At 38.7% G+C, this 72,089-nt stretch overlaps 1 protein-coding gene and 1 pseudogene across 1 annotated transcript; both read left to right on the forward strand.

Moving 5' to 3' along the window:
- The first annotated feature begins 1,943 nt into the window (after positions 1-1,943).
- LOC123825791 lies at positions 1,944-4,016 on the forward strand (annotated as a pseudogene).
- A 6,671-nt stretch (positions 4,017-10,687) lies between these two features.
- On the forward strand, positions 10,688-55,641 carry ATP6V0D2 (ATPase H+ transporting V0 subunit d2). Its single transcript, XM_045849432.1, has 10 exons — positions 10,688-10,734; positions 10,793-10,826; positions 14,253-14,423; positions 38,337-38,359; positions 40,034-40,206; positions 41,852-41,931; positions 43,164-43,241; positions 52,785-52,961; positions 54,055-54,129; positions 55,480-55,641. The coding sequence occupies exons 1-10, from the start codon at positions 10,688-10,690 to the stop codon at positions 55,639-55,641; spliced, it is 1,020 nt and encodes a 339-aa protein (XP_045705388.1).
- The last annotated feature ends 16,448 nt before the right edge of the window (positions 55,642-72,089 follow it).

Consider the following 72,089-nt stretch of genomic DNA (forward strand, 5'->3'; position numbering starts at 1 on the left):
TGGGTGGAAAGGACTGAGGTGGTGATTAGTACATGAATGTTGCTTGACTAATATTGCCTTATTTATCTCACTGTTATGTTGTTTTTTGAACTGAATTTCAAATAATCACATTCATCCCTATAAAATATAATAGATCAAAATTAGATACCCATCAATAAATGCAATGAAAACATAAAGCCAATGTGATATCATTAAAATGACTCTGAGGAGGCATGAATGTGAGCCTGGACCTGAGTCAGCTTTGTGAGGGTGGCGCAGAGGCAGGGGCCCAGGCAGGACACTGTGGCTGTAGTAGGGACTCAAAACAGAACCCTACAATGAACTGTGCCTTGTCCCATAACCTCAGGAAAGTATTTCTGTCTCCTTTTCCTTAAAAGTCATTTGGACTGCTGAAGTCATTCGCAAGTCAAACGTTTACACTGCCTTCCTATATACGTGCTCTTTCAACTTTGAACAACATTGCAACTTAGTTCTGACTTCATCAAGATCTAAAAGAAGAAAAGAAGAAGAAGAAGGAGGAGGAGGAGGAGAAGGGGATTGCTCATGCTAACATGGTGGGCCTCATCAAATCAGATGAAGGCCTGGACAATAAAATCTGAGATTTCCCAGAAATGGAATTCTCCCTCAACACTGCAGCAGAGAAATTCTGTTTGAATTTCCAGCCTGCTCATGGACCTGCATACTTCACACTCAAGATTGCAACATCCACTCTTACCTCCTGTCTTTTGTGACTTTGTAATTGACCACTCTCCCTTGACCCTATTCACCTCTCTAGACAAAGAAATGAGGTCCCATATCATGTGTGTTCAGTAGCCTGCCATGTAGTGGTGGAAAGAGAACTCTCTGGTGGAAGATTTTCCCTTTAGGGAAAAAAACAAAAACCAAAAACTTTTGACAATATAGCTTTAAGGTTAATTGTGTAGTAATAAGCTCATTTTTGTATAAAATTATAAAAGTTTATAAATCACTTTTCAATTAGTGTAATGAATCATAAGCCAGGAGTCAGAATATTTTCATTTTATTTCCCTGTTCTGTTGCTATTGATATATGATTCTGTTAAAAAGTAAAAAATTCCTTAACCTTTCTTTCAGAATTTGGATTTCCCTTTCTTTAAGGTAATAAGACTGTTCTTGATGTTCCTAAGTTCCTTGTTATTTCCAATGTGTTTTATAATTCTATTCTTTGTGGCAACTGAAGCATTTTTACATGAAGAAATTTCCAGGAAAAAGAGAAAAAAAACACTTCAAATATTTTTAAAACCTATTTTGTAAAAATTTTAAGGAGAAATTTGCAAACCAAGTAAAAGAATCATTTTCAAAAAGCCTTATATCTTGCAGAAATAGAACTAGTTGATTAGAGTTGTATGTGGGCCCATTTTTCTTTACTAGAAAAGAGACATTTCTAATACTTGGAGATATGAAATTTAATGATTGGCCTCAAAAAGCTACTAGTTCTTCCCTGTCTCTGCAGTTGGCATTACATTATATTAAATGGCCTTTAGGTCATTTAATAAGTTTTATTAGTATAAAAACATTTTCTAATTATGAATCTTTCTTCTGTGACATTTTACTAGACTTATAATAATGTAAAATAATGACTTTCCTTCTTATAGTATTTCATTTTGCTTAGTTCATACTTTCTCATAGAAATAGAATTTTCAGCATAATAATGTTATTTATTATTTCTGCTGGTGAATTTTTCATCATTAGTTCATCTAATTACCACACAAACTACCACTCTAGCAAAACAGGTCCTGCGATTTCTGCCATCAAGATAGAAAGTAATTTTTAAATGGGAACTATGTGGGGAAGAGAAGAAATCATGGTAAAGCTATTAAGTTTTAAATATATCTGAATCCAGGCTATATCTTGGCTCACCCTGTGTAAGGACTGGTGCCTTCTTTCTCAGAAAAGAGCTCTTCCTGACTGCATCCTTGCCAGACCATGGCCCCTTGGCCAGAGGTAGAAAACACCCAGCCCAACCCCAGTAAATACATAGAAGGGACCACCAGGGCTGGGAAAGACAAGGAGACTGAAAAAAATGACACTGGGATCATTCTGACCAAGATTGAATTTCTGCCATCACACTTCATTGTGGTCCTGATTGAGGGGCCCCCAAAGGATCCCATGGACTTGGACCACCCCTGGGACCTGCCCAAGCTTAAGCCCCAGGGGATCAAGTGGTCAGAGAGAGACCCCAAAAGGAAGATTCTGTATGTCTTCTAAGGGATTGTGAAGTTCATTCTGCTTCTGGGATTCCTCTACTTGTTCATGTGCTCCTTGGGTGTGCTCAGCAGTTGGAGAAAAAATAGCTGTGAAGTTCTTCAGCAACAACTCTATTATGTCCAACCCAATGGCAAGGTTGGTGATCGGGATGCTGGTGACCACCATGGTGCAGAGCTCTAGCACCTCCATGTCCATCAATCGTCAGCATGGTGGCCTCCTCACTCCTGATGGTGTGAGCTACCATCCCCATTGTCATGGCAGCCAACATCAGCACCTCCATTACCAACATCTTCATGGTGCTCATGCAGACAGGAGACCAGACTGTTCAAAAGGGCTTTTGCAGGGGCCACCACCACCCACGACTTCTTCAACTGGCTATCCGTGCTGGTGCTGCTGCCTGTGCAGGCCACCACCCATTACCTAGAGGTCCTGACTAATCTGATTGTGGAGTCCTCCCCTCTAAAAAACAGAGAAGATGCCCCAGCATTTCTGAAAGTCATCATGGATCCCCTTACAAAGCAAATAATCCAGATGGGTAAAAAGGTCATCAGCCAAATTACAATGAACAATGAAGCAGCTCAAAACAAGAGTCTGATGAAGATTTGGTGCAAAACTTTTACCAGTGTGACTCAGATGAATGTCACCATCCCCTCCATCAAGAACTGCACCTCTCCCATCCTCTATTGGACAGACAGTTTCCACACCTAGGCCATTAAGAATGTGACCCACCAGGAGAATATTGCCAAATGCCACCACATCTTTGTGGAGCCAGCCTCAGGGATGTTGTTGTTGGTGTCATTTTGCTGGGGGTCTCCCTTCTGCTACTCTGTGGCTCTCTGATCATGATTGTCAAGCTCCTGGGCTCTGTGCTCAAGGGGCAAGTACCTGTTGTCATCAAGAAGACCATCAACACCGATTTACCTTTTCCCTTTGCCTGGCTGACTGGCTACCTGGCTATCCTTATGGGGGCAGGCATGACCTTCCTCATACAGTGCAGCTCTGTGTTCACATCTACCATGACCCCACTGATAGGTATTGGTGTGATCACCATTGAGAGGGCATATTCCCTCACGCTGGGCGCCAACTTCGGCACCACCACCACCACTATTATGGCTGCCTTAGCCAATCCAGGCAGTAGTCCAAGGAGCTCAGACTTCCCTGTGCCAGATTTCCCTGTGCCACTTTTTATTCAACATTACAGGTGTCTTGCTGTGGTACCCAATCCCGTTCGCCCATCTGCCCATACTCCTGGCCAAGGGGCTTGGCAGCACCTCAGCTAAGTACCACTGGCTTGCCATCTCCTACCTGGTCATCTTCTTCTGCCTGGTCCCACTGACAGTGTTTGACCTCTTGCTGGCTGGGTGGCCAGTGCTGAGCATGGGGGTTCCCATCATTCTCTTGGTCCTTCTGGTGGTGTTGCTCAAGCTTCTGCAGTCTCACTGCCCATGCATCCTGCCTAGTAGCCCCAGGCCTGGAACTTCCTGCACTTGTGCATTTGCTCGCTGAAGCCCTGGGACCACATGGTCTCCCTGGTCATTCTCAGCTGCATGAACCAGTGCTGCTGCTGTGGCGGCGGCGTCTGCTGCTACTCCTGCTGTCTGCTCTGCTGCCCCATGTGCTGCCGCTGCAGCAAGTGCTGCCAGGAACAGGAAGAGGTGCCAGACATCCACATCGAGGCCCCCCAAGGCCTTCAGTAACACCGCCATGGTGGGAGAGGCACAGGATGGGGTCCCTAAGTCCCAAGTGAATGCCCTGGATACAAACACCATCTTCAGCGGCACAGCCTTTTAGCAGCTGCCCCTAGGCAGGAGGAGGGGCCCCAAGTCACAAGCTCCCTCCTAGTTCTGCATGCCATTCTCCACCTCGCTGAGTAATGGTATACACATCAGCTCTGTCATTCCACTTTGCACCTCCATGGCTAGAAAAATGATCCCAACACCCATCCACCCTGCACACAGATGGATTGGCCAATAGAACTTATTTTCAAACTTAAACCATCCTTTTCAGAAGTCCTAAAGGAGAGATTTGTGGGGAATTTTCAAAGATGCATTCATACATGCATGCTTTTCTTGTGATAAAATTCTCCTTTTACCAAAGACTGGCTTCAACCAACAGCAGCTGCCTCTCAAGGGAAATAGACCTTGGAGACCAACAGCAGCTGCCTCTCTGTGTCTTGGCCCCAGAGCAGCCCAAGTCAGGGGAAATAGACCTTGGAGAACACAGGTGTGGGCCTTTTTCTCTTCCCAATGTTCCGCAAGTTCCATGACAAGGTTTTCTCACGTGGGCAGGTAGGGATAGTCCAACCATTATACCAGCTGTGCCCTCAAATTTCCAGGATGGGAGTCACATGGGAGCTGGAGAGAGATCCAGAATGCATTTTGGCTCACATGTTGCCTCAACTTCCTAAGAGGAGAGTGATCCTGTTCCTGAAATGGGCAGATAGAGGATGAGAGCAAGGCAGTTCAGTAGTGGCCAGCATGGGGATTGGGAGAGAGGTTTCTCTACTAAAAGGGCTGAGGGGTCTTTATAACTTGGCTATTTTGGAAGCAAAATTGACCATCATAGCTAAAGCCTAGTGCCACTTTTGGTCAGATTAAAATCATCCCTGTTGAGACTTCTGGGGAAAAAAATACCTGAATTCAAAACAATATAATTTTTAAGTTAAAAATAAATCAAATACTTATATAAGAGTGTGATGTATAAATTTTATAACATTTAAAAAATAACTAATGTTATAAATCAGAATTTACCAAATAATGTGCCAAAGAATACTACTTCTTCAGGTTGTTAAAGGCATGAAGTGCCCAAGCAGAAGGAGCCCTTGTTCAGTCCATTGTTTGAAAAATGCTCTTTCAAGGTTAAGCAAAGGACTTCTGAGACTTATTATGGCAATATGCATTTTAATGGTACAAAATGAGACCTACTATCTACGCATTTCTCAAACCTATTTGTTCATAGGGCTTTTCACCCCAGCCCCACCCCATTTCACAAAACATATTGCAATGTGATAAGTCTGTGAATAAGTATGTTAAATGGAGCCAGGCTGTGAAATAACAGATGAAAAAAATTAAAAAGTAATTCACTACTTAGGAGGAAGAAAAGAAGTGCTTACTTATATTAATGATGAGGCCAATGATGTTTGAGGGATGGGGAACAGCAGGGCTTCTGAGGTGGAGGGGGATATCTAAAAAATGTCTTGGCATAAGCAACTGGAAGCCACTTGTTTAAACTCAGATGTTATATTTTTCCAAATGAAGAATTGTACAGGAAAGGTAAAGCAAATGAAAACATCCTTGCTATGATGTTATGGTGACCTCTTGTGGCTCAAAGACAAAATGACCTTTCAAAAAATTCTGGCACCTTGAGCAGCAAATATTTTGAAGCTTAAATAATCTTTTTCAATGTTCACCCAAACTAGTACAAATGTTACCCTTCAGATTGGTATTAGAAGAACTCCCATCTCATAAATTTCTGTCATGGTTGGAATTCTGCAAAAAAAATATGCATTGTGCTGGTGAGCAGAAAAGAAAACAATAAAGACAGAACAAAATATAAAGTATAGGGAAAAATAATCATCTTGCTCAGGCAATTATTCATTTATTTTCAAGCCAATATAAAATTGGGATGAGGTATACTAATTAATGACCTTAAGCTTTTGTAATAAATAGTCATTCCAAGATTTTTGCCCTTGCTTTTTAGTGATACCTACATAAATATTGTATCTAAATATTATGAGTGATGATTGATTCCTTCCTAATGAGATTAAAAACTCTTGCCATTAGAACAGATTTTATCATCAGGAATGAAGTAGGATCACTTAAGAACAATAAGACATTTGTTCTTCAGACTTAATTAATACTGTATAAAAACATTAAGGCAAACAGCACTTTACAAGTCACTGAGGGGATGGATTTCATGTAGCCAACCAACAGCTGAAATACTTTTCTCTTCAGGAAAAAGAAAATATTAAGAAACCCTTATAACTTTGAATTATTCAAAACCAACAAAGTATAAAGAGTTCCAACCCTAACCTCAAACATAAGAACCCTTCTGGCTTAAGGGCCCAGAAAATCTGATGACAATTTGCAGACCCTTTTTCCATCTGTGAGAAGCAAGTTAAAGCAGGAGTGTCCCTGAATCAGTACCAAAGCTTCCTGGGTTTGTTTGGAGTGCCCCTATCCTGAGCTGTGTCACATGCTTTCTGGTGTTTCTCACTGAAATCCACTTGAATCAGGTTGGGATTTTTTGAAGAATGTAGCAGATATTAAATTTGTGTGGCTTTAACACTTAATTCTTTGGCACAGTGTTTTTGTTGTTGTTGTTTTGTTTTTGTTTTTGACCAATATGGGAGGTTTGTTCTGTTGTGATGCCTTCTAATTAGAAAAAGTTAAGTACTGGAAGAAGTTAAGAAGGGTGACCTTGAACCCACCCACAAAAACCCTTCCTGTGCTGAACACGGCCACTCTTAGAACCTGTTGCCCATGTGCAGTGTGGGGCATGGCACCACTTACCGCATTGCCCACTGTGCAGCAGAAACTTGTCTTTTTCTCACTATGCATAAGGAATGGCAGAAGACCTTATTTAAGTTTACTTGAGGCTTGTCTTTAACTGAAGCTTTAAAAACCCACAGTGGGGTCTGTGGTGAAGCCAGCCCTGATACAAAGGTCTTTGAGCACTGCCAGGTGCAGGTAGATGACCTGAGGCTCCAGACTGACCTCAGATTTCTCATTACAATGGTGACACCTGCTTTGTCAAGTTGTTTGGAGAAATAAATGAGGTAATATATGGGAGAATGTTGTCAGAATTAGAAGCACTCTGTAAATGGAAATTATCTATTTTTGAAACCACTTTATTGAGGTATGATTGATATACAAAAAACTGTACACATTGAATGTATACAACTTGATGAGTTTAGAGATAAGTATATGAGAAACCATCACTACAATATGTGTTTTAAACCTATCTTTCATCTCCAAATATCTCTTCCCACTTCCTTATTATTATTTGCTGGAGGGGTGGTATGTAAATTCTAGGCTCTATGCTGTACTGTAGATCCCCAAGCCTTATTCATTTAGTAAAACTGAAACGTTCTATCTTTTGACACCTCCCTATTTCCCCCTCTCTGGAAATTGTCTTTAAACTACAATATTTTCAAAATCTTACCAAAGATGTCACATCTATGATATACAGTATTTTTATTCTTAAAAACAGCTATACTCACTCATTTTGAAACATAAAATCAGTACTGTATGTCAATAAGAAGGTACTTTAAAACTTCCAGATTATTCTAGAAAAAGCAAGAAAGCAGTAAGGATGAAGATTGCCAGGAAGAGTAGCGGAACGCAAAGACAAAGTGGAAAAAAATGTGAAGGTGACTTTGCAGGCTTCTCAAGTGGGACTGAGGGTCCTGAGGTCATTTGTTTATGGCTCTGACCAGTTACAGCCAGAGTTAAGGCCAAGCTGCCCAGGCTGAGAGGAACCATCTCCTCCATTAACAATGCAAACAGCCAAAAAAAACTTCCAGATGCTAACTATCTCTGCTGGCTACAAATAATCACAACATAATCCCAGCTCCTAAATCATTTCAGCATATTATATAGGAATCTGGAGACTGCAGAGTCTCAATCACATATAGAAAATCTGCATAAGTTGAGGTAGAAAAAATTAATGAATGCAGGGCAGAATTAGTGCTTCTGAGAGGAGTCATTTGAATAAATTCTGATTAGTTTTCAGTCAAGCTTTTAAATGGGCTAAGACATGCAAATTTAAACACAAACAACACATAAAATGTCTTCAGGATACACAACAATGTTTTAGCCTGCTCACTAAACAGTTCAAGGAGGAACCATCCTCAGCTTCAAAGTAGGAGGGAAAGAAAGCTTTCAGACTTTTGAAGACTTGAAGAATGCATCGTCTTAGTACAATTCACACAGGTACACTCACAGAATTTTCAATATGACGTCAGGAGTGGAGGATCACCAAAGTCATCCATGTACCCTGGTTGAAGACCCTCTACACACACTGTGGCTTGGTTGTCTTTGTTTCTCATGTCTCTTTCTTTCCTCCCCAAAATATATTTTTTTCAACGATTTTTGCACAACTGTGTTTGAATCCATGTCAATCTATGGTTTGAGGACTCTTAGGAATATCACTGTGAATCATGAAACTATTGGCTATAATGACTGCTGAAAAAAATCAGTCTAAATAAAATAAGGGTTACATGTCCTTGGTTACGAGATGAGGACACAGAGGCTATGATTAATCTAACATTATTTTTGAGGATAGAAGACAGGAATATATCTGTGTCTGTTGTTCAAACTGAAATCTCTATCCTTGAGCATGAGTTGAAGACCCATGAATAGGTCCCATTTACTTGACAGCTCCATTGTGACATAGAAAATAATGTCTGCCTTGCCTGATTGTTTCACAGTATGTTGGTAAGTAACTTGTGACTGGCAATGTTCCTTCTCGGCTGTCCTGTAGGAACAGAAGTTAAGAACTTTGGGATTTTGTTTACTCATGCATACAATATACACCATAAAATGATGGATAAACAAGAATAGGTGTAACAGTGTCACAAGGGTACTGTGTACTAAAGCAGACATTTTCTATAAAAGGAAAGCTAACTTGGCAAAGATAAATCCTCTAGTCTTTAAAAGAAAGGTGGCCTGTTATTAGCAAATTGTTCTAGAGTCATTTGCAAGAAACACATAAGGTTTCAGGAGGATTTGGAAGATAGAAAATGAAGATTGTCCATGCAAGCTTTGAAAAGTCCCAGTATTCATATTTGTGCAAAATTGTGCTGGTGTAGTCAGAAGTACTCATCTATTCCTAGGCCTGCCCCTTACTGACAGAACACAGAGTCCATTTGAGGACATTTTGACTCATTCCTTCCAAGGACCAGAGAGGGAAGCTAGTCTCAAGGACTGTGCAATGGATGGTGACTTGAGGCTGTAACCACACAGAAACCTTTAAGTTTTTTTAATACAAACTTGAACCAAAATAATAATGGTAGAGGCAGAAAGTAGTCTGTAAAAGAATTAACACCATCATATTTGTATTAAGATGTAATTTTTAAAATATTTTTATTTATTTATTTTTAGAGAGGGAAGGAAGGGAGGGAGGGGGAGAGAGAGAGAGAGAGAAAGAGAGAGAGAAACATCAATGTGGGGTTCCTGAGGGTTATGGCCTGCAACCCAGGCATGTTCCCTGGCTGGGAATCAAACCTGCAAACTTTGGTTCACAGCCTGCGCTCAGTCCACTGAGCTATACCAGCCAGGGCCAAGATGTAATTTTTTAGAGCAGTTTTAGGTTCACTGCCCTGAAAACCTTCCTCAGCCCCCACCCTTGAGACCACTGATCTCTCTATTATCTCCATAGTGTGGCCTTTAGCACAACGTCAGAGCTGGAATCACAATCTGCAGCCCTTTCTGAGTGGTTGCTCCACTGACTAAGGCACACTGACTAAGGTTCTTCTGGGTCTTGTCAGGCGAACGCTACTGTTTTCATCAGGCTTTTTAAATTATAAATAAGACTGTTGTGAATATTACTTCCTTTTCAAAAAAAAAAGACAAGGTGGTACAATGCATACTTCAGAGCTCCAGAATTTAGTAATAATGGTCTTTTCTAAAATATATGGTAGAAGTGTGCACGGCTCTCAGGTGTGGTGAGAGGACTAGGGACCCCCTCCCTTTACTCTGTCCTGTCAGTCATCTTTCTTTAGAAGAGAGGGAGAGGAGCAGATTATATCTCACTAACAATGACATTCCCATGAATGGACACAACCTTCATTTCTTTCCAACTGTGCCTTCAAGTGGGAGATAATTCAACCACCATATACATAGTAAGCACTTTCTAGCTATAGGCAAGGAAGGTATAGATTAAAAAAAAAAGAAAAGAAAAGGTATAGTCCCTGACCTAAAAGGACTTCCATGCTAGAGAATAAAAATAAGACACCTTAGTTGATGTTTCCCTGTCCTTCTTCCCTATTTCCAGGGCAAGCAGAGATTCCTGAAGATGTTCTGTAAACAGTAAATCATAACATTTCTGGGAACTCCTAAGTACCCCTAAGCAGCAGTGTGTCTACAAGAACTAGTTTCCTCTCTCTGCTATACTCTTAAATTCCTAAAATAATTTCCATTTCAAGGTTATGGTTAGACATGAAAAGTGTTTGGGTGGGGAGTAAGCCAGTTTGGCTGTAATACTAGAATGCCTGGAGATAAGGCTGGAATTTCAGCTGGGAAAAATGTTGAAGGAACTCGAAGATCTGATTATGGATCTTTGAAATACTGAATGAGGATAAGACACATTCCTGGTCTTTAGTCAATATTTGCATGTTTGCAAAACATGAACAGGTTATTTCTCTGGGCCTTTGTTTCTTTGCCTATGAAAAAGGGGTTATTGTTAAGATTAAGACACAATGTATGTTAAAACTATTCTGCCTGTGAAGAGTCAGTTAGGAGATGGCCACAGCGACCTGGGTGGCAGCCTGTGGTTCTAAACTGGAGATGTAAGGAATGAGACTCAGAGGCCATTGCAGAAAGTGCAGTCAGTATAGGGTGATAAAGCACCAAAAAGGACTTGAAGGTTCATCAATGTAAGATGGCGGTAAATTAGCAAACATGGAGTAAGCTGTCTGGTTTTATAAATATTGATATAAATGTGATGGTCAATTTCAACATTTAGGTTGAAATATCTCTGGTTAGACAGTAAGAAGCAGAGTCCTTAACCAACTGAATCAAATTATTTTGGATGTAGATGGGTACAAGTTAGAAGAAAAAGAAATTAATATTAAGTGGTGGCTCCTACCTGCTGGCTCCTCACTTTCATTTCTCTTAATCCCCACAACAACCCAAAAGCACAGATTCTGTATCCATTTTGTAGATGAGGAAACTGCAGAGTATGGGTAAAGGCAGGGCCTGAATAAGGATAGCACCTTTCACAGGTACCTCTGGAGGGACTTCCTTGCCTAACCAACCTGTAAAGTAGGAGGCATACATGTTCCCTTTTATAGAAAACCCTACACAGAAAGCTGCCAGAAAACAAATACCAACTCTCATCATTTTATAAAAATGATCTGCCCAACAAATCACTAGAAATCCTTGTCCTGTCTCACTAGCCAAGTGATCCTGATAATTCCCTGAACCCAGTGACCAAGCCCACCAGAGACCTATTTGTCACTACAACCCTGGGTGCACACCTGTACATACACACACTCTTCTGTGTGATATGCTCTGATATTTGTTGTAAGAGCCCAATCAAGGCTTTTTTCCCCTTCTATTGCTGTGTTGGACCAAATAAACTGATTTATTTGGTAGTGATCCCATAGTTTGGAAAACATTTCATTTTCTCATAGAATAAAGAAGGGAAAAAATGCCACTTGCCACAAAACTTCTGGATGAAAAAGCACCATAATTTTCTGAAGTGTGCTGTGTGGGTGACTCCATTGTTTTCTAGTGGCTGGCTGGGGAGGTTCTGTGCCAAATATCACTCAAATGAATACCACATAAGCTTTCAATTCCTGCACTTAAGAGCCTGTTTATTCCAAATGCATTTGACCACAGAGATACTTCTTTTGATAAGCATTTGAGAAAATGCAGGTAAAAAAATGACTGAAGCCATTTTGAAAATTATAAATCTATACATATAAGCATTGCTGTTATTATTGGCAGTCCATTGTTGTCTGAGAGCAAACATTTCCAATTCTAAGATTTTCTTGGGCTATGAATGCAAGTGTCCCTTGGGTCTTTTGGTGCTGGACCAGAAGGTCTCTTCCATTAAATTTGCCTGCCCATCACATACAGCAGTCCAGTGTTCCTATGAGTTCAGAACAACTACACATCTAATTACAGGATATACCAGCCATTTGAATGGTTTGGAAGTTTTCTGCTTAAAAGAAACATGTATTATATGAGCCACATATCATGGTTTTGAAAAAATGCCATTTGTATCTCTTCTTTTGGCAACATGGAGAACACAACTGTCAAATAATGTAAAAATCTAAACTGCCAAAAGACCTACCTGACAAAAAAGTGTAATTTTTTAATCAGTTAATTAAATAGGTAGTTGAGCAAGTATATGTTGCAGACAAACAGCTTTTCTGATGTATAATCTATTCCATATCCTGAGGAGGAAGACCTACCACTGAATCTCAAATGTTTAAGAATCACAGATGCCTCCTTGCAACTACTGTCCTCCCCCCAACACACACATAGACCACACCCCACAGCAGCTCCCTGTTGTCTCCAGGATAAAGGACATCCTACCTAGACCTCCTTGGGATGCCCCTCCTTACTTCTCTGCATTCATTTCTTACCTCCCTTTCTCCCTTGAAGCTTCAACAACATGGAACTGCTGTGAGCTGTGGCACCTGCCATACCTGCAGGTATCCCATTCATGGGATGCTGTCCTCTGGATCCTACCCAGTACCTAAGGCTCATCTTTGATTTAGCATCCCCCAAGAAACTTTCCTCAGCTCTGTTGCTCCTATCTCTGTGGACCTGGCTCTCACTGTCTGCATTCCCATCAGTCAAGGTCCTGATCTCAATCACTGAACTTAACTGGTGGTTGAACTATCTGTTTGTGGTGCTTCCTTCCCAATCAGATTGCATTTTCATAGGGATAAGGAATACATGTGGTCCATCTTTGGGTCTCCTATGGTAACAGCATATACCAGATGCTTAATCAACATTTGAATGAAGAATCCAATTAGTTCCAAGATGCTGTATTGGTTTTTGGTTGTGTGATAGATGGTGCCAAAGACATTTTTGATATTCATATACTTAACAACACTTCAAATTTGGGTGCTTCATGAGGAGCCACAGAAAAGGAGACAACTAAGCTAGTGTAACAGCTTATTTGGAGTTAACATACTTAAGACTATATAACACCTTGTGACAGGTGCTATGCTAGAAGTATCATCAGAGAACTTTGAAATTCAAATGTGTGAGAGAAAATAATTCTGCTGACAGAATTCAACCTTCCACATACAGAGCAATTAATAACATAATTTAATTGATTGGCAAGAAAATGCAGATTTTAAGTGACTTCAGAATGAGATAAACCTGGCTTTGAATTTGTTTACCATTGTGATGTTGAGCAAGTTAATAACCTCTCTGAGCATTAGATCTCTTATCTGTAAAAGGTGATAAACACCATTCCCACCTCATAGAATTGCCATGAGCATTAAATGAGATAATACTTGCTACTACAAAGCCTGGTACATAATAAGCACTTAGTTACTGGTAACTATTGTTCTAATGTTGATTCGTTAGAGTGGGCAACTCTGGATAAAGGTGAAGGGACTCCTGGAGAGTAGGGTGGGGTCAGTATTAACAAAAGTATGAGTGCTGGAAAACACATGATTTGCTCAGGAGTAAAGCCACAGTAAATGAAGTTGTAATTTAATTCAGTTATCTGGTAGCCAAAAATGTTGTCGTTTAAAGGATGTTAGCATGGTCCTGTGGAAATGATGTTAGATTTTAAGAGCAAGGAAACCCATCTCCTAGTTCAAGCTCTGCTACTAACTCCACCCTTTGGCCCCTGAGACTCAGTTTCTTCATCTATAATAAAGAGGGACTGACAGCTACTCATGCCATCTCTTGTACTGCTGGCACACATTACTGATAAATGCCTCTTTTCCATTGAGCTGAGCCTTAGTTTCCTTTTCAACAGTTTAGCTATTGAAAGCTATTGAAAGCTGAGTAGCTATTTCCAACAACTAAAACTGGCTCCAGTAAAACCTACTGGCCATCTCTGCACCAGGTTGTTCTTAATGTTCTTTCTAACTGTGCTAAATCAGTCTAGGTTTTTTAGGTAATGCAAATGTGTATATTGTACTGAATTAATATTGAATTACTTCTTGCTTAGGAGAAATAAAGCACTCATCTAAATGATATATAGATCTCACGTTAAGGTCTAATAAATTTTACATAATTAAATATGCCTTTATCATAAAGTTAATATAAATTTCATTAATGTTGCAGTCTATTCATGCATGTTCAAAATTTAACCTGCTTTGGATTTCACTCAATTTCAGATCTGAAAGTTCATCTCCAGACCACTGATTATGGCAACTTCCTGGCCAATCAAATGAACCCTCTCACTGTTTCCAAAATTGACGCTGAGATGAAGAAAAAGTTATACAGAGAATTTGAGCATTTCCAGAATCATTCCCTGGAGCCCCATCACCTACATAATGTAAGTGGTGCTAGGAAGTCCTGATGTGAGATCCTATCAACAAGTATAGGTGGGATCTTAGGTGGGTTTTTTGACTTAAGATCTTTTCTATTGTTTGTAGGTTTAAATATATTTAAACCCCAGCAACTGATAAACTCAGGAGCTGTGTTTCCACTGTTAGAAAACACATTTTGCTTATTTATTGACAAGATAATGTAGGTGGTGGTGGTGGCCTCTGGTTAAAGTGCTGTTCTTTCTATTAATTCAAAGTTCTTTTTCTTAAAAAAAGATTTTAATTTATACGTTTAATGCAATTCTATTACCAATGACATATTCACAGATAAAGAACAAACATTTCAAAAATTTATATGGAACCATAAATGATCCCGAATAGACTCAGAAATTTTAAGAAGAACAAGTAGGAGGGATAGTTCAATACCTGATATAAAACTATATTTCAAGGCCACTATAATCAGAATGGTCTGGTACTGGCATAAGAACAGATACATACATCAATGGAACAGATAGAGAACCCAGAAATAAACCCAAGATTCTACGGTCAATTAATATTTGACAAAGGGGGCAAAAGCATAAAATGGAGTAAAAATAGCCTCTTTAACAAATGGTGTTTGGAGATCTGGGCAGCTACATGCCAAACAATGAAACTCGACCACCAACTTACACTAGACACAAAAATAAACTCAAGATGGATAAAAGACTTAAACATAAGTTGTGACACCATAAAAGTGCTAGAGGAGAGCATAGCAGGAAAATCTTAGACATTCCATGCACCAATATTTTCACTGATATGTCCCCTAGAGCAGGGGTGTTGAACTAATTTTCACCAGGGGCCACATCAGACTCTTGGTTGCCTTCAAAGGGGTGAATGTAATTTTAGGACTGTGTAAATGTAACTACTCCTTAACAGTTAAGCAAGAGCTTGGCACTGCCATCAGGTAGAAACAAGGTGCCAGGCCAGATAAAACAAAGTGGAGGGCCAGATTTGGCCCACAGGCCTTGTGTTTGCCACCTGCACCATACAGCAAGGAATATAAGGGAAAGAATAAGCAAATGAGATTACATCATATTAAAAAGCCTCTCCATGCCTAAAGAAAACATCATCAAAATGAAAAGTGAACCAACCATATAACGTATTTGCCAATGACATCTCAGACAAGGGTTTGATCTCTAAAATATATAAAGAACTCACATGAGTCCACACCAGGAAGGAAAACAATCCAATTTAAAAATGGGTAAAGGACCTGAATGGACACTTCTCCAGGGAGGACATACAGAGAGCCCATAGATATATGAAAAAATGTTCAGCATCACTTGCCATCAAAAAGACACAAATTAAAACAATAATGAGATTACACTTCACACCAGTCAGAATGGTCATCATTAAAAAATCAACAAAAAATAAGTGCTGGCCAGGTTGTAGAGAAAATGGAACCCTAGTGCACTATTGGTGGGAATGCAGACTGGTGCAGCCACTGTGTAAAACAGTATGGAATTTTCTCAAAAAACTAAAAATGGAACTGCCTTTTGACCTGGCAATTCCACTGCTGGGATTATACCTTAAGAATTCTGAAACACCAATTCAAAAGAACCTATGCACCCTAATGTTCATAGCAGCATTATTTACGATAGTAAAGTGCTGGAAACAGCCTAAGTGCCCATCAGTAAATGAGTGGATCAAAAAACTGTTGTGCACTTATGAAATGGAATACTATGTAGCAGAAAGAAAAAAGAAACTCCTACCCTCCAAGGCAGCATGGATGGAACTGGAGAGCACTATGCTAAGTGAAATAAGCCAGGCAGTGAAAGACAAATACCATGTGGTCTCACCTATAAGTGGAACCTAATCAACAAAACAGACAAGCAAGCAACATAGAACTAGCAACATAGAAATAAAGAACAAACTGACACTGACCAGAAGGGAGGTGAGAGTGGGATAACAAGGCAAAGAAAGGGAAGGGTCAGCAAGGAACATGTATGTAAAGAACTCATGGACAAAGACAACAGGGCGGGGGGGGTGGATTGAAAATGGAAGTAGGGGGTGGGTAGGGCAGGGGAAAGTAATCAGGGAAAATGGGGACAACTTCAATTGAACAATAATAAAAAAAATTTTAAAGGTTTGATTTATGTATTTTCAGAGAGAGGAGGAGGGAGGGAAAAGAGGGAAAGAGAAACATTGATGTGAGAGAGAAACATCAATCAGTTAATTCTCATATGCACTTTGACCAGGGACCAAACACACAACCCAGGCACATGCCCTCACCAGTGATCGAACAAGTGACTTTTCACTTTGTGGGATGATGCCAAACCAAATGAGTCACACCAGTTAGGGCAAGTTGTCATTTTTAAAACAACTGGTGTTGATAGTTAAAGTGTTTGGGCTGTTAGGACTGACATTTTTGACTCATTTGTCAGTGTGGGGCTGAAATTCCAAAAATTGTTCTTCAGGCCATATCTGCCCTTTCCTACTTCCCCTTGGGACAGGATAAGGAGCTCCTGTCATAGTTACATATGTTCCATGTTTATCCTTCTTTATCACCACTGGTTACAGTCTTTCAATGTGAAGGCCTTTATTCTAAAAAATATTAAACTTGCACACACTAGTAAGTGGTACTTGTATTAATCCAGTTCATAAATTATTCCAAGTGCTTGAAATTTTGTGCCCCTCTAGTTCTCAAGCTGAGAACAAAGGTCTTCAGTAGCTGAGCTATGTGTTACATGCATACAATTTAAATGCATTGCTCCTGGTTTATCTGCACGTGAATATGGGACCCCCTGGCCCTCCAGCCACTGCCTTGCCGGGTCCGCCAGCCACCGCACTGTGAGTCCTTTCCGCCCAGCTGCCCATCTCCACCCCTCCTACCTGTCTGGAGTAGGGGGAAGCTGTGAACACCAGGATACATGAAGGACACTACACCACTGAATCTCACAGGTATTCTACTACAGAAGTTCACACCATCACAGGGAACAAGAACAGATAAATTTAAGAAACGGAGGCTAACAAGAAGACTCTCATGAACAATGAGAAGACAAAGAAACAATCCCCAAATGAATGTAAAGGAGGAAGCCTCAGAAAAAATGCTAAATGAAATACAGGCAACTCAACTATCAGATATTGAGTTCAAAACAATGATTATCAGGAAGCTCAATGAACTCACAGTGAGCTACCACAAGCTACAGGAAAGCTACAAGATCTCACTGCAAACTATATAAACATGAAAAAGGAAATAGAAACCATCAACAAGGGCCAAGAGGAAATGAAGAATACAATTTCTGAAATGAAGAACACAGTAAAAGAAACGAAAAGCAGTATTGATGAAACAGAAGACCAGATTAGCAAATTGGAGGACAGAGTAAAAAGAACACCAAGAAAGAGCAAGAAAAGGAAAAGAGGCTCACAAAGAATGAAGAGGGACTAAGAGAAATGCAAGACAATATGAAACATAATAATATCCGTATAACAGGGATACCAGAAGGAGAAGAAGAAGAGCAAGGGATAAAAAACCTATTTGAAAAAGTAATGATGGAAAACATCCCTAATTTGATGAGAGAAAAAGTCACACAAATCTAGGAAACCCCGAGAGTCCCAATAAAGAGGAACCCAAAGAGGCCCACCTCAAGACACATCATAATTAAAATGGCAAAGTTTCAAGAAAAAGAGAGAATATTAAAGGTAGGAAGGGAAAAATTGGAAGTAACATACAAGGGAGCCCCAATAAGGCTAACAGCTGACTTCTCAATGGAAACACTCCAGGCCAGAAGAGAATGGCAAGAAATATTCCAAGTAATGAGAACCAGAGGTCTGCAACCAAGGCTACTTTACCCATCAAGACTCTCAATCAAGATACAAGGCCAAATAAGAAGCTTCCCTGACAAAAGAAGTCAAAAAGAATACAACTCTACCAAACCAGCTCTGCAAGAGATTCTAAAGGGACTGCTTTAAGGAAAGGAAGGAAGAGAGAAAGAGAGAGAGAAACACACGTACATAAAAGGCAATGAAAAGTACCTATCAATAACAACCTTAAACATAAATGGATTAAATGCTTCAATCAAAAGACATAGAATAGCTGAATGGATAAGAAAACATGACCCACACATATGCTGCCTACAAGAGACCCACCTCAGGATAAAAGACCTGCACAGGCTGAAAGTGAAAGGCTGGAAACAAATTTTCCAAGCAAATGGACAGGAAAAAAAGCCGGGGTAGCAATACTCATATCAGACAAAATAGACTTCCAAAAAAGGGCCAGAAACAGAGACCCAGAAGGTCACTTCATAATACACAAGGGAAGAATCCATCAAGAAGACATAAACATTGTAAATATGTATGCACCCAACATAGGAGCACCCAAGTTCATAAAGAAAATCTTAGAGGACTTTAAGAAAGATATTGACAGCAACACAATTCTAGTGTGGGATTTTAACACCCCACTATCAAAATGAACAGATCTTCCAAACAAAATATCAACAAAGATATTGTGGCATTGAACAATACCCTATATGAAATGGACTTAATTGATATATACAGGGCCCTCCATCCCAAACAAGTTAAGAACACATTCTTTTCAAATACACATGGAATATTTTCAAAGATAGACCACATGATAGGATACAAAACAAGCCTCAACAATTTCAAGAAAATTGAAATCATACCAAGCATTTTCTTGGATCACAAGGGACTGAAGCTAGAAACCAACCCCAAGGAAAAAAACCCAAAACACTCAGAATCATGGAGATTAAATAGCATTCTATTACACAATGAATGGGTCAAGAATGACATTAGGGAAGAAATCAAAAAGTTTCTCAAACAAATGAAAACGAACTCACAACAACCCAAAATTTATGGGACACAGCCAAGGCAGTCCTCAGAGGAAAGATCATAGTGATACAGGCCCACCTACAAAAAGATAGAAACATTTCAAACAAACAACCTAACCCTATGTCTACAAGAAATCAAGGAACAACAATAAAGACAGCCTAGAGCAAGTAGGAGGAAGGAAATAACCAAGATCAGAGCAGAATTAAATGACATAGAGACTAAAAGCACAATTCTATGGATCAATCACTCCAAGAGCTGGTTCTTTGAAAAGAAAAACAAAATCGACAAGCCTTTAAGCATACTCATCAAGAAAAAAGAGAGAGGACCCAAATAAACACAAGCTGAAATGAAAGAGGAGAAAATACAACAGATACCAAAGAAATACAAAGGACTGTAGAAATTACTATGAAGAACTGTATGCCAAGAAATTTGAAACCTAGGTGAAAGGGACAAATTACTAGAAAAATATAATCTTCCAAAACTCAATGGAAAAGAAGCAGAAAACCTGAACAAATGAATAACAGCAAAAGAAATTGAAGCAGTAATCAAAAAACTCCCAACACACAAAAGCCCTGGACCAGATGGTTTCACAGGAGAATTCTACAAAGCATTTAAGGAAGAGCTAACCCCTATCCTTCACAGACTACTCCAAAAAATCCAAGAAGATGGAAGACTCCCAAACTCTTTTTATGAAGCCAACATCATCTTAATTCCAAAAGCAGATAAAGACATAACAAAGAAAGAAAACTTCAGGCCAATATCACCGATGAACATTGACGCTAAAATCCTCAACAAAATACTGGCAAACCGTATCCAAAAATACTTAAAAAGATCATACACCATGACCAAGTGGGATTATCCCTGGGATGCAAGGATGGTACAATATTCGCAAATCAGTAAATGTAATACATCACATAAACAAAACCACATGATCATATCAATAGATGCAGAAAAAGCATTTGATAAAGTACAGCACTGATTTATGATAAAAACACTCTGCAAAGTGGTAACAGAGGGACCATTCCTCAATACAATAAAGGCCATATATGAGAGACCTACAGCCAACATCATACTCAATGGGCAAAAATTAAAATCTTTTCCACTAAGATCAGGAACAAGACAAGGCTGTCCATTTTCACCACTTCTATTCAATATAGTACTGGAAATTTTTGCCACAGAAATCACACGAGAAGAAGAAATAAAAGGCATCCAAATTGGAAAGGAGGAAACAAAACTGTCATTGTTTGCAGATGACATGATAGTGTGCATAGAAAATCCTATAGACTCCACCAAAAAACTGCTCAACCTAATAATTGAATTCAGCAAAATAGTGGGATACAAAGTCAGTATCCATAAATCAAAGGCATTTCTGTACACTAACAATGAAACAGCAGAAGCAGAAATCAAGAAAAAAAATCCCATTTGAAATAGCAAACAGAACAATAAAATACCTAGGAATAAATCTAACCAAAGAGGCAAAAGACCTGTATTCAGAAAACTACATAACACCGAGGAAAGAAATCAAGGAAGATGCAAACAAATGGAAACATATACTGTGTTCATGGATTGGAAAAATTAATATCATCAAAATGTCCATATTACCCAAAGCAATTTACACATTCAATGCAATACCTACTAAAGTACCAATGGCTTATTTCACAGACACAGAACAAACACTTCAGAATTTATATGGAACCATAAATGCCCCCGAATAGCTGGTGCAATTTTGAGAAAGAAGAGTAAAGTAGGAGGGATCACAATACCTGACACTAAACTATACTACAAGGCCACTGTAAGCAGTACAGCCTGGTACTGGCATAAAAACAGGCACATGGACCAATAGAATGGAACACAGAGCCCAGAAATAAACCCAAGTCTCTATGGTCAATTAATATTTGACAAAGGGGGCAGCAACATAAAATGGAGTAAAAATAGCCTCTTCAACAAATGGTGTTGGGAGAACTGGACAGCTACATGCAAAAAAAAAAAAAAAATGAAACTCGAGCACCGACTTACACCTTATACAAAAATAAATTTAAGGTAGATAAAAGATGTAAATATAAATCGTGACACCATTAAAGTCCTAGGGGAGAATGTAGGTAGGAAAATCTCAGATATTTCATGCAGAAACATTTTTACTGACATGTCCCCTAGAGCAAGGGACATAAAGGAAAGAATAAACAAATGGGACCTCATCAAAATAAAAAGCTTCTGCACAGATAAAGAAAACAGTATCAAAATAAAAAGAGAACCAACTGTATGGGAAAACATATTTGCCAATGATACCTCAGACAAGGGTTTAATATCCAAAATATATAAAGAACTTACACAACTACACTCTAAGAAGACAAGCAACCCAATTAAAAAATGGGCAAAGGACTTGAACAGACACTTCTCCAAGGAGGACATACAGAGGATCCAGAGACACATGAAACGATGTTCAATATCACTAGCTATCAAACAGATGCGAATTAAAACCACAATGAGATACCACTTCACACCGGTCAGAATGGCCATCATAAATAAAGCAACAAACAACAAATGTTGAAGAGTTTGTGGAAAAAAGGGGACCCTAGTGCACTGTTGGTGGGACTGCAGACTGGTACAACCACTATGGAAAGCAGTATGGAACTTCCTCAGGAAACTAAAAATGGATCTGCCTTTTGACCCAGAAATTCCACTACTGGGACTATATCCTAAGAACACTAAAACACCAATCCAAAAGGACCTTTGCACCCTGATGTTCATAGCAGCACAATTTACAATAGCTAGGTGCTGGAAGCAACCTAGATGCACTTCATTAAATGAATGGATCGAAAAACTATGGTACATTTACACAATCAAGTTCTATGCAGCAGAAAGAAAGAAGGAGCTCATACCCTTTGCAACAGTTTAGATGGAGCTGGAAAGCATTATGCTAAGTGAAATAAGCCAGGCAGTGAAAGACAAATACCATATGATCTCACCCTTAATAAGAACCTAATCAACAAAACAAAGAAACAAGCAAAATATAACCAAAGACACTGAAATAGGGGACAGACTGACAGTGACTAGAGGGGAGAGAAGAGGGAATTTCAGGGGAGAAAGGGAAGGGTTTACAGGAACAAATTTAAAGGACACATGAACAAAAACTAGGGGGAGGGTGGTAATGGAAAGGAAGTGGGGAGAGTTGGGTGGGTGGGCTGGATTGGGAGTAAAAGGGAGAAAACTGTACTTGAACAATGATTAAAATTAAAAAAAGAAAGTAAATAAATAAGTAAATAAAAATAAAATAAATGCATTATACAAAGTTGTGAGTACCAAGCCCAGGTCTTAGACTGGTTTAAAAGGGCATAAAATGAAAATATACCTCTACTCCACATGTTCCCTGCTTTCCCACTCAGTTCCCTCCCCAAAAGTAACCACTTCTTAGTTTCTTATGTACTTTTCCAGAAAAATATTTACACTTGTGTATTTATATTGATACATACTCAACCCTCCCCTCCCCCACATTTCAAATTTATACAAATGCAATCATATACCTTCTCAACTTTTTTCTAACATAATATTTCTAACAACTTTCTTTGTCAACACTATTCTTTTTTAATAACTGCATAGAATTCTGCATTTGGTCTGTATTGTGACTCAATTGACCCATCATCTATTAACAAATAACTAACCTCTTTTCACTTTTTTTCATTACATAAAGTTTTGCAATTAGTTTATTACTGTGTAGGGTTTGAATTTATTTCCAAGCTAAATTTCTAGCAGTGAAAGTAATGAATCAAAGGATTTTTTCTTTTTCAGTAAATTTTGCTAAGTTATACTTTCACAACAGTACATGAGAAAGCCTGTGTTCTTACACCATTAAGAACATTAGACATTATCTTTTAATTGCCCATCCAATTGGTTAAAAAAATGGTATGTCTTTGCTTTCATTTATATCTTTTAATTTATAAAATTGAACATCATTTCAATGTATTAGTCATTTGAATGTGCAGATCATTTACCTTCTTTTTGTTGGAGTATTCAGCATTTTTTGCTTGATACATAGGACTTCTTGTAAATTAGGAAAGTTAGCCCTTCATAATATATGTTGCAAAGTTATTTTCTCAGTATGTTATAATTTAATGTTTATGCTTCTTTGTTGTAGAAATATTGAAAATTTTTAATTAGCTATAATCTTCAATCTTTTCATTTGTTGACTTCTGATTATTGTATCTTGTGTAGAAAGGCTTTCGTCACTCCAAAATCATATATTCATGTGTCTCTTCTTCCATTCACTTATTGTTGATGTTTCATTTTTTATGTTTAAAACTTCAGTTCATCCAGAATGTATTTTGGTGTAAGGAATGGGACTAGGGATGCAGGTGAAGTGGTTTTTCCCCCAAAGCTATCCAGGTTTTCCTCTGCTATTTCTGTAAATAAGCAAGAAGACATGACCACAGTCTGAGGAGGCAACAGGATCAGGTTTTCAGAGACATGGTCAGTGCCACGTTCTTGTTAGTGCCATCAGTGCTGTGGGTCAGGACTTTACTCACAGGCAAGACATAGCTGCTGCCATTTGTTAAGAATCTACAAATATACAATTATTCAAGAAGAAAAACTAAATATGGACTTGGATTTTACTCAGTTTCTTTGAGACAATTGTGGAAAGCCTTCCCAGTAGGACGACTTTGCTGTCAGGCCTAGAGGTGGGCAGAGTTTGGGGACCAGAGAAGGCTGAGTGTTTGGGCTGAAGCCTTATAAGTGAGCAACAAGTCAGTCTTCCTGGAGTAGGGGTGCAAAAAGGGAGGAGGAGACATGGGAAAGGGAAGGTAGAAAAGTAAATTAAAGCCAGATAATGGACAGTCTCCAACAGTAGGCTAAGGAAATTGAGCTTTATCACCTCAGAGCATTGTCATGAATGTGTGTGTATTGTTTTCTGCAAGGCCCTTCCTTAAATATAAAAATCTTAAGCAGAAACCCACAATGTAAAGAGACAAAAGAAAAGGCCAGGTTTGCTCACAGGACTCTTCCTTCCCATTATGGTTGGGTAAAGTGGACAATGCTTGGGTTTAGAACTGAGTCAGATCCAACTCCTTCTATAATCATCGGTGTTGTCTGTGATGCATCCTGCATATATGTCTGTCATGGCTCATTAGATGTCAATGTCAGGGACCTTGAAGATCCTTGAACTGCAAGACCAGGTGGCCCTAGTTGTAGGGGAGTAGAAATGACAGTCAAAGTACTCAACAGTATTTGCAGAATATTACAGTATGCCTGGGCCCTGCCCTGTGCTCTACACACAGTGTCTCATTTAACCCTCCTAAGGGGTCTTATCACCATTTTAAGGATGAAGAAACTAAATCCTAAAAGCAATAACTTGCCAGGGCCACAGATCTAATCAGAAGAGGTGTCATGATTTGAAATAATTCTTAACAGCAAGCTTTGTAAAATTAGTTTGCTCAGATTTTAGATGAATTAAGAAAATCTGACCATGATAATGACAAAGGACAGTCTTATTTTAACTGAGTCAGGAAGTTGCCAGATTTTATATGTTTTGGGTTGAAGGTCAGGTTTCACAAGATGGAAATTTGCTCCAAATATATAGAGAAATGCTGTCTTTAGAATGACTCTGCCTCATTCTGTCAATGGTTCCTCTTAGGTTATGATTCTATGGTTTATTGTTTCCTAATTTTAGAATCTGAAACATGGAAGGAGCCTTAGTGTTAATTAAGCAAGCATAGTTAAAATACCCAGTTTCTAAAAAAATTACTTAAGATTCCAAATATTTCTAGTCATTAGCTATTACTTATATTTTAAACCTGTACATAATACAGGTGGTTACAGAACCCTGGGTAGAATGTTAACAGAAAATCTAAAGTAGACAAGTAGTTTGGGTAGTAATAGTATAATGCTAATGTTGTTATCAATGGACATTTCTTAATTTAAAAAATCTTATTTCTTCTGACAGCCAAGAGAAGAAGAAAGAAACATGTATGAGAAAGCAATCTCCACTGTTGTAAACTCTTTGAATTATCTCCTTTTGTATATTTGTTGAATCAGTATGTGATCCTGTAATTAGCAGCACTTTACACAGGGCTAGAAAAATCTTCCCAGACAACTCAGAACTTTATATTTTATATAGCACTTGAGTATTAGTGATTTATTACCCAATTTGTTAGAGGTAAAAACCAGAGGCAAATCTGTCAGAGATCACTGCTGTCTGATGGCCAATGTCACATGACATCAGCAAAATCTGTGTCAAAGGGTTAAAGATGTTAATTTAAGATCAAGATCATGGATGTGGAAGTGTTTAGGTTGTCATCTCTACAAAAATTCCCCAGTGCATTACAAGATCTTTTCCTTTGTTGTCAACTTTCTGGTTAGGCATCAATCATCCACCAGGGGGCAATGACTGATTGCAGTAACCAATTCCTCAAAGTACTGCACCTCCTCTGTCAATTGTTTCAGGAAACAGATTTGAGGCCATCCTAGTCTGCAGAGACAAAAATCCATCCTGCTGCTCAGCTAGATAGCCATGGCCCTCATTTTATCTTATCTTGTTTCCTTTATCATTTTTTAATGGAAAAGAAAAACATGTTTTTTATTGCTGTTTCAAGTACAATTTTCTGTCTTTTCCCCTCAACCTTCTCCACCACCACAGCTATCCCCACCTCCCTCCCCTGTTTCCACCCTCCCTTCTTATTGTCCATATGTCCTTTATAATTTTTCCTGTAACCCTGCACCTTTTTCCCCCATTATCCCTTCCCCTGTCTCCTCTGGTCACTGCCAGCATGTTCTCAATCTCAATGTCTTTGGCTATGTTTTGCTTGCTTGATCATTTTGTTGATTAGGTTCCTGTTAAAGGTGAGATCATATGGTATTTGTCTTTCACCACCTGCCTTATTTCACTTAGCATAATGCTCTCCAGTTCCATCCATGCTGTCCCAAAGGGTAGGAGCTCCTTCTTTCTTTCTGCTATGTAGAGTTCTATTGTGTAAATGGCCATAATTTTCTGATCCATTCATTTATTGATGGGCACTTAGGTTGCTTCCAACACTTGGCTATTGTAAATTGTGCTGCTATGCACAGTGGGGTGCATAGGTTCTTTTGAATTGGTGTTTCAGGGCTCTTAGGGTATAATCTAGCAGTAGCATTCCTGGGTCAAAAGGCAGATGTATTTTTAGTTTTCTGAAGAAATTCCATACTGTTTTGCAGAGTGGTTACACGCATCTGCAATCCCACCAACAGTGCATTAGGGTTCCTTTTTCTCCACAACCTCTCCAACATTTGTTGTTTGTTGCTTTGTTTATGATGGCTATTCTGACTGGTGTGAAGTGGTATCTCAATGTGGTTTTAATTTGCATCTCTCTTATGGCCAGCAATAATAAGCATCTTTTCCTGTGTCTCTGGACCCTCTATGTTCTCCTTGGAGAAGTGTCTGTTCAGATCCTTGGCCCATTTTTTAATTGGGTTGCTTATCTTCTTAGAGTTGATTCATGTGAGTCCTTTATATATACTGGAAATCAGACTCTTGTCTGAGGTATCATTGGCAAATACGTTTTCCCATACAGTTGGTTCCTGTTTCATTTTAATGCTGTTTTCTTTAGCTGTGCAGAAGCTTTTTATTTTGATGGGGTCCCATTTGTTTGTTCTTTCCTTTATGTCCCTTGCTTTGGGAGACATATCAGTGAAAATATTCCTGCGTGGAATGTCTGAGATTTTCCTGCCTATGTTCTCCTCTAGGACTTTAATGGTGTTACAACTTATATTTAAATCTTTTATCCACCTTGAATTTATTTTTGTGTATGGTGTAAGTTGGTTCTCGAGTTTTTTTGCATGTAGCTGTCCAGTTCTCCCAACACCATTTGTTAAAGAGGCTATTTTTGCTCCATTTTATGCTTCTGCCCCCTTTGTCAAATATTAATTGACCATAGGGACTTGGGTTTATTTCTGGGTTCTCTATTCTGTTCTATTCATCCATGTGTCTGTTCTTATGCCAGTACCAGACTGTTTTGATTACAGTAGCTTTGTAATACATTTTGATATCAAGGATTGCAATCCCTCTTACTTTGATCTTCTTTATCAAAATTACTGCAGCTATTCGGAGTCATTTATGGTTCCATATAAATTCTTGAAGTGTTTGTTCTATGTCTGTGAAATATGCCATTGATACTTTAGTGGTACCAATGGGCTGAATCTATAGATTGCTTTGGGTAGTATGGACATTTTGATGATGTTAATTCTTCCAATCCATGAACACAGTATATGTTTCCATTTGTTTGTCTCTTCCTTAATTTCTTCCTTCAGGGTTGTCTGGTTTTCTGGGTACAGGTCTTTTAGTTCCTTGGTTAGGTTTATTCCTATGTATTTTATTTTTCTTGGTACCATATCAAATGGGATTTCTTTCCTCATTTCTGTTTCTGATATTTCATTGTTGGTATACAAAAATGCCTTTGATTTCTGGATATTGACTTTGTATCCCACTGTTTTGCCAAATTCATTTATTAATTCAAGCAGTTTTTTGGTGGGGTCTATAGGATTTTCTATGTACACCATCATGTCATCTGCAATGACAGTTTTGTTTCCTTTTTCTAATTTGGATACCTTTTATTTCTTTTTCTTGTCTGATTGCTGTGGCTAGGACTTCCAATACTATGTTCAATAGAAGCGGTGAAAGTGGACAACCTTAGTGGGAAAGGTTTTACTTTTTGCCCATTAAGTATGATGTTGGCTGTAGGTCTCTCATATATGGCCTTTATTGTTTTGAGGAATGCTCCCTCTATTCCCACTTTGCTGAGTGTTTTTATCATAAATGGATGCTGTACCTTATCAAATACTTTTTCTGTATCTATTGATATGATCATGTGATTTTTGTGCTTGCTTTTGTTTATGTGATGCAGTACGTTTATTAATTTGCATATATTGTACCATCCTTGCATCCCTGGGATGAATCCCATTTGATCACAGTGTATGATCTTTTTAATGTATTGGTGGATGTGGTTTGCCAATATTTTGTTGAGGATTTTAGCATCTATATTCATTAGCGATATTGGCCTGAAGTTTTCTTTCTTTGTTGTTTCTTTATCTGGTTTTGGGATTAGGAAGATGCTGGTTTCATAAAAAGTATTTGGGCCCTAGCTGGTGTAGCTGAGTGGATTGAGCATGGGCTCTGAACCAAAGGGTTGCCTTTTGATTCCCAGTTTGGGCACATGTCTGGGTTGGGGGACAGGTCCCCAATAGAGGGTGCATGAGAGGCAACCACACATTGATGTTTCTCCCTCTTTCTTCTTCCTTTTCCCTCTTTATAAAAATAAATAAATAAAATCTGTTTTTAAAAAAGAGTTTGGGAGTCTTCCATCATTCTGAATTTTTGGGAATAGTCTGCGAAGGATAGTGGTTAGCTCTTCCTTAAATGCTTGTAGAATTCTCTCGTGAAACTGTTCAGGCAAAGGCTTTTGTGTGTTGGGAGTTTTGTGTGTTGGGATTACTGCTTCAATTTTGTCTGCTGTTATTGGTCTGTTCCAGCTTTCTACTTCTACTTCATTCAGTTTTGGAAGATTGTATTTTTCTAGAAATTTATCCATTTCATCTAAGTTTTCAAATTTCTTGGGATATAGTTCTTCATCGTAATTTCTTACAATCCTTTGTATATCTGTGGTATCGGTTGTATTCTCTCCTCTTTCATTTCTGATTGTGTTTGTTTGGGTCTTCCTTCTTTTTTCTTGATGAGTCTGCTTAAAGGCTTGTTGATTTTGTTTACCTTTTGGAAGAACCAGCTCCTGGGTTTATTAATCTTTAGAATTGTGCTTTTAGTTTCTATGTTGTTTAATTCCGCTCTGATCTTGGTTATTTCCTTCCTCCTACTTGCTCTGGGCTGTTTTCGTTGTTGTTCTTAGAGTTCTTGTACATGTAGGGTTAGGTTGTTTATTTGAAATGTTTCTATTTTTTTTTAGATAGGCCTGTGTTGCTATGAACTTCCCTCTCAGGACTACCTTAGCTGTGTCCCATAAGTTTTGGATTGTTATAAGTTCATTTTCATTTGTTTCCAGAAACTTTTTGATTTCTTCCTTGATCGCATTCTTGACCCACTCATTGTTCAATAGCATGCTGTTCAATTTCCATGAGTTTGAGTGTTTTTGAGTTTTTTCCTTGAGGTTGGTTTCTAGTTTCAGTCCCTTGTAGTCCGAGAAAATGCTTGATATGATCTCAATTTTCTTGAATTTGTTGAGGCTTGTTTTATATCCTATCATATGGTCTATCTTTGAAAATATTCCATGTGTATTTGAAAAGAATGTGTATTTTGCGTCTTTGAGATGAAAAGCTCTATATATATCAGTTAAGTTCATTTGATCTAGGACATTGTTCAATGCCACAATATTTTGTTGGTATTTTGTTTGGAAGCTCTATCCATTTTTGACAGTGGGGTATTGAAATCCCCTACTATAATTGTGTTGCTGTCAATATCTTTCTTGAAGTCTTCCAAGATTTTCTTTATGTATTTAGGTGCTTCTATGATGGGTGCACATATATTTACAATGTTTATGTTTTCTTGATGGATTCTTCCCTTGAGTATTATGAAATGATCTTCTAGTTCTCCTTTTATGGCTTCTTTTTGAAATCTATTTTGTCTGATATGAGTATTGTTACCCTGGCTTTTTTCCCTGTGTGTTTGCTTGGAAAATTTGTTTCCAGCCCTTCACTTTCAGTCTGTGTAGGTCTTTTGTTCTGAGGTTGGTCTCTTGGAAGCAGCATATGTGTGGGTTATGCTTTTCCATTTGGCTATTCTATGTCTTTTGATTGGAACATTTAATCTGCTTACATTTAAGGTTATTATTGATAGGTACTTATTCATTGCCATTTTTTTTGTACCCGTGTTCCTCTCTCTCTCTCTCTTTTCTTTCCTTCCCTTTCCTTTCCTTTCCTTTCCTTAAAGCAGTCTATTTAGCATCTCTTGAAGTGCTGGTTTGGTGGAGGTGTATTCTTTTAGACTTCTTTTGTCTGGGAAGTTCCTTATCTGACCTTCCATTTTAATTGAGAGCCTTGCTAGGTACATTATTCTTGATTGCAGGCCTTTGCATTCATTACTTGGAATAGTTCTTGATTCTCTTCTGTCTTGTAGCATTTCCATTGAGATCAGCTAGTAGCCTTATCATTTCTTCCTGTTTCTTCCTTGCTGCCTTTAAGATTCTCTCTTTGTCTTGGAATTTTGCCACTTTAATTATGATTTTTCTGGAAGTAGGCCTCTTTGGTTTCCTGTTGATTGGGACTCTCTGTGTTTCCTGGATTTGTATGACTTTTTCTCTCATCAAATTAGGGAAGTTTTCCATCATTACTTTTCAAACAGGTTTTCTATCCCTTGCTGTCTTGTTCTCCTTCTAGTATCCCTATTATATGGATATTGTTCTGTTTCATGTTGTCTTGCAAATCTCTTACCACCTGTTCATTCTTTCTGAGCCTCTTTTTTTTTTTCTTGCTCTATCTGGGTGTTTTTTTCTACCTTGTCCTCCAACTCACTGATTTGATCCTCTGCTTCATCCACCCTGCTTGTAATTCCTTCTAATGTCTTTTTTATTTATGAGATTTTATTGTTCATTTCTTCCTGGTTTTTGTTTATAGTTTATATTTCTTTTTTCATGCTAATGTAGTTCTCACTTGGTTCCTTGTAGTTGTCTGTGAGTTCCTTGGGCATCTTTACTTACAACCATTAATTTGAATTCTATATCTGATAGTTTGGTTACCTCCATTTTATTTAGCACTTTTAGTGAGGAGTCTTCCATTCCTTTTGATTGCACATTTTTTGTCTCCCCATTTTAAGTGACTCTTTTTGTTTGTTCTGTGCTTCCTGATGTTTCAATTTGCTAGCTGTTTTTGTAGGGTGAACTTCTACAGTAGGAATTCTATGAGGTTCAGTGATGTGGTCTCTGATCTCCTTGTCTGGATGCTCTAGGTTTGCCCTTTGTTCTGTTTATGTGGGCTGTCTTGTTGTACTTGGGTTTTTACATTTTGGTGTTCCCTTTGTTGGTGGTTTTTCTCCTTCAGCAGGTATACTGATGTTTGCAGCTCCCACCTATTCTTGTATGTGATCCCATGTGTATTTGCAAGAGGTTTATTTTTTCTTTATTGTATTTATTGGGGTGACATTGGTTAATAAAATTATACCGGTTTCAGGTTACAATTCTATAATACATCATCTGTATATTGTACTGTGTGTTCACCACCCCAAGTCAAGTCTCCTTCCATCACCATTTATCCCTCCTTTACCCTCTTCTATGACACCCCTACCCCTTACCCTCTGGTAATCACCTGTTTTCTGTGTCTGAGATTGTTTGTTTTTGGGTGTTGGTGGGGTTTAGAGTGTTGCTTTATATCTTAATTTATGTAGTATTCACTATAAGCCAGCAGTCTTATAAGCACTTTATGTGTATTACATTTACTTAATTTATACAATAATCCTGTCAGGTGGCATTAATAGTTTTGGCATTTTAGAAATAAGGAAACAGATCAAGACTGTACTTCAGTACCTGTTCCCCAAAGACCAGAAGTAACCACTCACAAGTTTGTTGCATTACCTTTCCAAATCTTTTTTGTAAAAAATGTTACATATGTGTATAAACAAAAAATATATATGTGTATGTATACAATTATACATACATAGTTTATTTTATTGTTTGTTTTAGAACAGGGAGATCATATTATATGTATCACATACAATTTGCCTTTTTTCACATAAGCTATTAAGAATTTTCTACATAATACATATACATCTATCTTATTTAAAGCAAATATTATATTCCATTATTTTCCACATGCCATAATTTATTTAACCATTCCCTTTTTGTCCACTTAAATGGTTTCATTTCTTTGCTATTTCATTTAATGGTTCCACAGACTTCACTGTACATGGATCTGGGCTTTCTCATGCCTGAAATTCTTTAGGATGGATTCCCAGGAGTGGAACTGCTTTGTCAACAGATATGCAAATTTTAGATTTTGATAGATATTAGAAGATTGCTCTCATATTTATTTCTTTCCTATCCTTTCAAGTGGTTTTTCTTCTTTCCTTTCCATAAGATTTTCTCAACCTGTTATGAGTATTTTGAGTATGATAAAGGTGAGATCTGATAACCACTTTTCTCAGTAGGGTGCAGAACAGGTAATGATAAACACTCAACATGTTTACTAATGGAACCAACAAGAAGAATCCTTTGTTGGTGTTTTCCTATGAGTTACATAATGTTCACAAACATGGCTAGAGTAGGGACAACATTGGAGTAATCCCTCTAAAGTTGTAATTCTCCTCAATGGAAAAGAATAGAAAAAGCAAGGATTAGGCAGCTATGACCCTAAAAAGGAAGCTTGAGGTAAAATTACCCAAGCTCCACTTCCATTTACCCTGGGGAACATCAGAGTTAACACGATTATACAAACAGAGAAGAAAATTTATTGATGGAAAAAGGTTACCATTGTGTTTGCATACTGTGCACACATGATTCAGGCCTCTTGGAGAACATATAAATGTACTGAACAAAGTCCTTGTATTTAAAGATATTATAGCTAGTAAAGATGGATAGGATTTATCTCTGAATCTGTATTTGAGATGAACATATGAAATGACTTACCCAAAAGCACACAACTGAACAGTGGCAGAATTAGTTCTAAAATCCAGGTCTTATCTCCTTAGGTATGTAACAAATGTTGGTGAATGAATGAGAGCTAACTATACTTCATGTTCAGCATGATATATTGAAAATTGATTTCAACCCAGGATAAATATAAACACAAAAATTTATAGAGAATAAAATCACTTCTATCTGGAGACATTTTAAAAGTTTAATAAAAATGTGGTATTTGATTATAGTCTTAAACGGTGGAAAGGATCTCAACTTTTAGTAATCAACAGGGAAGGGAGGCATTTAGAGAAAGTAGAAACAAAGAAACTGATGTAGAAAAGGATGAGTAAATTGGAGGAATGTTTAATGTGAACTGTCTGGTTAGAGCAAGATTATAGAGAATCTGAAGTACTAGAAGAAAGTGTTCTAAAGGTTCCAAGAGTTTGAGAAATGCATAATGGTTGGCATTCTTGTTCTAAAACAGGCTGTTATAGGGAGTGCTGACTTCCAAGTAATTTTTCAGTATTTTATTTTGCTAGAAGGAAAAATGAGTCTGTGAATAAAATTAGTTACTTTTTAAAATTATTTTATTTTTCACTTTTCTCTATTTAAAAAAGGAAAACCAGATAAGTAAGAAATGTTACTCAAAGTGTCAATTTCAGAAGCAAGCAGAAGGGTTATGGGGATATTCTCTAAATCTCAACAAGCTATTTAGCAAATCAGACCAAATGGTCAGGCTGTCCTGGGTGAGCACATAAGAGTTAGTGTTGGATTGAATGAACCTGGAACATAACACATGTTCACCAATGTAATCAAGGAGAGCTTTCATTTGAAAATGAACACATTGGAAAAGACTTCCAACCCTACTGTCCAGGTCACAAGGAGGAACTGTAGGGGCTGTTAAGAGTAGATTAGCACATTTTATTTTTAAAAATTTGTTAAAGATTTTATTTATTTATTTTGTAGAGAACAAGGGAAGGGAGGGATTAAGACAGACAGGGAAACATTGATGTGAGAAAGAAGCATCCATCAGCTGCCTCTCACATACACACCAACCGGAGACCAACTCATAACCCAGGCATGTGCCCCAACCAGCCACCTTCACCTTATGGGACAATGCTCAACCAACTGAGCCACATCAGTCAGAACTAGATCAGTACATTTTATGGAATTTCACTGAGGAATGAAATTATTTAACATGACCAAATATACTTTACACACACCCCAATCCTTTCCACGAACAATGACTCCAGATTATGCATTTTATGTCCCTGTCCCTATATCTGCATTTTCCATGTGGACAAGTATGACCTGGCAAACAGTACATCATTCTGGTCACCTGACACAGAATCAGCACTGAGAACACTGCATAACATGTTATAGACCTAGCCTCCCAGGTGGAAAAAAGCCTGATATCAGGACATGGCTCCTGTGGTGTAGTCACAATGCTTTTATTTTTTTAAGGTTTATTTTATTCTCATTTAAGAGAAATGGGAGGGGAAAGAATGAAACATCTATTCAAGAGAGTAATTCCAATAGGCTGCCCCAATTGGGATCAAGCCAGGATCAAACCAGTATCAAGCCTGAAACTTGAGCATATGCCCTGACTGAGAATTGAAATGGGCGACTTTTCAGTAACAGGACAACGCTCCAGCCAACTGAGCCATACAAGCCAGGGCAGATCACAAGGCTTTTAGAAATGAATCTGTTATAATCAGTAAGTTTACCAAATTACTTGTTAGTCACACCCAAAGGGAGATATTGAGGCTAAGTCTTGAAAAACCTCCATCTGACACAGGGGTCAGGCTTTTTTATATATAAAAGCAATTATCATGAATGATGACTAATTCACCAGCATTGTTCTGAGATTAATAATTACATTCACAAAATGATAACATTAAAACTTTTAAAATTTAGAAACCTTAAAGGAAACATCATATCGCACATGCCTAAATTCTGGGTTCAATTCTTGGTCAGGATGCATGTGGGAGGCAGCCAATCAATGTTTCTCTCTCTTCTTCTCTTTCTAAAAATTAATAAATGTATCCTAAGATGAGGATTAAAATAATAACAACAACAACAATACAAGGGTAATTCTATGTAAAACAGGATGGTAACAAGTTTCATAAAATATATATAAGTGAGACTTTGGGCTAATATTGCAACAGGTAACATGATTTATGCTCTTGTGGACAGACCAGTCTTCCACTAGGATTGATAATAACCCCTTATCTTCTAAGAGCAACAGGTAAATTTAGAAAGGATTCTGTTGAGTAGAGCTAAGTGTAAAACTACAGAGATATAGAAATCTCAGGCTTAATAAGAGTGTAAATATGGCAAATTTTTTACATGACAGATTATGTGGTTTATAGTTTTCTGCCCCTGTTCCTCCAAAGTCCAGTTACAGAAAAACATCCTTCTCTGAGAGTGTATGACCCTCCTTGATCAAGTCACTCTACCAAGGCTCTCATACGTATTGCAAACTTGATGCCACCACTTGCAGGAGAGGAAATATTTCCATTTTAAGACTGAGGAGATGGAGCTCCCATTTGTAAGTCATTACTGGGTTCAGAGTTAGTTGTATCTGCTTCAAAGCCTGGGTCTCTTCTACATTGACAACTCAGGTTTTACACACCATTGTTATGTGCATGGTTTCATTTGAATGTGACCATGAAAAGACAGTGATAGTCAGCCCTTTCCACTTAATTGCCCCAACCCCTTGCCTTACACCCCATCCCTCCATCTGTTTCTGAACCAAGCCAAGCTTGACACTTCCCTGGAAGTTTTTCAACACTGCAGCTGCTTTGTCATGCATACATTCTGAGCCATGGCTTTTCTCTGTTCTCACCCATCAGTAAGATTCTATCATTTTCAAATGTTCTGCAAATGTATTGAAATCTCCATTTCCCTTGTGACCTTCCATGGATGAATGTCTTCCTTTTTGTGTACCTTGAATATCTCTATGGTTTGGGGAGGGCCCAAACTGCAGAGTTTGCAGGTTCAAGTTCAGCTCAAGGTCTGACTACAGAAGCCTGAAAGGATATGCAAAAAGCCTCCAGCATTGACTCCTGTTTTTGGTAACTGTGTCTTCAGAAAGAACCTGACATATCTCTTCTGGACTTATTTGAGCTTCACCAAACTGTGATCTTAGAAGACATTTCTGTTCTGTCTCATGCAAGACAGGCATTTCTCAGCTACTTAATGATGCTTAAGTACCTCAGTGTTTTAACCATAGAACGGTTCTTTTAACACACCAAGTCTATGGCTCTCCATCACCTGACCTTTTCACAACTGTTCCATTATCACACAATTTGAAAGTTTATCAACAGGAAAGATGTTATAGCTCCTCTCAAGATCCTCAAATAATATTGGATGCAAAGGAGAAAGAGTAGCTCAGAGACCAAAAAGGAAATGTCAAACTGTTGTCTGACCTGAGCTGGTTTAGCTGAACCTAACAGGGAGCCAGAGTTTGGCTTTAAGGTCTGACTTTGCCTCTTTCCCACAGTGACCTGGAACAAGGTGTAAACACATCTCAGTCTCAGGTTCTCACCTGTGAAGTGGTGATTATCATGGTCTGTGCAGCACTGAATTATGAGGTTGGGTGAGAACATGTATGTATGCCTAGCATGTAATAAAAACGGCAAAAAGAGTTGTCACTAAAAAAATATTTTACAACCTGATATTTTTTAAATTGAGTCACTTTCTGCATCATAATTTTAGGTGACTTCATGATTCCTGCAGGTACCGTGTCAGTAATAGAATAAAATATTTAGGAGAGGCTATAAATGAGGATGTTTGTCTACTTTGTAGACTCTGCAGTGTGAGGAGGAAAGAAATTCACTGACTGAAGAGGCACTAATCCTGGGTCTGACACCACTTAGGAGCACAGGTACCCAAAACATGAGTGCTTTGAACCAGGTGAATTCCCAGGTATCTTTTAGCTCAAAAATTACTCAGGCACCATCAGCAGTGATTTCATTGCTAACCACCATATGAATGGCCCTGGAGGTCTGTAAAGATTAGTCTGGAGAGAGTAAATTGTCTTCTGGGCCCATATCCCCTGTCATCCCAGAGAACCAACGATTATTATATACCTGGCACATATGTGTTAAGGAGGTGAGGGAGGGGATAGGAGACACACTACCCTCTCCTGACCCTGATATAGGCAGTGTTCTCACTTCATTTCCTGAACAACACTATGAGAACTGGTGTTACTGGTCCATCTTAGAAATAGGGCCATTTAAATAATGAGTTGAAATAAACCAGAATCCAATCTCTATAGCTCTTTGCTATATAAGATAACAATACTCAGTATACCCTTGTGCACATCCACACACACACCATTGACATTGGTTGGCCATCAACATTGGCCCAATAGTCATCTGCAGATTGGGAATGTTGGAAGTTCATGTCTACATTACAGGGGTGATGTCACAACAGTGAAATATCTGCTAGGGATTATTAAGCACTGGCAACTGCCCTCTCGGGTAATAGCTTTTGAGCCCTACAAAGGCAGTAAAGATAAGCACGTCCATTTGGAATATCATTTTCAAGAGAGAAGGAGTCTAAAATTCCATAATGTCTACATTTGGCTCTACTGTTTGGAAGGTGAAGAAACTTTATAGTCATGTGCATTTTGTAAGGAGGTAATTTCCTGCTTCAAAACTTCCTTAGCTAGACTTTTCATTGGGGCAAACTGCAAAGCCCCACTGTGAAGGAGACTCTTTCCCAGCAAAGAGTATATCCTTGCACAGGAAGTCAGTCAACCATGTAGCCTGATTCCAGGACATGCCAGTGAAAGGTGTTATTTCCAAGCCCAGATTGTGGCAGTAATTGAGTCCCATCAATTACTCTAGAGGACTTCTCTAGAAGGACTTTGATTTACTCATTGGCTGTCCTTTAGCTCTTTAGACCAACACCTCATTCTTTCACTTAAACATCTTCACTTCTCTCTCATCTTAAAAAAACAACAAATACCTAAACTGAAAGTGAGCCATCCCCTTGACTGCTGGGTGTTCATACTATTATTTTCCCCTTCCTTTAAGGCTGGCTTGTAGTTTGAACTCTGTTTGTTAAAACTCTACTTCTCACTCGTTTTAAATACACAGGCACCAGGTTTATGTCTCTTTTCTCCCCCTTCCACAAAGTCCAAAGAAGGTGTCCTCCCTGCATTCCCAGGTAACTTTTGAGTGGCTGTATCCTGTGGACACTTCATTGTCTGCCTGTACTCCTCCCTGGCCTCTGATGCTCCAGCACCTTCTTCCTAGAACTCTAGTACTTCCCAGAATTCTCTGCTCTAGTTTTCCTACTACTACTCAGTCCTTCTCAGGTTCCATCAAAGTTCTTAAATGTTGGGATTCCCCGGAGTTCTCAGGACAGAACTCTACTCACACTAGGCTATAATTCCCAACAATGATGACTTCACCTAAAACCACCCCTCCTGGCACCCCCACTGGTGTCTAGTCCACGGTTGGCTCAGGACTAGGTCTTGGTGGGCTACTAGGCATCACCTCTGGATAGTTCCCAGACACACTGACCTCATCGTATCTCAAACCTGCCCCCACAGCACTGCTCCCAGACCAATGCTCTCTTCCAGCTAATGATTCCACAACCTGAGACTTCTGTCACCCTCAAACACTAAGCAGCACAGGTGAGGGCTCAGAAGAAGAATCCAGAGTGTGCTTCTCAGGTCCCTCATTTGGTAGCCATGTCATAGGGAAGATATTACCTATTGTCACCATGGTGGTATTGTCATGATTAAATAAAATAACTTGTGTAAAGCACCTTACTATGTAAGCATTTACCACTCTTTCTGTGTAATCCATATTCCACATAGACCACAATGCCCCTTCTGATTACAGGAATTTGCATCTCCTGTCAACCCTAACTGCCATACTCCACATCTTCAGTGTCAGGACTTCATGCCCAACCTTGGCCTGCCATCTGTGCACAGGCCCAGACTAACATCCTCCTGCCTGGAGACACTTTCCACTGCTCAGCTGTCTGCCTGGATGGCTACTCATCCTGAAGGTTTCAGCTTGACCATCTTTCCTTGGGAAGTTTGGTCCAAGACAGGTTGACAGCTGATTCTGCACCCCCAAACTACCCCATCATTTCTTTGACAGAGTGTGTGCACATCATTGCAATTTATTCTAGTGGATTCTGTACTCAGTCCTTCCCTCAAACTGGACCCTCTGTGAAGGAAGTTCTGTGTCTCTGTCACTTCTTGACCTCAGTGCTTAGACTGTCCCAGGTACTAAGCCCATGAGTGAACAAGCATTAGGATCCCAGCAGGGCTCACATGGGTAAGGTATCAATAAAACATGAATCAGGAGTCCTAGTGATAAGGTGGGGTGGGTGGGGTGGCACAACTACAAAGTTCACCATCTGGTCTCACAGGAAAAGAAAAATACAGAATCTTTTTTTTAATAAATAAATATTAAGTATTTAATAAAATATATTTAACTTTTTAAAATTATTTTTAAATATTTTAAATTTTGAATCCTTGATGCTGGGCTTCATCCTAGATTTAAATGCTCAGTTTTCAAAGTCAAATAAAATGCCCTGAGTCTGCATTTTTCAACTTTTTTAGCCCATTTTCCATCCATCTTGATAAAGCAGACACTTTATACTCTCACCCCCATACCACCCATGTGACAGTTACTTACAGAAGTCATCTTCTCATAATGTTAATCAGTTATTATAACACTGGATATGGTTTTTCCAACTCTGGCATCCCAGAGAGTCAGGTATTTGCTCACCCACATCTCTCACATCCCAGAGTTCAAAATGAAGAGACACATATTTCCCTAACCAAAGCAATAGGGCCTGATGGTTTTACCAGTGAGTAGGGCGCATCTTACTTGGATGCAGGTTGTTGTTTTTTTTTCAGAGTTTCCTGTTATGGCTCTTTTTCCACATTTTTTTATTGTTGTTCAACTACAGTTGTCTCCATTTTCCCCCCACCACTACCCTCTACCCCAGACATCCCCACTTCCCACCCTTGACCCTACCACCCTTTGGTTTTGTCCATGTGTCCTTTATACCTAATCAACAAAACAAACAAGCAAGAAAAATATAACCAGAGACATTGAAATTAAGAACAAACTGACGGTAACTAGAGGGGAGGTGGGAGAGGGTAACGGGGAAAATGGAGAAGGGTTTTCAGGATGCAGTTATTTTCCTAACAGCCAAACCTTCTTCTACACCAGGTGCAGTTACATGATCAGCAGTGTGGTTCTACTGGTGAATGGCACCTTGCAGAAAAAGTCTGTAAAGGAAGTTCTAAGGAAGTGTCACCCACTGGGCCAATTCACAGAAATGGAAGCAGTCAACATCGCAGAGATGCCTTCTGACCTCTTCATTGCAGTCCTGGTGGAAACACCCTTAGGTATGAATGTGGATATGATGCTATTGCTGCCTTTGAGTGCTGTCACTCTCATTAGGAAATGCACACCCAAATCAGTTTTTCCCATGTACTCATGTGTCATTCTATAGGAGTTGCCAGAAGTGGAAGGGACATAAAGAAACCATCTAGTCCAGCCCCCTCATTTCTCAGATCAAGACAAATGAAGTTATTGGGTTAGCCAAAAAGTCCTTTGGCTTTTTTTCCATGAAATAAAAGACAGATTTTCCACTTTCACCAATAATTTTATTGATTTAGACATTTTGACTATGTCGGGTATCTCCCACGTGGTATAACATTGGTTGTTCTTAATGTAATGTCTGAATTTGATCACTATCAACTTCAACTGGTCTGTCCAACTGTGCTGCATCGTACAGCAAAAAAACGCCCAGCACAAAACTTCACAAACCGTTTTTGACATGTTCAATCAGTCACAGCACCTTCTCCCTATACTGCATAAATCTTTTTATTTTTGCATTTCAGTTCCATTTTTACCTTTCTTGAAATAATAAAGCATAATATGGAGAAACATGTATTTTCTTCCATCTTTAATATTAAAATAGGTACACAAAAATTCACGAATTTTGATATTTTTTAAATCCATGCTTGTATGACAGCTGTCACAATAGAGTGTAACCAAATTGTTTTGAACAAAGTTGAAGAAAACTATGCACTACCAGAGCCACCTTATGAAAAAAACAAACTTTTTGATCAAGCCAATATCTGCCAGGGTCACCTACAAACCATGTGTAGCTAAGAAGGAGCTGAGACTCATCTCCCAAACTCCAAACCCTTGTACTTTGTACTAGACTACAATAAATAAATGATAGAACTTGTAATTTTTCAAAACATTAATTTTGTAGCTGTTTTTAGGATTAATGCCTTCTCCTTTTATTTTAAATTATAGGAAACATTTTGTTTTGGAAAGTGTGGGAATGCCATTTTTCTGAGATGCTCAGGAACATCTTTCAAATGGCCTGAAGTAGCACTCAAAATGTTAATGGGACAATTTTGTAAACATTAGCATTAGGAAATTTTGGATAGTAGCAGTGCACTGTTGATCATTTGTCAAAATACTTGCCATTTGGGATAATAAAAATAGAAAAAAAATGTGTCATCAAGTGTCAAATGCTAAGGGTACAAGTAACAGAGGAAGGAGGATGGGTCTGGAATCAGACATATGTGAACACAAAGCTGGGCTCTGCCTGGTCCCAACAGAATGACATGGGGAAATTCAGTTTCCCTTATTTCCCCCATTTTAGAGTTTTGAAAACAAAAGAAGACACTAAGTACAACTCAAAATTTGGCACACAGTTAGGTCACAAATGTTAAGAATTTCTATTTGATAATGAGGAGACTTCGGAAAGTGAGCCTTGAAGTGAACAGTTTCAAGCATTGTGGAGATTAACTCGTTAAAGTGTATCTTGTGTGTAGCGTAAGGCACACACATAGTAAATGCCTCATAAACAGTCAGTCCTATTGCCATTATTACTATTAGGTTGATTGCATCTATGGATTGAAACTCCACTGTCCAATGTTCACTAGTGAGCATGGGGTGGTGAATTCGAGACATTTCCTACTGTTTATAATCATGCTTCTAATTAACTTATTTTATACGATGACTTCTCAGTTCCATTCTTTCAAGACTGCATGTCCGAAAATACATTAGATGAACTGAATATTGAAATACTGCACAATAAACTGTACAAGGTAACTGTTTTCCTAAATAGTATGTTTTTCTTTATTACATAATACATCATAACCAGAGTTTTTATTATAAGTGACTTTGCCCATTAGCCAAGTCCTGCAACTATGAAATGAGGCATATTTAGAGTGTATATACATGTCAGCTTTCCCAACCAGAAGATTGTTGAGAGGAAGTAGCGCCTTATTTTTCTCTGTATCCCCACCTCTTTGCCTGAAACATAAAAGGTGTCAATTGATGGATAAATTTGAAAACAACCAGCATTTATAGTAAACCTCTTGCTGTATAGAGTTTGTCTCTGTCCTTCATGCTGTGAAAGAGTCCCTGTCCATACAATGTTAATCTACTGACAGTGGACAGCATATCAAGACGATAAACTGCACATGACATTATCTGTACCACTTTTCATGGACTGGCCAGCTGTTTGTCTGAACTGTGCTGCCATCATCTGAGAATCTCTGTGTAATAGAGGCAGAGTGAATTTTGTCTTTTCACTTGTACACCATAGTGTCCTTGGTCATTCTCACAGAGTAGCTGAATATATGTAGACCATGCCATAAATATAGCATGGTATGCTGAAACATGGTCCTCTTAAAAGCATTACATGTTAAAGAGATGTATGGCCTTGCAAGAGGCATCCTGAATATAGCTAACAGAAGGCACCATTCAAAGTAATTTGTATGCATTAACTCACTCTATCCATCCAGCAAAACTGTGCTATCTCCATTCCTCAGATGAGAAAATGGAGACATGAAGGTGAGGTGAATAGTTGAAGTCAGTTCACTAGTGAGTAGTAGTATTGGGACTCAAGCACAGAGAGGCTGACAGCAGCCCAGATACTGCCTTTCCATAGTACCATGCTCAAAGTGACCTCAAATGCATCTCCTGAAAGATGAAATGTATACACTGGACTAAATCGAGTGTTATTTATTGAGCTTGTAAAAGAGTTTGGGACTCTTGTTAGAATAGCAAAAACTAACCCTATGAGATTTCACGACCCATTTAAAAAAGTGCTTGTAAGTAATATAAGATCTGATAAATGCAATTTTGTTTTTCATGAAGTTCTTTTTCATATTGTGCAATGTACTTTAATAAAAAAATTTCCTCCAAATTTTTTCTAAAATATGTCTGTATGAGAGAAGTGATTCAACTTCCTTAAATGCATTAAATAAGCCATGTATTTTCCAAAAGGAACATATATTCATCATATTGTTTTATGATCTTTATTCTTTTTAAGTCTTACCTGGAGGCATTCTATAAATTCTATAAGAATCATGGTGATGTCACAGCAGAAATTATGTGTCCCATTCTTGAGGTAAGAAAGAGTCCTTGAAATTTTTATGTCAAATAATGTGCTTACACATGTTTAATTTATATCATCCTACTAATATTTCTTTTTCTTAGAAGCTCCTTTAGCTAAAATAAAATAAGCAATATATTTTATTATGTGTATGTCATTTGATACCTTCAGTTATGAGTAATATTTTCCAATTTTACTACATCAGAGAGTTATTTGGAATTAGAAAAGAATAATGCTTATGAAAGTTTGAACATGATTAATTTGCTGTATAGTATGAAGAAAAATCATAATTAGTTAAAAGTTTAATAAACTGTGCTGAGATGTCCAAGTTGGCTGAGGAGTAAGTGGAAGCTACACTAACCTCCTATGAGGACCAAACTGGAATTACAACTAAATTGCAGAAAAATCATCCTGAATAACCAACTGAACACTAGTTGGAGAGAAACTTTATAATCATGGACAGATGAGAGAAGCCACATCAGCACAATGATATTGGTAGGGAGTGCAGAGGAGGTGTAAGAGGATTGTCTGGGCTTCCATGGGCAAGACAGCAGATGAAGTGCTGGAGAGATATTTCAGCAGCCAGGGGGTACCTCCTGAGAAGGGCGGGGTCTAGACCCCAAGCTGAGATGCCCAGCCTACAGCACCAGAACTGTGAAAAGCAGTGGGGTTTCTGTCTGCCAGGGAGAGATGTATGGAGTTGCAGAGTCTTTTAAAGGGCCAGTGCATGAAATTCCATTTGCGGCCTCTTATCCTGGCTTATGGCAGAAGGAGGGCAGAGTGGACTAGAGATGTGTGAGGAGAGTCTGGGTCTGGTGGCTCTGGGGAGAGAACTGAAGGAATAGCCACCAGAATCCATGTGCTAAGTCATTCCCCATACTGCATAGGCCATCTTTATAAGGTGGAGCACTCCTCTCCAAATGGCATCAGCCTGATGAGAAGCAATAGCCCTGGCCACAGGAATGTCTCTGCTCCACCTTCTGATGCTAAAGCCCAGTTTCTGAAGAGTATAGCTGGAAGACATTCACTGATTAATCCTACAAAAAGCCTGCAGGCCGAGGCAGATTTCTGGAACCTCTGAGAATTCAGCTGACCCTCCCCCAGGCATGGTGCTGATAAAACCTAGCTTGATATGCAGACTGGTACTTTCTGCACACAAATATGCCCAGCAGAGAGAGCCACACATTATGGATCACTGATAGCTCCAAACAGGGTGCTCAGGGCCAGTCACAGGCAGGGTTTGACTTAGTTCTACAACACAGTCTTGCATAGAAACAGACACAAAGAATCAGCCAAAATGGGTAAATAAAGAAACAGGTTCCAAGAAAGTAAAAGAGGTATTTCTAGAAGAACTAGATGAAATGGAAGCAAGCAATTTATCAGATAGAGAGTTTGGAGTAATGATTATAAGGATACTCAACAGCATGAAAAAAGACATAGAAACCATTAAAAAGGGATCAGTCAAAAATAAAGAATGCAATATCTGAAATAAATACTACACTGGAAGAAATAAACAGTAGGTTATATGAGGCAGAGGATCAAATCAGTGATTTGGAAGGCAAGATAGAAAAAAATAATCAGGCAAAGCAAGTAAAAAGAAAAAATAATTTAAATAAACAGGAGAGCTGAATAGACATGAGGAGAGCTTAAGAAACATTTTGGACAACATTAAGTGTAACAACATCTGCATCATGGGCATACCAGGCAGACAAGTGAACAAGCAAGGGATTGAAAACCTATCAGAAGAAATATTGATGGAAAACTTCCCTAATCTGATGAAGGGACAAGACAAAATTCCAGGAAACTAAGAAAGTCTGAAACAAGTTGGACCCAATGAGGCCTACACCAAGACACATCATAATTAAATTGGCAGGGCTTAAAGACAAGGAGAGAATGCTAAAAGCTGCAAGAGAAAAGCAGACATTGCATACAAGGAGCCCAATTAGACAGAAGATTACTCAACAGAAGCATTTCAGGCCAGAAGAGAGTGGCATGAAATATTCAAGGTAATGAAAAGAAAGGACCTACAACCAAGGCTACTTTACCTGGCAAGGCAATAATTTAAAATCAAAGATGAAATAAGGAGTTTCCTAGACAAGAAAAAGTTAAAGGACATTGTTAACAACAAATCAGTAGTAGTGTAACAAACATTAAAGGGCTTGCTTTAAGTGGAAGAAGAAGAAAAACAGAAAGAAAAAAAGAGAGGAAAGCAGTCTAACAATAAAATGGCACTACATATGTATCCATCAATAATCACCTTAAATTTTAATGGCTTAAATGCTCTAGCCAAAATAAAGAGGATAGCTGAATGAATGAGAAAACAAGACCCTTATATATGCTGCTTCCAAAGAGAACCATCTCAGATTGAAAGATTCACACAGACTAAAAGTAAAGGGATGTAAAAAGATATTTCATGCAAATGGAGAGGGAACAGAAGCTGGGATAACAATACTTATACTTAACAAAGTAGACTTTAAAACCAAGGCTATAGTAAGAGACAAAGAAGGACACCCCATAATGATAAAGGGAATGATCCAACAAGAAGATATAACCCTAGTAAACATTTACATACCCAACATAGGAGCACCTAAATATGTAAAGCAAACCTCAGTGGACATAAAGGGAGAGATGCACAGAAATACAGTCACAGCTGGGGTTTTGAACACCCCTTTGACTTCGATGGATGGATTTTTCTATCCATTGAAAATCAACAAGAAGACAGTGGCCTTCAATGACACACTATATTAAATGGATTTAATTGATAGCTTCAGAGCATTTCACACAAAAGGAGCAGAACATACACATGGAACATTTTCTAGGATAGACCACATGTCAGGACACAAAGAAAGTCTCAATAAATTTGAGAAGATTCAAATATACAAGCACCTTCTCTAGCCACAATGATATGAAACTAGAAATCAATCATAAGAAGAACATTGAAAGATACACAAAGACCTGGCAGCTAAATAATATGTTATTAAACAGTGAATGGGTCAACAACAAAATCGAGAAGAAATCAAATGATACCTTGAAGCAAATGCTTCCTTTTGTTTGAGAGAGGAAGCAAGCACATACAATGGGTTAAACATATTTTATTCAATAAATGGCATTGGGAAAAATAGATATGTGCAGAAAAATGAAACTAGACCACCTTCTTATACCACACAGAAGAATAAATTCAAAATGGATTAAAGACTTAAATGTTAGACCAGAAACAATAATAATCCTAGAAGAAAACATAGCAAAATATTGGATTTAGCTCATAGCAATATTTTATCAGATATATCTCCCCAGGAAAAGGAAACAGAAGAAAAACAATAAACAAATGGGACTATAGCTATTTTGTGACTTTGGCCAAGATGGAGGCGTAGGTAAACACACTGTGTCTCCTCACACAGCTAAAAGAAGGAAAACAATAAATTTAAAAAACAAAAAACAACCAGAACTGAAAGAAAATCTAACTGTATGGAAGTCCGACAGTCTAGGAGTTAAAGAAGCAACATTAATCCAGACTGGTAGGAAGGGTGGAGACAGGCAGCCAGGTGGAAAAGACTTGCAGCAAGGCAGCAGCTGGTAGACAGGGCAGTCCCACATTCGAGTGCAGATAAACCAGAAGGAACAAATAGGGAGCAAGACAGACTGTGCATCCTGGGGTTCCAGTACAAGGAAATAAAGCCTCAAAGCCTCTGACCAAAAACACCTGTGGGGGTTGAGTCGGCAGTAGGTGAAACTCCCAGCCTCACAGGAGAGTTTATTGGAGAGACCCATAGGGTCCTAGAACATACACAAGCCCAGCCACCTGGGAATCAGCACCAGAAGGGACCAATTTGCTTGTGGGTAGTAGGGGAAGTGACTGAAAACTGGCAGAGAGTGGAACAAGCTGCACTGTGCCCTCTCAGACCCCTCCCCTACATACAGCATCACAAGACAGCCACATGGGTCGCCCTGCCCTGGTGAACACCTAAGGCTCTGTCCCTTACTATGGAACAGGTACATCAAGACCAAAAAAAAAAAAATGGCCCAAATGAAAGAACAGTTCAAGGCTCCAGGAAAAAATACAACTAAGTGATGAAGAGATAACCAACCTATCAGATACACAGTTCAAAACACTGGTTATCAGGATGCTCCAGGAACCCACTAAGTACTTCAACAGCATAAAAAACTTCAACAGCATAAAAAAACTCAGGAAGGTTGCATTATGTGAAATAAAGAAAAATCTATAGGGAACCAACAGTGACAGGAAGGAAACCAGGACTCAAATTAATGGTTTGGAGCACAAGGAAGAAAGAAACATTCAACCAGAAGAGAATGAAGAAACAAGATTTAAAAAAATGAAGAGAGGCTTAGGAACCTCCAGAATATCTTTAAACATTCCAACATCCAAACCATAGGGGTGCCAGAAGGAGAAGAGGAAGAGCAAAAAATTGAAAGCTTATTTGAACAAATAATGAAAGAGGACTTCCCCAATCTGGCAAAGGAAATAGGCTTCTAGGAAGTCCAAGAAGCTCATAGAGTCCCAAAGAAGTTGGAGCCAAGGAGGAACACACCAAGGCACATCATACTTACGTTAGCCAAGATTAAAGATAAGGAGAGAATCTTAAAAGCAGCAAGAGGAAAGGAGACAGTTACCTACAAAAGAGTTCCCATTAGACAATCAGCTGATTTCTCAAAAGAAACCTTGCAGACAAGAAGGGGCTGGAAAGAAGTATTCAAACTGATGAATGGCAAGAACCTACACACATGATTAGTCTAACCAGCAAAGCTATCATTTATAATAGAAGTGCAGATGAAGTGATGAAGATAAGATTAGATAAGATCAAGTTAAATGAGTTCACCATCACCAAGCCCTTATTATATGAAATGTTCAAGAGACTTATCTAAGAAAAAGAAGATCAAAAATATGAACAGTAAAATGATAGTCAACTCATATATATCAATATCTAAACCTAAAAAACTGAAAAGGAAACTAAGCAAACAACTAGAACAGGAACAGAATCACAGAAATGGAGATCACATGGAGTGTTAACAGTTAGGGAGTGGGAGGAGAACAGGGGGGAAAAAGTTACAGAGAGTAAGTAACATAAATGGTAGGTAGAAAATAGACGAGGGTGGTTAAGAATAGTATAGGAAATGTAGAAGCCAAAGAACTTATATGTACAAGCCATGGACATGAACTAAACAGGGGGAATGCAGGTGGGAGCTGGTGTGCAGGGCCAAGGGGAATAAAGGGGGGAAATGGGACAATTGTAATAGCATAATCAATATAATATATTAAGAAATGGGACTACATTAAACTAAAAGGTTTTTGCACAGCAAAGGAAATCAACAAAATAAAAAGACAACCCACAGAATGAGAGAACATATTCACCGATACATCTGATAAGAGGTTAATATCCAACATTAATAAAGAACTTACAAAACTCAAACAAAAAAAAAACCCAGTTAAAAAATGGGCAAAGGACCTGAATAGACACTTCTTCAAAGGGAACATACAGATGTCCAATAGGCATATGAAAAGATGCTCAACATCACTAATTATCAGACAAAGGCAAATTAAAACCACAATAAGAAATCATCTCACACCTATCAGAATGGCTATCATCAATAAATCTGCAAACAACAAATGCTGGTGATGATGTGGAGGGTGTTGTAAGGGGACTAAATGTTAATGGGAAAAATACAATAAAAAATTAATAAACTGTGGTAATTACTGCATGGTCAGAACTCATAAGATCACCCAGCTTCCCTCCTAGTAGAGAAGCCACTGAAAACTCACAAGCTACCATCAAAGTCCATAATGGGCTTTGTCCCCTGTGGAAATGCTAACAGAGGACACCCCAATCAGCCATTGAGCACCCCAGCACTGGGTAGAAAGTCTATGGTTAGGAGTTCACAGCTGGCTTCTACCCCTTGAACTGATGTTATTATACACTTAAATCCCTTTTATCATTACAGATTTTTATCTGTGTCCAGAGGTCTCTTGTCTCTGTTGTTCTCTGCAAATGCACAGGAAATTCAGGCATCAGAAGGATCTTGGGTATCTGGGCATAGCTGGCATTCAACGGTGTCTGTATCTGTAGATCTCTCTTCCTGGTTTCCTCAGCCATTTGTATTTAAAAATTAATGTATAGTTTAAAATAATATTGAATTATATATATACATATATTCTTCTGAGCTTACAAAAGCCCTATGAAATCAAGTTTGGTCCAAAGAATATCTTTAATCATTAGATTACCTGTTACAGTAACTTCATTGGTGGGTAGGTCCTTAAATATTTCAATGACTTCTGATTTCAAGAAAAGCCTAACAAGAACTACCATTTAGGGGAAAAAAAGAGGAAAAGAAAAACCTGAATAACTTCATCTGCATGTATTATAACCTAATGTTCTGAAACTGCATATGGGAAAATTAGTTCCCCTCAAAACAGGTAATCATTTAAATTTTAGTTAAATATACTTTGCTGCCCCCTGTTGAAACTCTTAAAGCCAAAGCAGCCCTTAAAGTAAAAAGTTGATCAGTGGAGAACTCCAAAAGATATTTTTTGTTCTTATTTATATCAGATAGAATGTGGACATTGATAAATAAATAACACTTTTTCATGGTATACTCAATCTCCGAAAGTATGTAAGCCTCTTTCAGATGTGCTGGTCACATGAATAACCTGGAGACTCCATGAAGGTCCATCCTTTTGTTTTCATAAATTTAACTACTAGCCACACTAGAAGAAGCCACATTATTCATGACTCAAAATATAATCTCTACATGACATAATTTCTATGATTTAGAAATGTTTCATATACTTCATACCAACAAAATGAGTGAAATAGGAGTTATGTTAAAACTAATGAAAGGTATACAGTGGCACTATTACTAACTAGTTAACACTTATTATGTGCCAGATACTGTCCTCAGTGCTTTCTATACATGAATTCACTTGAACTTCAAAATAGCATGAAGATATGAGTAGCTTAGTATCTATTTTTCAAAAGGAGCAACTGAGGCACAGAGAAGGCTATAATTTCCTGATGTCACACAGTGAGTGGTAGTCTCAAGATCTGAACTCAAGCTTCCTGGTCCCTGGCTCCAATTCCTACATATTTACCCATTATATTATATTATCTCTACATTAAATTCACAATTCTTACATAAAAGTAAGTGCTAAATTATAAGCAAGATCACATTGCATGTGTTATAAAAACATCAGAACTCAATAAGAATGATGTTTCTGTAAAATGGACGGCATAGTAATAAATGGGTCAGATTATATGTCTCATGTCACTGTCCTCCACCTCCATTGCCACCCACCCTCCCACCCACTTCTCCTTTGAGGTGTGAACTGGCAAGAACAGGTGACCAGACAGCCCAGCTCTATTAGGTGCAACTGACAGTAATTTTGAATAAGTCAACAGTACAGTGTTATCTTCTTGAACAACAACAAAAAAGTTGTATACTCATAATGAATAAGTATTTGTAGGCAAGCATGAAGGAGAAGACAGGACATCTGACATAACCTGTGCCCACAGATGCCAAACCCTTTGTAAAAGATACATGGCTTTAGAGAAATGAATCCTGCCCCATTTCATCTCCTCCATAATCAGATCCATAATGTGTGTCAAATGTCTGCTTAGGGATGGGCAAGAATAGTGCAGCCTTTTTATAATTCCAAATTATAGTTCTTTTCACTAAGAGCACAAATGTAAACATACAGATAGAGCCTCTAAACTAGAGGAATGCAGTAAGGTCAATATACAACAGAAAAAAGGGAAATTGCTGTATAATAGGGGTCAAAAGAAATCATAATCAGTTAGGGAGGAAACAGAAGGGCTTTTTATGAAAAAGGTGGTTTTTTATGGGACCTCAAAAGTGGGTAGGATTTCAACAAGTTGTTACAGAATGGAGTACGTGCATTTTAAACAAAGAGAAGACATGTTCTCAAAGCTAGCACCTAGTTCATGGGCTGTTCAGTAGTCCACTGCCTAAGTCATGGTCCTGTCCTCTTGGCAATGGACTGTGAAGCTCATCATGCTCAATGACCACTTCCCTGTCCCTCCCTTGACTCCCTACTTCCCCAGCTGGGAGCTGTGACTGTGCTTTGCAGGCCTAAAGAAAACTTCCACCCACCCCCTACCCTGTACAACACCAGTTCTCTCCAGAAAATCATCTGACCATGAGGAAGCACACTGAAGAACTCTGGAACAATTAACTCCACGGTTTCTCCCCCACCCTGATTTTTATTTAAAGGTTTCTTTTGTCATGAATCTCCCTCTCGCCCATCTTCTCTTACCCCTGAAAGGTCTAAAATTACCGACAGGACTATATCTATTCAGGTTCCAGAGGCAGCTGCCTTTGCTTCCAAATAAGGCAGCCCCCACCTCTGGCTTACTCATAATTTCCATGAGAGTACTCAGAAGGATCAGAAGAAACTAACTCACCTGGAAAAGGAAACACCTGTTCTCATGTAAGAGTTCTAGTAAAATCTGTGGCAAGTCTGCCTTTGTTATCAGTTAGTCAAAAGGAAGCTAATCAAAGGACATCTAAAGTAGCAGAATCATAGACCATTCTGTTGCATTCAGTAAACACTTAAGATCTTCCTACATGTCATGCACTGGATATTCAAAATTGAACAATGAACAAGTGATCCCACAAAGATTTTAGAGTATAGTAGGGAGAAAAATCCATGCAGATTTTAAAATAATATATTAAGTGCAGGGTGCCTCAGGTATAGAGAAGAGTTTCATAGCCCAAGGGCACCACAACAAATAGCCAAGAAAGTGGAGGAGCCCACAAAGGCCAGGCTTTGATGGGATGGTCAGAGTAGAACCAGGAGACAGAAGAAACATAGAGCTCAAAGGAATAGAAAGAAATTTCGAGAAAAACTGGTTCAATGAACTGGAAAAGCCTGACATGGGGCTCTTTGTTCAAGTGCCAAACCCCATCACCTTACAAACGAGGAAACAGAGGCCCTGAGAGGAAGATAACTTGTCCCAAGCCACATAATTCTAAGCTACAGAGTTAGAGTTATTGATATTTAACTGAGGACTTTAAAAAAAAGAAAGAAAACCAAAACCATGTGAATACAAATGGTAGTAGCACAAATTTTCATCATGTAAAAAAATTACTACTGGCACCAATGGTCAGAAAAGAATACAAACATGTATGGCATGCACTTTTTCTTCCAAACATCCCTCTAGGGATTTCCACTTACATTATCTTGTTCTGTCCCTAAATGGACCCCAACAAGTTGGTATTACTCCCATTTTTATGGAAGAGACATTTGAGACTGGTGGTGAGTAATTGAGTGGCTGGGAACTAAAGATTAGGGTTTCAGGAGCAATATAGGCCATTAACATTGCTGTATGATCCTTCTCTAGCTAACAGATTACTCCATTATGAGAAGAGACCAAGGGAATGTTAATAACATGTCTGCATTATAATTAGACATAGATCCAAAAGGAAAGCAAATCACTTTGAAAACGGTTTTATCTCTTTAGGGCTCTGTTTATGGCATTGAGTAGATGGATGGTTAGATCTCACTGATTTTATCTCTCGTTGATTCAGTTTGAGGCCAACAGACATGCTTTTATCATCACTCTTAACTCCTTTGGCACCGAATTAAGCAAAGATGACCGGCAGGCCCTCTACCCAACCTGTGGCAAGCTCAACCCTGAAGGGCTGCATCTGCTGGCCCAAGCGGATGACTTTGAACAGATGAAGAAAGTAGCAGACTACTATGGAGTATGTGATTCCAGGGTTCTGCAGACATCTGTGTGACTTCATCACATGTGTCTTAGAAGGCATATATCACATTGACACTTCTCATCTACAGCACTTGTAATATTTGTAAGGTGGAAAGCCATATCTCTTGCTGTGATGTCTCTCCCAGAGAAATATTTGTGATTCTAACCCAAGTGGGTGCTCTTTAAGGTTCCTGCCATGCAAGGACTGTTTAATTCTCTAAGAAGCAGTCCTTGGAGTACTTCTTTTGATGTGCTTGATAAAGCAAAGTCCCCAAGAGACTGGTGTTCTGGAAATGTGAGCACATGTCAGTGTTATATAAGATAGCCTGACCCAGCAATTCTTTGAAGCACCCAGTGGGTAAACAGGGTCAGGTACCAAATTTCTACTTGAAATATGAGGGAAGGTAAAGGTATGTCAGTTTGTGTACTTCCTGGGCTCAGTGGCCAGGAGCAGGAAATGGAAAGAGGTATGGAGCCTGAACCTTCTTTGCTCAAGTTATACTCCTTCTCCCGTCCCATTCTTTCTAACTTACGGATGCAACACACAGATCCTGCAGGTAACTTTCCAGAGCTGGAAGGACCCTCCTCTCATCTTTCCCTATGGATTCCCAAAGCCCTCTGGGAAAGATCAAAGTCAGCAAACAATGTTCAGACCTCTGTAACATCTCATGTCACTGCAAGAGGCTTTATAGCATAATATTAAAATGTGAGCTTCTTCCCAATTTCCACCTCTTCTACACTTGAACTTCCATGTGAATCCTATTAGTTGCCATCCCAAAGAGCCCATGAACTCATACTGATGGAGTGTTCATTGAGCCCTGGAGTGTGGCTAACTAACCCTAAGCCTGACTGTGGACCTGAGATCACATGCCACACACTGAGGAGGATCTTCTGCCCTCAGGCCTTAGAGTCTGCATCCCGCAATGGGCTGCAATCCCACCACTTTCATTCAGAAACCTTGATGTTTATAGTGTTCTGAATAGGTTTGTAAAATTGATGCATAATATTTTTATTTCTAGGAAAATATTATATATCGTATATATTTATAAGAAATGAAAATTTATTTTAAAATAGTCTATTTTCTTTTTAAGATATACAAGCCTTTGTTCGAGACTGTGGGTGATGGCAGTGGGGGAAAGTCTTTAGATGTGTTTTATGAGCATGAGGTATCCTAGTCATAGAAATACTATCAGCTTATACATACTTTTTTCTTGCTCTGGGTTTTAAATATCTTCTTACTTTGAGTGTCAGATCTCTGCTTTGGTAGGCCCTGTGGTTCTCATATTGTGGCTTCTTGTGGAATTGCCCAGTCCAGATAAATATGCAGAGTGGCACTCTGGGAATAATGCAGTGCTTCCATGATGATCAAGAGAAACAACACCAGGCACAGTTGTGATCAGAGATTGTCCTCATGGTGTACATCCTGGTAGGAGCACCTCACTCCAATCCATCCCTTCATGGATTTAACTAGGGTTATGATACATTTCAAGGCACAGTTATCACAGTTAGCAATTGTTCTTAAAGGAAATCCATAGAGTCCTGATCATTCTTTTCCTAAAAAGGAAGAAAGGTATTTAATTCATCTACAGTCAATTTCTGGGTAGTAAGCTGGTCAACAAAAGGACTTTTTTATTGTATTGTCTTATATTTTTTGTACCACGTAAGGTCCCCCAAAACTAGAAAATTTTTCTAGTGTATTCTTTTTTAAGTTCTTTTTTAAATTTTAATTGTGGTTCCAGCATAGTTTCCTATCTTTTACTCCCATCCCAGCGCCCCCAGTCCTCCCTACCTACTTCCCATTTCCACCCTGCCCCCCAGTTTTTGTCCATGTGTCCTTTATACTTGTTTCTGTAAACTGTTCCTCCTTTCCCCTGAAATTCCCTCCCCTCTATTCTATTCATTTCTCCAGACCACTGGCCCTTCTAATTTGATTGATTGGAACCAACAGAGAACCCTAAAATTAACATGACCGTGAGGCTGCACAAGCCCCAGCAAACAGGGTGGGGTTCCTGTCAGTCCTACTCTGAACCTTTTCCACTGCTCTCTGTGTCTGTCAAAACAACTGAATTGTAAGTCAAGTTGCTGCAGAGCATACTAGAAAAATCTCATAATATCTCTGAGACTAAATTCCAGGGGTCTGGGATGTTGCCCTAGAGAGGAGATAGACAGCCTAAAAACCTTTTTAAATTTTTAAAAGCTGTGACCAGGGAAAAATACTTTCCCTAAATGAGATAAGCCCACTCGCTAGAAGCCAAGTAAATATAACACTGAAGTCACACACACACACACACACACACACACACACACACACACACACACAAAACCAAGGTCCTAAGAATCTGTGCTCAAAACACTGCTAAGATTTGAAGATTGCCTTGTGGTTCTACAAGCTTACTTTTTAAATTGCTATTGTCTGCCTTTAATATGCTCAAGCACAAGCCAGTCTGTAGTTTGTTGCTTCATAAATAATATAAGCTTTAAATGAGCTGATGATCTGTGTTATTTTTTTCCCTCAGGTGAAGATGAACGTGCTGGCATCCAACAGGCAGTGCCACTGTGGTGTGTTTTATGCTTACATTAAATTGAGGGAACAAGAAATGAGAAACATCGTGTGGATTGCAAAATGCATCTCACAAAGATATTGGACTAAAATTAATAGCTACATTCCAACTCTGTAACCCAGCACAGGTCCTCAGATGCAGAAAAACCATAAATGTGAAGAGGAAGCTATTGAGGAAAATGAAAAGAATTGTGTTAGATTATCTAGGTTACACAGAAGGAAGCCACACAGCCCCTTTAGGAACTGCAGACCCTCTAGAAACACAGGAAACCAGCCCTGAAACCAAGTTCTCATTTTTCCTCTTGCAGCCTTAAATCTTGTTTCCATATTTGTGTCTCACTCTTCACCAGGCTTTAGGCATTAATCTTAATTAACCCTTTGGTACTTCCCCTATTTTTATTTTGTTGTGTTAAAAATCAAGTCTAATAAAATTGTTTTACTCCAGCTCTTCATTCTTCTCCATGGGCCCATATACTGTTTGTTTTACTTTTTAATTGTCAGTCCACAAAAATCCAGAGCTGTATGTAGTCCACTCAGACCACATGTGATTGGAAAAATTTCCTTTTTTCAAATACACTTTGATCTGGTAGTCTCAGAAGAGCTGCCAGTTTTGAATCAGATTCCCTGGATGCAAGTAATGTTAAATTTGTTATTGAGGCTACAACTAATAACTTATACTGCTTTCCCTAAACAAAAGATATAGCTCTTTCATGCTTTGAAAAAATACTCACTAACTGTATTTTACACACTGAGAAGCATAAATCACAAGGTCAATTTGTACCTCATGGATTCTCTATAAAACTTCAGTGGAAATGGTGCACAGAGCTGCCCAAAGAAAGAAAGGCAATACACACTACTCAAGTCCTTTCTTTCAAAATAAAAGAGGTTCCCAAATAGAAAATTCATTCTTGCTGTTGTAGGGGAGGAAGAAACTCTCCACTACCTTAAAATTCTGCTGGATGTTCTAATAATTACATAGACATGAGATAGATTAGCAAGAGAAAATAGCCAAATTTAATACATATGTGTATATGAGGATCCTGCATAAATGAGAGAATCAGAGAGAAAGGAGGATCTAGGTATAGAAGACACCCTGAGCTAGTGATGAGGTAAGTCACCTTAGGAGCTCCAAGGGTCATTGCAAGATGTTAAGAACAAAGTTTAGTAAATATAAGTTTGCCTTGCCGTTATAGGTGGATCAGAAAGAGATTATTGTTGATAATCTATTATGGGCAAAGCTCCTAATTCAAGTTCTAACTAGTTAAAGGGTGGCAGGGTTATAAATTTCTCTTGAGCCTGAAGCTAACATTGCCTTTAGCTTGAAACAATCCTTATACCATAGAGGCACATCTTGGGGTGGTTCACTCTGAACCCCCACAAGGGGTTTCATTAGTAATATGGGGTTTCATTAAGACTCTTAAGTCTACCACATAAAAGATACTGTCAACAATGTCAGATGTGCCAGACCTGGTGGAGTAGAAGATGCCATCATAGCAAAGACTGAAATGTTTGACACAATAGTCCTATAGAGAGCAAGATCAATAAAATGGCATTGGTCAAATCAAGATAGAATAAAGTATATAAAACAAAGTGAAGTCACTTATGTCAACTAAAATGACTGTCAGTCAGCAATGACACTTTGGTTTAACAGGAAAATTACCTAAGTCAGAGTAAACACATCTGGAAAGGAGACATATCTGCCCACATGGTCAGAGCAGAGACATCCGGCAAGGAGCCACATTTAAATATCTGCATCAGTGGTCAGAGCAGCTGTGTCTGCAGAGCGGGACCACTCATAGATGGTCTCCTGGGCAAATTCCACACTTGCCACCAGGAGTGCCAAGACATTTAGCAAAAAGGCCCAGAAGTATGGAGTACACCACTTTCAAGGTATAACTGAGAGGGGCTCCAGACCACTGCTGAGATAGCCAAGTTCCACACACCAGAGTGTTACTCCACACCACACTGATCTCCCTTGGCATCGGCTGCCAGAGGCTCTATGCTGCTGATCTCAGGATTTTGCCTGCCATGCTGCCCACCTGGCTCTGGAGATCCTTCCTTGCAAGATGCTGACAACTCCCTTGCCCACCGTGCTGTCTCCTGGACCTTAGACTGAGACTCTGGGACTCGAGTTCATTATGCCCCACTGATTGCTGTGTGTATTATATTTCTCTTAGATTGTTACACTGTGCATGTTGATGTTCTACTTTGAGTGAACCTGCATTCTATAAAAGCTGAGTGGATAGCATAGTTACTGTGTGTGACTCTTGCCTATTCCTTAGTGCTGGGCTACTCAGCAGGCAGCTAGCTGACCAGTTACCTGGCTGACTTATAGGAAAGACTGTATCATAAACATATGCATGTGACAAGTCCTGCCTCTCCTTGTTGGATTAATCTAATTCATTTTGAGTTATTTTCACTTCAGCAAATGGAAGCATTAATTCTTCTGTGTACCAAGTAGAGAGCTGCTCAGAGATGTGTGTGACATAAGAAGAGGGCATCAATCTTAGTGCTTTCAGCCCTGACATCTCCCAAGAGCAGAGACTAGGAGTTTTGGTGTCATTTTGGACTGCTATGTGGTTATAAAGTATACAAACTATAAATATAAAAACAGGGTGTAGTTGCCCTGGCTGGTCTGGCCTAGTGGACTGAGTGCCATACTGTGAAGCAAAGGGTCACCAGTTTGATTCCCAGTCAGGGCACATGCCTGGATTGCTGGCCAAGTCCCTGGTAGAGGGGGCATGAGGGCCAACCACACATTGATGTTTCCCTCCCTCCCTTTCTCTCTCCCTCCTCCTCTCTCTGAAAATAAATAAATATTAAAAAAAAATTTTTAAATAAAAACAGGGTATACAATACCCTGCAATATAGCTCAAACTACCTGTCCTCAGCAATTTCTTGCCCTCTTTCCTCTCAGTTACATCTTCATTATTCTGTCTGGCCTCCCACCAGTCTCTGTCACCCTGGCTCTAGTCCCCAGCCCCCACCACTAACAATTTACTTTTATAAATTATTAGAATAGTGACACAGACACAGGCCCGCAATGTCCATGGTGTTATGGATGAGACGAGATAAATTCACATGGACTACCAAGTCCTGTGGAGGAAAACGGACAGCACGGCTACTCTCTTAAGAGCACAGCACCCAAACCCTTGCCTTGACAAGCTTTTATTGGCTTTCTAATAGCATGCGTCAAAGAAGGTTTTCATTCATTATACTTAGGTTTGCTTTAGGTAATTACTTCTTACAGATAGCAACAGAAGGGATGTTACTGATTACTTCTTACAGATTAACAAGGAAAAAATGTTGCAAATGCAAGGGAATGATAAGAATAATTGGTCTGGTTACACTTCAGTCCTTGGGAGAATTAGCACGGACTTCAGGAAGTTACTTTAAAGATATGCAGTAAGCATTTGCTGCCTGAACTGAGGGTGAGAGAGTTTTAGCAAGAGCAAGTCACAAAGCAGCCTAAATAGAATGCAGGCCTAATTTCCCATGGGAGAACTTCTTCAAGGGCATGGTCCTGCTTGCCAACTTGCTCCCCATTGTTTTTCCACGTGGGTGCTGAGCTACATTTTCATGCCCTGCGAATTGGTTCCCTACAGAATAGTAGAAACACTACCTACTTTATTTAATGAGTTAATATATACCTGAACATTTGCTGGATATGAGGCATATCATGCTCTGTGTAACTGAGACTTCAAGTTGGAAATACATTTGCCAGTGTTCAACCCTCGGTGCCAAACACATAAAATTATTTGGAACGTCAGTTATAAGAGCTTTAGTTCATTAAGGTTTTAAATTTAAAACATAATAGCCAAGTTCTATTATGACATCTTAATGCCCATGACATATTGTGTTGGCCAAAATGTCCTTTATTTTCTTCTGTACGATGGCTATAGTAGTGCTTAGTTGTCTTTAACTTCATTCAAAATAATTTTGCTAGATTTTATTGTGACAGCTGTCATTTCAGCATGCATTTTTTAAAAATCAGCTTCTTTTTCAATGATGATATTACTAAAGATGGAACTGCCTTTTGACCTGGCAATTCTACTGCTAGGATTATATCATAAGAAACCTAAAACACCAATCCAAAAGAACCTATGCGTCCCAATGTTCATAGCAGCACAATTTATAATGCCAAGTGCTGGAGGCAACCTAAGTGCCCATCAGTAAATGAGTGGATCAAAAAACTATGGTACATTTGCACAAAGAAATACTATGCCACAGAGAAAAAGGAGCTCCTACCCATTGTGACAGCATGGATGGAACTAAAACCTAACACTTTCTTACCTCTATTTTTAAAATCTTCCATGGAATCCCATTGTATCTGAAAAAAATCAAAATTTCACTATGACCTACAAGGCTGAGAATGGTCTGCCCTTTCCTGCCTTGCCATTCTCTGGCTGACATGCCCCAGCCACTACCCTGCTCTCACTGGACCTTTTCACATTTCCAATACCCAGAATATGCTCCACTGGGGGTATATCCAGGTCCTTCTCTCTGCATGGACTGGATTTTCACATGGCTGGCTCCTTTCCTTTAGGTTTTGATGTAATCATATTGCCACATTGCCCCACTCCAGTGGGCACCTGTCCTATCATTGGAATTGTGCAATTTATAATGCCAAGTGCTGAAGGAAACCTGAATATACTGCATATTTACCTCCTCCCAGAGGTCCTCCAGGCTTAAGGGGGTGCCTTGTACTTGTCTCTATCAGACCACCCTGCTCTTTACCTCATAATTCTTATCAATTTGTAACCATACATGTGTTTGTTTGCTTGGAAACATTGACTTTACCCATCTAACTAAGGTCTATGAGAGTGCAAGATGTATTATTCTGATCATTTCTGTGTATTCAGTATTGGCACAGAGCCTGGTGTTCTGCAGCATTTAATATATGTCTGTCTAATGAATTAATGAACAAATCCTCTACCTGGAAGATTCTATGATTCAAATCAAAGAATTGGTCAAAGAGAAACTGAGGCATATTTAAAAATTTAAGAGTTTGTATGAGCAAAAAACTATTCTAGATAGGCAGCTCCAACCAGAAGTAGTTAGAAGTGCCCTGCAAACAAGAGTGAGGGAGAAAGATGTTTCTAGAGAAAAGGCAGAGACAAAGCAAGGAAATTATTCAATTGGCTGTAGCTTAAGTGGTTGTCTTATTTGTAAAAACCAGTTGACTGTTGGCGATGGGCTGTCCTTCAGTTTTGATTTCCTGACCCCAAAGCCTTCACAAGGCCAGAGGTTTGGGTTCCTTTACATAGACTGCTGAAGTATTAGAGCTTCCACAGTCAAATGGCCTCCTTGCTTAGTTTAATACTTAACAGAAGGAAAGGCCAAACCATAACTAGGCCAGGGGATCCATCAGTTTCTTCTGGGACGCAGACATTTTCAGTGCCCAGGCAAAGCAACTAGTCTGAAGGGTTGCTACCAACTTGCTCAGTGAAAACACAGAAACACCTAGAAGGTAGTGATGCTGCTGGCTCATGGCTCTTGAGTCTCCAGCATTCCTACAGTATCGGCACGTCATGAGCCTCCAACACATTTGTGGAATTAATAAACCCAGATGTGGGGTAAGGAGTGCATTAGCATCTGCCCCCGACCATCAGAACAAAAGGGGAACTTTGGTATGGCCACACTCAGCATAGCTTCCACTGAGAGAGTAGGGACAGCCAGATTGTGTTCTCTGCCTGAAGTCACACAGCTCAGTGCTCACAGTCAGAAGTAGGCCAATTCCATTGCAAGAATGTATGTCAACCAAGAACCACTTAACTAAATGAAGCCCACCTTCTGTGGTCCACAAACACAGGTATCCACTAATGAGAAAACTTAAAAACAGTTAAATTCACCAAAATTGTTCCATGGTGTCCCCTGCACAGCAAGATAAACCTAAGTAATGACTCCCTATCCAATCTGCCTGCTGCCCAAACACTTAATTAACATCTACCTGGAAATTCACAGGAATCTAGATTACATCAAGAGCTGGTTAATTCCCTTGTTTGTGGAATATATTAAAGGAGAAAAGTCATACTGAATTATCAAGCCAAACAAACTGCTACACAGTGTTTATTCAACTAATGATGTTATCTCTCTCTTTCAAAGCAGTCAAGGCACAGAGACAAAAGCAGAAGCCCAATGAAAATTAATGAGTGTGTTAAGGGAGAAAAAGAAAATGATCTTTAGAAAAAAAGAAGAGAGATAAAATCATTTCAAACAATCACAAATGGCATTTAGAGTTCCCTCCAAAGTCCCCACCATCACTGAAATTAGTGTCCATCTGTCCACCAGGCCCAAGCACATCACATACATCCTGTCAACAACGAAAGGACATGCTGAATGCTACTTTAAGCTAGAGAAGGAGGATCTTAGATTGTCAGAAGTAATTGTTTGGAGGGTGTTCACATTCATTACACACTCATGGTATGCTCTCTTGATATTAGGTAGCACGTAGTCATCTGTTCAAAATGAACAATTTTCTTCACTCAAATGTGGAACCCTTCGGGAGAGAAAAGGCCATCCAGAACCAACATTTTCAGGCTCCAGTTAACATTGGGTCAACAGTGCCCAAACACAAACTAAAAGCCACATGGTGCATGTAGATTTATGAAACCTTTATAGTTATGAAATTTTTCCACATAAAGAATGCTAAAAATGCACTCACTGTGGAATGCATTGTGTTCGCTCCTGGGCACCTAAACAATAAATCTGCCAAACATTTCTCAAATGCATCATTCCAAATAAGAGATTTACAGGAGACACTCCTCAAGTTAGCTAGGTCAATAGTCTTAATCTTTTAATTTATTGAAACTCAGGAAGACATATGAAATATGAACCTGAGTGAAGAAAGGTCATCAGAGATGACTTTTGGACATTTTGTACACCCTGGTCATGACTTTGCTGTTTTTCTGACCATTTGTCTGGAGTCCTTTCTTCAGAACCTTTTGCACAGTCATGGAGAAATATTTTGAGGCTTCCCAAAGACATAGTTTATGTTGATATTTTGTGGAACCCAGAGATAAAGTCAGTGTTAAATGATTTCAGAGGTGGGTTTCCTTCACATCTCTACCTTCAGGACAACAGACAGGTACCTGCTTCCATGGGGTCCTTCCTTCCTAATCTACTAGTGCCTCAACCTCCAACTAAGATTCCTTTGCTCTACTGGGCAGACTCAGCAGATGGAGACCTCATAAACAAGCCCTTCAAATCTTGTTAGGCATCAAGCAAACACACAGTTAGACTCTAAGGAATTAATTGATTAGAGCAGAACCTTTGAGAAAAGACTATGAGAGTCAGGACTCTGAAGGTATCTTCCCTATTTCCAGAACTTTGTGGTCTTAGACAAGTTACTGAACTTTTAAAATCATCTCCCCATCTGTGAAAATGAAGTAATTATATCTACTTCTTAAGATTTCTATAGGATTTAGATGAAATATGTTTAAATGCTTAGTACACAGCCTACCAAAAGTAGGAGCTTAATAAATGTTCTATTCACACCTCCTTTGGATAGACACATTAGATTGACTTGTGCACATGACAGTCTTAGTCACTAGGTTGACAGCAGCTGGGAAGTGAAGACCATCTCTTAATTGCCTTTGCTTTTCAAGTTCAGAACACAACGTTTGCTTAAAATAAGTCACCCATGCTTTTTAAAAAACTTATGTTACTGGATATTAACATATATACATATAAGACTCAAATAATTTTACTTATTCCCAGATAATAGTTGGCTAAAGATTAATTAATTCTAATAAATGAGGCCCATCATCTCCATATCAGTTTGCACACTGTCTGGTCTCTTTTGTATGATCATTTTTTCTGTTTCCAATCTGAGGCCTCCCATCCCCAATTTCTGTAATCCTAGTCACCCCTCCCAAGTCTCCTGCCTTTCCCTCTCCAAGTCCCTCATCATAATGTCTGTCTGCAACTTAACTCAGCCCAGTCCTACCTCCTCTTTGGTTTCCTGGGACTCATCACTCTTTATCGAGTTTCCTTCCCTCCTATGCTCAACTCAGTCTTACAATAAATTCCAACAGATTCCCTGGCTGGTGTGGCACCATGAATTGAGCACCAGCCTGCAAACCACTGGGTCACAGGTTCGATTTCCAGTCAGGGCACATGCCTGGGTTGTGGGCTAGGTCACTGGTTGGGGACATGTGAAAGGTAACTGGTTGATGTACCTATCACACCTTGATGTTTCCAACCCTCTCTTCCTCCCTCCCTTCCCATCTCTCTAAAAGTAAATAAATAAAATCTTTAAAAAAATAAAAGAAAAATTTAAAAGTAAATAAATAAATTCAATAGAATGTTAAATAAATATGTCCCCACCTCCTTAAATAAAAGCCACTACATTGGATGTAAACTCTTCTTGATGTCCTGAGATACACATATACATTCAGTGCACAGTATATGCTTATGGAGTTAAATTTATAGCCACCATTCTCTCTCTTTCTCTCATATATATATGTATATATATACACACACACATATATATACACATATGTACATATATATACACACACACTACTATTAGAAAGTTATCTTTCATTAACATTTCAAAATATAAAAGAGGCACAAAAAAGCAAAAATAGTAATAATACATTGTTGTCTCGGGGGCTAATAAGCTGAATAAGCCTACCTGTACTCCTTTGAAAAGATTATAGCCAAGTACATACATGGTTTGTAGTTTTGTGGTTGGTTCTTCTGTAATTTCCCTGTCCCTTTTCTCACTGTCAGTGTAATACAGGGGTGTCAAACTCATTTTCATATCAGCCTTACAGTTGCCTTCAAAGGGCTGAATGTAATTTTAGGACTATATAAATGTAACTACTCCTTAACAGTTAAGCGAAAGCTTGGCGCTGCTGCTGGGTAGAAACAAGACGCCAGGCCAGCTAAAACAAGGTGGAGGGCTGGATTCAGCCCGTGGGCCTTGTGTTTGCCACCTGTGGTGTAATAGAAGTTATTTTTATGACTGTTTTACAGCTTTCTTCTATTGAGTCTGATTTGTTGCTCATCTACTGGAAGCAATAAAAACAAATTTTCCTGTGGTTGAAAGTAGCTGTGAAAGAGTAAACGGAGCCCTGCATAATACCATGGAATGCAGACTTGAATCATCAGTGTGCCCTTGGGCTCCATTAATTCTTTCCTATTTTCTGAGAGTGGAGATTACTTTATTCAATCACCTTGGTGATTGGCTTTTGTTCAGTCACCTTGGTGAAGAAGTGAAGACTTCTGATATTAACATTCTGGTTGATAGGAAGTGCTGGAGCCGAATAAGCCCACTGCTAATGTCTTGTGATGATCCTTGAGGATCCAGGTAGTGGAGATGCCAACTGCTCAGGTACATTAGTGAACTGAGACTACAGTTCCCTGTGAAAACATGGAAGCAGAGTCTGTTTTCCCTAGGCTCTGCCAACCCTCTGCTGGAATTTAGCACTCCAGGCAGGAACATTTGCCTTCTGTTTTGTCTGGATAGATTTTGCTCTTTGGGGTTCTTGTCATGTAAGATGATGTTTATAAAAAGGCCATATCTCATAAGCTCTCATCTTTAAGTGGGAGGAAGTTCACAGTGTATGTCAGGCTATTAGTAATGGAAGCTGCTCATTGGCACTGCCATGGAAATGGCATATACTACACTATGTATACCACATTGTTTTAATTTCACAGAGGGAGCATACCTAATCTCTACAAACAATTCAAGTCAAAATCTTTACTGTCTAGACATGGCATTTCAAATTTGAAGTGAAAAGTAATTTTCTTAAGGGGTAAAAATATATCCTTTTTATGAAAAAATATGAAAATAGGACACATAAAAAGGAAAAAAAACTGATTTAAATTGCGTTGATGTGGTTTGTAAAAAAGATTACTATATATCTGTCTACCATTGTTCCTCCTAAATCCAGTGTCTTCAGTCTGTAAAACCTGTGTGTTCAGAGTTTCACTCTGTGAGTTTATAAGAGCCTAACCATTAATCCTCAGGACAGAGAATCTGCCAACATTGTTTGCAAGCCTTCTATTCTTTTATAAGTGGTGCTTTGGTTAAGAGTCTTTTATTTTCAAGCTAAAGAAACTGACTAGCAATTCTGAATGACCTAGGAGAGGGTGTTTGAAAAGCTGCTTATAAATTCAGAGGAAGGGTAGGACACACAAACCATGCAGAGGATAGAAACTAGAGTGGGTCCAGGAATCACAGGGTTGGTGTTTATGAACCTCCTCCAGGACACTCAGAGCAGCTGACTCAGCTGAGAACTTCTGTTTCTGCATATTTCAACTTATTTTCAAATATTTGGGAAGGGAATACCCTATTGGCCCAGTGAGACATCTGAGCCCTTGGATTATCAACTAATACACAGGATAAGGGGTGGAGAGGGATGAGGAAGGCAGTCTACTCAGGGCTAGGCAGAGAGTCAGTCACTAAGAAGCAACCCCAACTTGTTTGTACTATTACTGGGGAGCTTGTCCTTAGCCTCCAGACTTACATAGCTGTACACAGATCATTGATTTCCCTATATTTTATCTTTTTAACTTAATGAATAATTTTAACACTTTATTAAGTACCTACAGTATGCCAGGGGAAAGATAAAACTCCAGGTGTAAAAAGAGAAGTTCTCCCTCAAGACAGAGGTACAGAGATAGAAGTAGTGTGCTTAGCATCATAACAGATGTAACTCAGCCTGGTGCATATTGAGAGAGTTATTAGAAGTTCTGGAAGATGCATGCTGAAAGTGTTGAGACTATGTGAGATTTTGTTATGTAACAAAGAAAGAGAGGCACACCTTATAGAAAGTGCATTTTCAAATCTTACAACCCCTACTAAGGGTGAAAGAAAGAGGCAGCATGGCTCACTTGGGAGCTGTAACTAGTTTGGTAATCCTGAACTTTTTATTCTGAAGAAGACAATGAAAATGAGTCTGGAAAGAGGCTAGTTCCTGAAGATTTTATTATGCCATATTAAGGTAAATGGACTAGGCCCTTCAGTAAGTAAAGGAGTTATGATTTGGGCAAGTGACATGATCAAGGTTGGTTTTAGAGGAACCACATTGGCAGCAAGGGGAAGGAGAGTGGACAAAACAGGACCAGCTCTGAGACAGCTGAGAAAATTCCCCTGCCATATTAAGTAGATTCTAGGTGGATTTCCATCATTTACCATCTAAAACACCGTTACCACTGATAGAAATATGTTTAGTAAAGAGAGCTAGGAGAAAGTTTTGAAGATACAAAAAGACTGTGAACTTGTTAGTGTGTCCCAGACAGCAATCCTGTTTCTGCTTGTCCACCCCTGTCCCAGGTCCCTACTGTTCCTGTAACCTTGATCCCTGGCCACAGCCATCTGGGCTATGAGGGACCAGTTGCCATCTTTCTGCATCACAGGTGAGCTGATCTGATAAGGTTTTTCTGTAGGTTTTGAGTTTAGGAATATAGAGACCAAACTCAGAAAAAGTCAAGGCTGAGACTGAAGGGCCAGGTGCAAGCTGAAAGCTGAGGAAGCCAGCCAGGTACAAGAAGAGAGGCACTTTCCCACAAAGAGAAGCAGGAGGGAAGGGGACCTGTGCACCAGTGCTGTGGACAAAAGTGCTGCCATCAGTCATGTCCACCTGTGCATTGTTCAGGAGCAGGGACTTCAGATTAGCTGAACTTCAGCTTAAAAGAATTGCTTCTTTGAGGTTGGATCAACACACATAAAACTTTGGGCCATATTTACATGTTATCCTCCCATCAGAAAGATGACTTTTAAAAGAAAGACAAGGGTTTAGAAATAATTTTTAACACTAAGAAAGCACTGGCAGGTGTGGCTCAGTGGATTGAGCACAAACCTGCTAATTGAAAGGTCACTGATTTGATTCCTGGTCAGGGCACATGTCTGGGTTGCAGGTCAGGTCCCCAGCTGGGGACACGTGAAATTAATGTTTCTCTCACACATGTCTATCTTTCTCCCTCTCTTTTTCCCTCCCATCCCTCTCTCTAATAATAAATAAATAAAATATTTTTTAAAAAAGAAAGAAGTCAAAATGGAAAAAAATAGTTGTTCTCAAGATAAGAAAAATAAATACATTACAAGCAAATCCCCAAGGAACCCATCATTTGGGTAGATTTCAGAAAATGTTCTGTTACTGAGTTAGGGGCCAGAGATGCTTTTGTCCATGTCTTATGCTAATTATATTCCTGATTCTCAAAATGAGTTCATATCTTCCTTTGCCCCTCCACATAACTTTGAGAGATTTCTTTTCTTTCTGCTTTTCTATATTTCTTTGAGAGGGTTCTGAAATACATACTTTCAGATTTTAAAACTACTACATAACTTAGGCATGTTCTTTAATATATTTAAAATTTTCTCAAGTAAACAACAACATTTAATCCTTGATAGGAATATTTAAAGGGTACACTAGAAAGTTGGCAAGAAGTAGCAGAGAGCCCTGGCCAATGTGGCTCAGTACATTGGAGCACCATCCCATACACCAAAATGTCACTGGTTCAATTCCTGGTCAGGAATATACCTGGGATGCAGGTTTGATGCCCAGTCAGAGATCCTACAAGAGGCAACAAATCAATGACTCTCTCTCAAATTTCTCTCTCCCCTAACCTTTCTTCTTTCTCTAAAAGCAGTGAAAAAATCCTTGGGTAAAGATAAAAAATAAAAAATGTAGAGGAAAGAAGGGAAGAGGTAGTTGTGAGGCAGACCAGGCACACAGGTAAACTCTGCACAATATTAGAAATGCTATTTGGCAATGAGCTTTGATTCTAATAATAAAAATTATTGCTTTCAACTTCACTGAACATTTCTTAGTACATTTTAAAGAGACTTGGTATTTGCAGAATGCAAGACGGTTCTTTCTTAAATGTCAGAAATTCTTTCTCCCACTCTACCTTGTTACAAAAATAAAAATCAGGAAAACACAGACATCTGAGATTGAATGCTGACTTGCTCATTTCATAGTGGCCTAGTTTAGAGTAGCAACTAAGTAGAAAATCTAAAGATAATCTACAGGTGACCCAAGATGGCAGAAGAGTAAATAGAAACCGCACTAACCTCCTTCCCAGGGCCAATATAGAAATACAACTAAATTGTAGAGAAATTATCCTGAATAACCAGTGGAACACTAGCTGGAGAGAAGCTTTATAATTCAGGACAGACAGAAGAAACCACTTCACCACAACAGGACTGGTAGGGAGTGCAGAGAAGGCATGAGAGGGCTGGCTGGGCTCCCACAGGCAGCAGTTGAAGAGCTGGAGAGATATTTCAGTGGCTGCAGGGGCTACCTGAGAAGTGTAGGATCTAAACACCAAGCTGAGTTCTCCACCCTATAGCACTAGAGCCATAAAGGAATGCAGATAACATCCAGCTGTGAAAAGCAGTAGGCGTTCTGTTGCCAGGGAGTGATGGTTAGAGATTCAGAGAGCCTTTTAAAGGGTCAGTGCACAAAATTTAGTGTTCATCAACACCCTGGGCTCTGTCAAGGGGGAGGAAAGAGTGGACTAAAGACATTTGAGGAGAGTCAGGAATTGGTGGCTCCAGGAAGAGAATTAAAGGAAAAGCTGCTAGGATCCCTGTGGTGAGTCATTCCCAACATTGTAGAAGCCATTTTCTCAGGCAGAGCACTCCATTCCAACAGGCATCACCTGTGGGAAAGCAGTAGGTCCACCCAGAAGAATCACTCTGCCCCACCCTATGGAGCTTAAGGCAGGGTACTGAATACAGCTTGATTAGTTTAACAAACCAATCAGCTTGACAAGCGATTAGTTTAACAACTAAGGCAGAAAATACAAAGCAATCAAAATGGGAAGACAAAGAAACAGATCTCAAATAAAACAACAAGAAAATTCTCCAGGGGGGGGAAAAAAACAGATGAAATGGAAGCAAGCAATTTGTCAAACAGAGAGTTTAGAGTAATGATTATAATAATACTCAACAGCATGAAAAAAGACATAGAAACCATAAAAAAGGACTGGTCAGAAGTTAAGAATGCAATATCTGAAATAAATAATACACTGGAAAAAATAAACAGTAGGTTAGATGAAGTAGAGGATCAAATCAATGATTTGGAAGAAAAAGTGGAAAAAACAACCAGGCGGAGCAGAAAAAAAGAATTTTAAAAAATAAAGGGAGCTCAAGAAACATTTTAAACAACATGAAGTGTAACAACATCTTCATCATGGGAATACCAGAAGAAGACAGCAAGCAAGAGATCAAGAACATATTAGAAGAAATAATGACCTATAAGAAGAAATAAAGACATACAAGTCCTGGAAACTCAGAGAGTCCCATACAAGTTGGACCTAACCAAAACAGATCATAATTAAAATGACAAGGCTTAAAGACAAGGAGAGAATCCTAAAAAACACAAGATAAAAGCAGGTAGTTACATAGATGTGTGCACCAATTAGATAGTCATCTGATTACTCAACAGAAACACTTCAGTGCAGAAGGGAGTGGTTTAATATTCAAAGTGATGAAAAGCAAGGACTTACAACCAAGGCTAATTACCCAGCAAGGCTATCATTTAAAGTAGGAGAAATATGGAGCTTTCCAGAAAAGAAAAATCTAAAGAAGTTTTAGAAAAAATCTAAAGAAAAAGCAAACAACTGCAAAAATTGTTAAAGGATTTGCTTTAAGAAGAAGAAGAAACAGAGAATAAAAACAGAGGAAAATTGTCTAACAATAAAATGGCACTACTTACATATCACTCAATAAGCACCTTAAATATATGTATATAAGTGGCTTAAATCTTTGAACAAAAACATAGGGTAACTGAATGAATGAATAAGAAAACAAGACCCTTATGTATGTTGCCTCCAAGAGAACTATCTCAGATCAGAAGTCCACAAAGACTAAAAGTAAAGGGATAGAAAAAGATATTTCATGCAAATGGAAAAGAAAAAAAACTGGGGTAGTAGTACTTACATCTAACAAAATAGACTTTAAAACCAAGAGACAAAGAAGAACACTGCATAATAACAAAGGGAACAATCCAAAAAAGAGAATATAACCCTACTAAGCATTTACATACCCACATAGGAGCACTTAAATATGTAAAGCAAATTTCAATGGACATAAAAGGAAAGATCCACAGAAATATAGTCAGAGTTGGAGATTTTTACATCCAATTGACTTCAGTAGGTAGATCTCCCAGGCAGAAAAACAACAAGGAGACAATGGCCTTTAATGGCACACTGGATCAAATAGATTTAGTTGATATCTTCAGAGCATTTCACCCCAAAGCAGCAAGCAGCAGAATATACATACTTTTTGAGTACACATGGAACATTTTCTGGTATAGACCACATGTTAGGACACAAAACAAGGCTCATTAATTTAAGAAGATTCAAATTATATAAAGCATCTTCTCTGACTGTAATGCTATGAAACTAGACATCAATCACAAGAAGAATACTGAAAAACATGCAAAGTCATGGAAGTCATAAATAACGTTATTAGACAATGAATGGGTCAACAACAAAATCAAGAAAAAATCAAAAGATATTTTGAAACAAATGAAAATAAGAACACAATAATCCTAAATCTGTGGGACACTGGAAAAGTGATCCTAACAGGGAAATTCATAGCATCAGAGGCCTATCTCAAAAAGTAAGAAAAAGCTCAAATAAGCAATTTAACTTTACACTTGAAAGAACTTGAAGAAGAACAACAAACAAAGCCCAAAGTGAGTAGAAGGAAGGGAATGATAAAGAGTCAAAATTAACAAAATAGAGTCTAAAAAATGAATCTAAGAGCTGGTTCTTTGAAAAGATAAACAGGATTGGCAAACCTTCAACCAGACTCATCAAGAAAAAAATGAAAGGACACAAATAAATAAAATCAGAAATGAAAGAGTAGAAATAACAACTGGCACCAAAGAAACACAAAGGATTATAAGTGAATATTATGAACAACTACATGCTAATAAACCTGGGTGAAATGGATAAATTTCTAGAAACAATCTTCCAAAACTAAATTAAGAAGAATCATAGAATCTGAATAGACAGACTATACCCAGTAAATCTGAAGCAGTAATCAAAATATTCCCAACAAACCAAAGCCTGGCACCTGAGAGCTTCAAAGGTGAATTTTACCAAACATTCTGAAAAACATCCTTCTCAAACTACTTCATAAAATTCAAGAGGAGAGAAGGCTCCTAAACTCATTTTACAAGGTAGGCATTATCCTAATTCCAAAATCAGGTAAAGACACAAGAAAAAGAAATTATAGACTAATATTCCTTATGAACATAGATGCTAAAATCATCAACAAAATATTACCAAAGTGAATACAGCAATGCATCAAAATGATCACACACCATGATTTAGTGGAATTTGCTCCAGGACTGCAAGGTTGGTACAATATTTACAAATCAATAAATGTGATTCACCACATAAACAAAATGAAGGATAGAAACCACATGATCATATCAATAGGTGCAGAAAAAGCATTTGATAAAATTTAGCATCCATGTATGATAAAAACTCTTATCAGAGTGGGGATAGAGGGAACATATCTAAACATAATAAAAGCCATACATGACAAACCTACTACCAGCATCATACTCAATGGGTAAACATTACAAACATTCC

The sequence above is a fragment of the Phyllostomus hastatus genome, unplaced genomic scaffold, assembly GCF_019186645.2.
Source record: "Phyllostomus hastatus isolate PE091 unplaced genomic scaffold, TTU_PhHast_1.1 phas_contig_65, whole genome shotgun sequence".
NCBI lineage: Eukaryota > Metazoa > Chordata > Mammalia > Chiroptera > Phyllostomidae > Phyllostomus > Phyllostomus hastatus.

Excerpts from the sequence above, each read along its gene's own strand:
- ATP6V0D2 (XM_045849432.1), top strand. The coding sequence starts at position 10,688 with ATGGCCACAGCGACCTGGGTGGCAGCCTGTGGTTCTAAACTGGAGAT. Across the intron at positions 14,424-38,336 it reads AGCCCCATCACCTACATAAT|TTCCCAGACACACTGACCTC; the intron begins GTAAGTGGTGCT and ends ACCTCTGGATAG. Across the intron at positions 40,207-41,851 it reads CCTGGTGGAAACACCCTTAG|TTCCATTCTTTCAAGACTGC; the intron begins GTATGAATGTGG and ends ATGACTTCTCAG.